Source organism: Juglans regia, chromosome 9, assembly GCF_001411555.2.
Source record: "Juglans regia cultivar Chandler chromosome 9, Walnut 2.0, whole genome shotgun sequence".
NCBI classification, from domain to species: domain Eukaryota; kingdom Viridiplantae; phylum Streptophyta; class Magnoliopsida; order Fagales; family Juglandaceae; genus Juglans; species Juglans regia.
This window is the reverse complement of record NC_049909.1, coordinates 22044749-22105696: the sequence shown is the minus strand read 5'-3', so window position 1 is coordinate 22105696 and position 60948 is coordinate 22044749. Positions and strand designations below refer to the sequence as shown.

General features: G+C 35.2%; 4 protein-coding genes, 1 non-coding gene and 1 pseudogene across 8 annotated transcripts; 3 read left to right on the top strand and 3 right to left on the bottom strand.

Moving 5' to 3' along the window:
* Positions 1 to 551: 551 nt before the first annotated feature.
* On the top strand, positions 552 to 8946 carry LOC108992543 (sodium/calcium exchanger NCL-like). 2 transcript variants are annotated; one of them, XM_035694088.1, is made up of 8 exons: positions 552 to 1183; positions 4020 to 4205; positions 4883 to 5064; positions 6916 to 7061; positions 7173 to 7449; positions 7569 to 7877; positions 8400 to 8697; positions 8742 to 8945. In XM_035694088.1, the coding sequence occupies exons 1-7, from the start codon at positions 784 to 786 to the stop codon at positions 8646 to 8648; spliced, it is 1749 nt and encodes a 582-aa protein (XP_035549981.1). In that variant the 5' UTR covers positions 552 to 783; the 3' UTR covers positions 8649 to 8697; positions 8742 to 8945. The 2 variants fall into 2 exon arrangements, with proteins under 2 accessions (XP_035549981.1, XP_035549980.1); XM_035694087.1 differs by having other exon boundaries at positions 8400 to 8946.
* A 938-nt stretch (positions 8947 to 9884) lies between these two features.
* On the bottom strand, positions 9885 to 13103 carry LOC108992536. Its single transcript, XM_018967139.2, has 5 exons — positions 11808 to 13103; positions 11532 to 11645; positions 10980 to 11134; positions 10682 to 10886; positions 9885 to 10581 (listed from the first exon to the last, which is right to left on the bottom strand). Exons 1-5 carry the CDS (start codon positions 12429 to 12431, stop codon positions 10414 to 10416), a joined length of 1266 nt encoding a protein of 421 aa, XP_018822684.1. The 5' UTR covers positions 12432 to 13103; the 3' UTR covers positions 9885 to 10413.
* A 19131-nt stretch (positions 13104 to 32234) lies between these two features.
* On the bottom strand, positions 32235 to 35380 carry LOC108992527 (annotated as a pseudogene).
* Positions 35381 to 43064: 7684 nt separating this feature from the next.
* On the top strand, positions 43065 to 43138 carry TRNAI-UAU. The gene has a single exon. It is a non-coding gene; the product is annotated as a tRNA-Ile (tRNA).
* A 182-nt stretch (positions 43139 to 43320) lies between these two features.
* On the top strand, positions 43321 to 47139 carry LOC108992507 (protein IQ-DOMAIN 1). 3 transcript variants are annotated; one of them, XM_018967120.2, is made up of 5 exons: positions 43321 to 43448; positions 44100 to 44224; positions 45269 to 45496; positions 46298 to 46411; positions 46504 to 47139. In XM_018967120.2, exons 2-5 carry the CDS (start codon positions 44150 to 44152, stop codon positions 46786 to 46788), a joined length of 702 nt encoding a protein of 233 aa, XP_018822665.2. In that variant the 5' UTR covers positions 43321 to 43448; positions 44100 to 44149; the 3' UTR covers positions 46789 to 47139. The 3 variants fall into 3 exon arrangements, with proteins under 3 accessions (XP_018822665.2, XP_018822667.2, XP_035550070.1); XM_018967122.2 differs by having other exon boundaries at positions 44086 to 44224; XM_035694177.1 differs by lacking the exon at positions 43321 to 43448 and adding an exon at positions 43568 to 43851 and having other exon boundaries at positions 44086 to 44224.
* A 1693-nt stretch (positions 47140 to 48832) lies between these two features.
* LOC108992497 (transcription factor TCP4-like) lies at positions 48833 to 51659 on the bottom strand. Its single transcript, XM_018967097.2, has 2 exons — positions 49278 to 51659; positions 48833 to 49166 (listed from the first exon to the last, which is right to left on the bottom strand). The coding sequence occupies exon 1, from the start codon at positions 50565 to 50567 to the stop codon at positions 49317 to 49319; it is 1251 nt and encodes a 416-aa protein (XP_018822642.1). The 5' UTR covers positions 50568 to 51659; the 3' UTR covers positions 48833 to 49166; positions 49278 to 49316.
* Between the last annotated feature and the right edge of the window lie 9289 nt (positions 51660 to 60948).

Sequence of the window (60948 nt, the reverse complement as noted above, 5' to 3'; positions counted from 1 at the left end):
TTCTCATTTATCTTATATGGAACCATTACATTAATTAAATTCTAAATTGATAGAACATATATGGGACAAAATCTTTATGTAAGAATTGATGATAGGTACAAATATCATCTATCATAATATAACTAATCTAAAATATCGTAATCGTCATGCAAATTTATTTGTACAAGTTATTTTATTTTCAATTTAGTGTTTCATATCACTTAAATTATAAAATTTGATTTGTAAAATTAAAATTTTAAAATTTATTTTTTAAATCAAATTATACTATATAAATACTTCAATATACATGTTCTACTTAGCAAATTTGAGAATAATTTTTTTTTATTCGTATATGGTATATATGTGTTGCAGGAATAAGAAATTTTTATGATAAAAACTTTGATTTAGTAAATTTATAAATTCACGTTCAGCTCATCAAATTATAAAATAGCTGTAACTAATTATCTAATAAAACCTTTTGCTTTTATTCTTTATATTTTTCAAAAGGGCGAAAAGTAAATCACTAAGGAAAAAAAAGGATGAAGACGATATGTTTAAAGTTTAAACATCAGACTTCCATAACTAAACGTCTAGAATACAAATCACACACCATCAGAACACGGCTTTGACGCATGTTCTTACGCTGTCTCTCCGCTCTCACCGTTGGTCACCGTCGCACCGAGTCTTTTGTATGCTATTTTTATAGCCACTCAAATCCTGAAGAGTCGCTCAGTCTCTCAGATGTGCAAGCTAACCACTCCCTGAATAATCCTTTCCCATCCCCACCCTTCTGTTTTGTCAGCCATGTCTAACCGCTTAATCGTCTCCTTCTTCTTCCTCATCCTCCTAGTCGTTGCTAGCCCCGGCCATGGCCGCTCCATCGCCCACCCTCAATACTTGTCGTCGTCTACTGATCTAGTTTCCGATGGTGTCCACCAGCTTCAGGGCCCACCTTCCCTCGGTCTCAACCGGTCCCCTGCCTCCGCTGAGTCGACCTGCGAGCAGACCTACGGGTTCCTTCCGTGCACCACCACCGTGCTCGGCAACCTATTCCTCATCGTCGTCTATGGCTACCTCATGTTCCTCTCCGCCACGTATTTGTCCCATGGGAGTGAGCTCTTGTTAGAGATTCTTGGCCCTGGTATTGTTGGCGGTTTGTTCCTCCCAGTCCTTGGTGCCCTTCCCGACGCCATGCTTATTCTCGGTAAGCAATTCATTCACCATTTAAAAAAAAAAAAAAAATTACATTAAATATATATTTTTTAATTTTGTGGTTTGAATTTTCTTTTTTCTTTCGCCTGTTTGGTTGGAGAGAAAGTGGTAGGTTTAAAACGAAATGAAAAGTCTTGTCGCGTTTGTTGAAATCAATCATATGCAGATATATTTGGTTACTGACAACGGAAAGAATACGGAACTTATTGAACTTGTTAACACTGAAGGAATCAAGGAAAAAAAAAAACAGGTTGAACGGAGGGTTTGTTTATAGTTATTTCGATTAAATTCTATACCTTTAAATTGGGTTGTATTGAATTATGTATATTCAAAAATTATACTTATATATAATATTTTTATAAATTAAAAGGTATATTGTTTATTCTTTAAATTTTATTTTATTATTTATTTTTCTCTCCTCTTTCTCTCTCTCCACTAATTAATAGAATTCTAGGAAAAAAAATTTAGTGAATACTAAATGATAAAATTTGTAGTGGTGCTAAACATAAAATATTAAAAAAAATTAGAAAAAATAAAAAATAATAATATTTTATTATTATTTGACTCAAAGATGCATAATCTAATGTGAGAGTTTTTATTGATATATAAAAATCAATATTCAAAAGATGTAACTTTGCATATGCATATAGAGAAATCAATGCTAGTGCTCTAATAGTTTAATATTATTATGTCTCCTCATTTTGATAGTTCATGTATTTATTTATTTTTATTTTACTTATTGATGAAAGAAATAATTATTAATATATTAGTTTATTTTTTATGTTTTAAAAATATTTAAATATATTAAAAAAATATATAAAAAATAATAATAATAAGTAAAATTTATATTAGTGGTCAAAACTAGGGACACTACCCATCCCCTTTACGTCCCCAGCAATTTAATATAAAATAACGAGACTTTGGATCCAAAACTGTTCAGTTTTTTCCTTTTTGCTTGGCCAAGATTCATATGGGAAAACATTTTTAAAAGCTGAATATCTCATTAAAGTTTGGTGATTCGGTTTGCTTCCCCCCTCCACCTTCTTCTCCAGTGCTTGTACCGTTATGCTTTTGGCCGAATCTGTGATTTCTCGTGCCGGCTTCTTTTCAAGTTATTGACGGGGCTATTAAAAAGAGCCATTGTCAATTTAAGACGTATTCAGCTTTGGACCCCATATAATATGCTTTGTCGTTTTTTTTTTTTTTTTGAATCCAATATACTTGTCGTTTGAGATACGGTTTAGGTCCGTTATATTTGAGTTGGTACTGGTAGTCTGGTACATTTATGCACTGCTGGCAATTAATTTGCTTTGTGAGTTTTGGTGACGTTCACATCTTGTCTGGAGATAAGATATATCTACTAGGGGTGGCACCCCTGCATAGTTGGTGGTTCCACCACGATTTTATTTTATTTCTTAATATTTAAGATTTTAGAATTTTTTCTTTCCATTCCTGATGCGTGACATGCCCTGTCATCTTATCTAACAGTTTATTAATGAAATTAGGGGTACCCCACTATCTCGCCCCGACCGTCCTACCTATGCATGGATAAGGCCTAACGGGTGTGGGGATCCCGCTCTTCTCTACATATATAATTTTTTTTATATTTTATATATATATATATATAATTTATTAAAAATTTAAAATTATATTCAAGTTATTGGATTGTCTTGACCTCTTATATAAAGGTTGGCCTAAGAAGTCAAGGCAATCTAAAATATAACTCTAATAAATTTAAGTTATTTTTATATTTATAAATTTAAATTATATTATAATTTGGGTCTAAAAAAATATTTTTAGACTCAAAAATAATTTTTTAGACCCAATGTGTTGGTCTAGATGGGGTAGATGAGATTTTTTTCTCACCCCTAGAACTGGGGAGGGGTGCTAGGAAGGGTCCCCCCATCCTGCACCATGCGATGATGCGAGTAGCAGCCCTAAATGAAACATTGACCTAAAGATTGCTTTGCTGAAATCTGAAAGCATGGTTTAAAATTTCAACAGAAATGATATTTACAGTTATGGAGTATGTGAGTGTCGTGTAATCCTTTTAAAAATGTGAGTAAATACATGACTCATATGAAAAAAATTAATTTTTTAATAATGGATCTCGCTTTTTTTCAAAAAGATTACGCGACGGTTACGCACTTTACAACTGTACGTAGTATAAGTCATTTCTTGTTTAGTTGCAAATTAATACTTTTATAAAATTACTACATCCATTTTCTTTCCTCTCTCTCTCTCTCCCTCCCCAAATTGTCACCATCCAAATCATACAAACACAAAACTGATGTGTCACTGGATGCATGAGGATTCTAAATTATGTACCATTTTATTTTCCTGATGGGGACCATTAACAAGGATTGAAAATGTTCAAATAGGTTTAAAATGGAACTTATTGTAACAATTTATTTGAATTACATAAAAAAAAATTATTTGAAAGGATTTGGAAGTTTACCGCTGGATTTAGGTTGCACCGCTGGATTTAGGTTGCATTAGGATGCTTTTAAGCTTCTCCTAGATTTGCTAATTTGGCTGTATTCAAGTCATTTTCCTGATCCCGAGTTGGCATAGATGCCATATATGCTAACGTGCAGCTCATTGTGCTTAAAAAGTCTGAGCAGTTACTAATTAGTGTTCTTATGTTGTCACATTGTTAAAACCTTCTCAATCTGTTCCTTTTTCAATCAGGATTTTCTCTTACATAAATTTCGACTATGCTTTCTATCTCTTTCACTGATTACCGGGTTTTATCTACCAGCCATTGTAAATCACACACGTTATGGTTGATTTCTAATGCTTCTAATTAACTCTTTTGTCTTGTGAAGTATCTGGTCTTTCTGGAAGTACAGCAATTGCTCAAAGTCAGGTTTCTGTTGGAATGGGCTTGCTAGCTGGGTCAACTGTTATGCTTCTTACAATAATATGGGGAACATGTGTCATAGTTGGCAAATGCGACCTTGTTGATTCAGTTGCACAAGATGCAAAAGATACAAAAGGGTTTAGCTTAACTGGTATGTCCTTTGGATTTCGTCTTATTAATTTGCTAGTAATATTTGAAAATCAAACGAGTTGCTTTTGTAGCCTTTTTTTGGGTTTTTTTTTTTGCCTACTTCAAGCATAAGACTGTCTTTGCTAATTTTTCAACCCACGTTGAAGCTATGACGTACAAGATTTTAATAAACGGGTAGAAATTGAAAATATATGATCTAAAGCATGAGGGCTCTCTCTCTCTCTCTCTCTCCACATGAAGATATTGGGAAGCCATTGCTCACATGCCCACAGCGATGCAGAGTACAATGAAAAAAATCTTCGAATTTACTTATATGTTAAAACAAAACTCACAAACTACCAGACAATGCCATATTGCATTTGTAACGTGATCCCGAGGCAAGTATATGTGGGAACATTTTGCCTTTATCTATCTTAGACTATTATGATGCATAGTGAAACCTTCTATCTATTTTGGGATGTATTGTGTCATGCACAGTACCCATCTAATATGTTGCAGATATAGATAAACTTTGGATCTACGGAACTGTATTGCATTGAGTTTCTGACAGTTGGAGGGATGCTTAAGTTATTATCATACAGCTCCGGACCATTTGTTTATGTTTCCTGTAAACAATTCTGTAACTGTATGATTAACATATTAACTGGTTTTTGACCCAATAAAATCCCTATATTGCAGAATCGGGCGTTAGTACTGATATCTGGACTAGCTATGCTGCAATGATAATGGTTATATCTGTCATTCCATTTTTAATTGTGCAAATACCACAAATTCTGGATTCAACTTCGGGGAGGCACTTGGCAGTCTTGATTGCGCTTATTGTCTCTCTCCTACTATTAGTTTCCTATTGCCTTTATCAGGTGAGCATGCCTCTTTCTCATACTACTATCTAGTTTTCCTATTAATCGTATTGTATACTTTGAAATTTGTGTACTGAACGTTTTATACATTGCTATTAAACCTGTTTGCTAGCTGTTTAGGATGAAAGACCCGCCTTTGAGCTCTAGTTTATGTCACAGGCCTGATAAGCAACTCACTTGGTCCACGATCAGATTGTTAAATTTGCTGGTTTCTGTCGATACCATGGTTGAAGTCGGGGTATTGAGTTGTCAGGAGTTTGAAATCAGGAAGGGCTGTAATTGAGCCGAGCTGGTCTTTGGCTTGCCGAACTCGACTCGACTCAAAATATTCTAGCTTGAGATTTTTTTTTTTAATTCTTTATTTGAGCTCGACTCGATAAGTTAAACTCTCAACTCGAGCTCGAACTTGTCCCACAAATGAGTTCGAGTCGAGTCGAGTCGAGCTTGAGCTTGAATTATTTATTTTTTAAATAAAATTTAATAATTAATAAATTAAAAAAATATCTAATATTGAATTTATACAACTAATAAGTAAAACTTCTATTGAATTATAAAATTTTAAAAAATTTATAAATAATTAATATATAACTAGTTGATATTTATTCAAAATAATAATATACAATATGCCTACATATATTATTAATACATACACTTAATATGATAGCATATATCTATTTCATATATGGTTCTCACATACTAGTATATGAAATTATTAAATTTTATCGACTAATTATCATACAAATTATAAAATATACCTATTAAATATATTCATTATATAAACATAAGTAATTAGATTATATATTATATATTTAATTATAGAGTAATGCTACATGCAGTCATGAAGTGCGCAAGCGCTGTGCAGTGGCTTTGAAAAGGAGTGGGGTCCACTATTAAAAAATTATTATTTTTCATGTGGGTCCCATATTTATTTACTTTTTTCAAAGTGATTGCTCACGACTGCAACTATCATTTCTCTTAATTATAAAAATATTATATTTATATTATTAGCCAATACATACATATATATGTATATATACATAGGTGTATGTATATATTTATCAATATATGAATGAGTTTTAATCGAGTCGAGTTAATGAGTCGACTTGAGCATAAACGAGTGGGCCTTAACGAGTCTTAGTCGAGTCGAGTCGAGTTTTATTGGGTATGTGTCATTTACAAATTGGGCGGGTATCTGCTTTCACAAACGAACTTTTTTTTTTTTTTTTTTCACGAGTCGAGTTCGATTCGAGTTTGACCGAGCAAGAACCGAGTGGGCTATCGAAGAGACTGGTTCATTTACAGCCCTAAAGTCAGGTTTTCAGGAGCCATGCAGGCATTCTCAATTAATGAGCCATCCTCATTTCTTGTTGATTTATTTCCAAAGTTAATTATTTTCGAGGGGCTCGATTGGAAATTCAATTTGAGTAAATTTTACCCTTTTAGGATGGAATTTAACTTGGGCCTCTTAAGAGGCTTAACAGTGCTGAACCATCGAGCTACCTTTCTCTTTTCAGGAAAGCTTATAATGGTAATAAACAAATTTGTGTCCTCCACAGTTGATCCACAGTTGAATTAGTAATCCAAGTAACCACACCCTTGACTGAAGTTTAGATCCTAACGTTTAGTATCCTATGGTGTAAAAGTCTGAATGATTGACATTTACACCGTAGCAAGTGGTGAAATATTGTTTTATCAATGCACAGTGGTTCGCATGCTTTTTTTTTCCTGCTGTGGAACTTAGCAGGAGAGGAGTGGTCCATTTAGCATATTCTCTAAGTCACTCGAAAGGAGTAATGTAACTTCTAAGGTGATGGGTTGTTTACTGATAGACAAAATGGAAAGCTTGTGTAGGTCTTTCAGCCTTGGATCCAGAAGAGAAAAATTGCTTATGTGAAGCACAAGCATGTTATATTAGGACTGTTAAGGCATTTAAGACAGCGTGCACTGGGGAGATTGTTAAGGGATGATGGTGAACCTGACAGAGATGTCATTGAAAAGTAAGTTTATTTATTTTTTCTTGTTCTAAAATAACAAAGTGGCAGAAAATTAAAATTTAATTTCTTAGTTTTTTGGGGTATTTTCTGAATATTTGTTTGGTATCATGGCAGGCTTTTTGCTGCAATTGACACAAATGGTGATGGACATGTTTCACCTGAAGAAATGAGTGCATTGGTTGTTGGAATTCGGTTTGAGGAGGTTGACCTGGACCAGGATGATGCTGTAATAAAAGTAGTACAAGATTTTGATACATCTCGTGATTCTGTTATTGACAAGGATGAGTTTTTCAATGGCATTTCTAGATGGATAAAAAGGGCAAAGAGGACGCAGGTTGCCAAGCCTGATCCTGGTCCTCACACAATGAAGTTTTTAAACGACTTTCATGAGGTAAGGAACTGTTTTTCATTCATGACTCTTTTTTGGTTAAGAAATTTTTATTTCGTTAAGTTCATTCATCATTTTCATATTTTAAGAAGATGTTTGATTGCTTGGAAATCCATTTGTAGGAAACAAAGAGAGAGCACGATTTATTGGATGTGGGGGATCAAAGTGATGAAGTAGTTGCGGAGGATGGTGGTTCCAGATGGACCTCTATCAAAGCAGTGCTATTATTATTGCTGGGAACTATCATTGCCGCCGCATTTGCTGACCCGCTGGTAGATGCTGTTGATAACTTCTCTGATGCAACTAGCATTCCTGCTTTCTTCATCTCCTTCATCGCGCTGCCTTTGGCTACCAACTCTAGTGAAGCTGTGTCTGCAATTATATTTGCTAGCCGTGACAAGAGGAAAACCGCGTCACTAACATTTTCTGAGGTTTGTTTTGCATCATCCACTCCTTTATATCGATGTTTGTGTTATAGGCATCTTAGCTAGAGCCAACGAGATTTTGAACTAAGAGAGTGCTGGAGCTTTTATATATATATATATATATATTTATGGAATGAATTTCCAGTTTTTTCTTAATACTTCCTTGGCGGTTGGAACCAAACCAATGAGTGCCCTTAATATGTTGCTTGGCCCTCGCACACTTGGAAGTCAAGGGACACAAGACCTGAGATTTGACAATAAACTTGCATTTATGGGTTTGTTGAAGGCTTCGTTAGCTGACTAATAATCAGAAATATGTGTAATTTGCTTTATGTCAAAATATGCATGTGATCATTCATAACTGGTAGTTAGTACTTGAATTCAATGTTTTGCATCTGTTGTACCTTTATTCTGACAATATTTGTTTCTTTTAATTTTGCACTTTGGTAGCAGGAAACATTGATCCATATATATAACCTCTTCATTAATTCGAAAGTACTGATATAATTCATCAATTTCTTTGTGCAGCTATATGGGGCAGCAACAATGAATAATGTTCTCTGCCTCTCAGTCTTCTTAGCCCTCGTTTACATTAGGGGATTGACATGGGATTTCTCATCTGAAGTGCTGGTTATTTTTATTGTCTGCGTTGTGGTGGGGGGTTTTGCTAGTTTCCGCACCCATTTCCCACTCTGGACAGCTCTCGTAGCTTTCCTACTTTACCCATTCTCCCTGGCCATGATTTATGTTCTTGATTATATTTTGGGCTGGTCATAGATTCAGGGATGTGTAAAATTTTGATTGGAGGATATATATATATATATATATGTATATATATTCCATTTGCAGTAGGAAAGAAAGAACCGCAGCTTATATATATATATGTATGTATATTCCATTTGCAGTAGGAAAGAAAGAACCGCAGCTTATTTCTTCTAATCAGATGTCATTGTTTATTATAAAGTAAACTTTTGAAGAGTTTGCGTGTCTATCATTACTCTTGCTCATAACCCGTTTATCCCTTTCTTTGTTGTTGATGATATCACCTGTTATTATGGCACCCAAAGTTGAGAGCTTGAAATCTGTAGCAACACAAAATTTTTGGTTCTGCTTGTGGCTTTGTATGAAAAGAAATAATACCAATCTTATGTATGACTCTTATATTAGTTTTAAAGTGTTTCATTTTTAAATAAAAATGTCTTTTCAGGGGAGTGATTAGTAAATTTGTTGAGATTTTGATGGATGAGACAAAAGGCTGATTTGGTTACACAAAACTAAACTATCTCATATCATATCATATAATTATTACAACTTTTTCAAACTCTCAAAAGAATATAATAAACAACTTGATTTTTTAAATTTCAAAGCAAAAAATAATATTATAATAATATTTTATTCAACTTTTAAGAAAATATCTCATCTGAATTGTGTAACCAAACGAGGCATAATAATATCTATAAGCAATGTAATTAAATTTACTATTTATCAGAAATTTGAAGTGTAAAAGCTCCAAAGTTTTTATTTGGCTTGATTGGGGTTACGTTATGAGGCTTAAAAAATGTTTAAATAGTCTTAAAAGTTTTTTAATGAAAAAATTAAATTATTTGAATGTTACATATTAAAATATTTTTTAATCTCAAATAAGCTAAAAATTACATTTGATAAAAAACATCATTTTGATACATTTTCTCAATTGTGCCTTTTCGAATAATGGGAAGATAATCCGAATTTTTAAAAGACTGTCAATAAGAGAAAACACCCGTACAACTTTCAGACCAAAAGGCAAAACTTTAACTATCTGAAAATTGTATAAGTATTTTCCTCTATTGATAATCATTCTTAAAATTCTAATTATATTCTGCATTATTCAGAAAAGTGCATTTGGAGAAATATATTTTCTCCTATTAATATTTTTTTCTTTTTTTTTAGATTAAAATGTACTTTAATATGAAACAACAAGATAACCTAATTTTGTCTTTAAAGAACTTTTGTCTTTTGAGACTATTTAAGTACTTTTTACTAACCTTAACTATCATATGATTGCAACACCGTAAAATCCAGACAATTTAGTATTTGACAAAGAAAGAAAATCTCACACATACATTCTCTCTCTCTCTCTCTCTCTCTCTCCGGGTACAGGGGAGCCCTTCCTGTGGTCACTCATCTCCAACGACAATGAAGGTCAGATATGAGAGGACCCCAGCCAAACAAGGAGAAGACAAAGCACAATCAGATTCCCACAATCCACTTACAGATGATTGTTACCAATCTCGTGCCTGACCCATCCTCCATGTACCAAACCAACCATGACTTCATGAAACTGCAACACATTCAAACAAACAAAATCTACTTCTCCCTATCTTCCTTTGATCCTCAAGCTTACATAAGCATATTTTGTTATACATTGAATTTAACCTGTTGCAATATCCAAAAGAACAACCAAAAAAGCTAAAGATTATCTCTGGTATTGTCTCATACAGAGGAACAACCAGCCTGCCAAATAAACTAAAAGACATGGGCAGAGACAAATGGACAAAGCCATTTATAACTTCAAATTGAGATCAATACTTTCTCCTACTCCATTACAATTGTTCATTGTGGTCGTTGCTTGGCCAATTTGCACCTTTGCTGGTGGGAGGAAGCAATAAAAAGGTTGTTGCTGATCCAACTGACTTGGCAACTGCTGGATAATAGGGTCTTCCACAGTTCCCTTTAACAAATTAATAAATTAAACAACTACGGAAAAACTGAAATATAGTGAAGCGTAAAATTTCTAAAATCAGATATGGCTTTTTGTTCTTTGATCTTACTTGATATGGCAGTGATTCAAAATCAGGGAATAAGGTGTCTTGCAATGCTAGACAAGCTGAAAGTGGCTTGAGTTTTGAGCTTCGACATGTTGGTGTGGTTCTGGGAGGAGATAGCGAGAGAGACTTTCCTTTCAGAACCTCATTTCCTTTAATGCTTGTATTTGACTCCATTTTGGAATAGGAAATTGAGGATGAAGGGCCTTCTCTGAATTGTGAAAAAGAATACAACTTACGAGATCAGACAACAATTTTAACATTACTAGTAAAGATCAACATATAGATAAAAAGTTTGCTTCACCTTAAAATCAATTTTCTGGCCTTGAAATTAAACTGTCCTCCGTTTTCAGATGAGGCTGATTTATCTGATCCGATAAGGGTATGTAATTTGTAGTTGAAAGGGGGGCCTGGAGAATCGTCTAGAAAGAAGGGATATGGTCTCTTCATGCCAACCATCTATACTACATTTAAACAATTAGTCCATGAGAAAAATATCCATATTTTAGATGTTTTAGTTGAAAGAATAAAATGAAATCCCAAGCATTGCATGGTAACAGAGTCACATACATGTGCGAGCATGCGAGCGTGTGTGAAACAATTACCATGTAAGCTCTCAATTCAAACAATGAAAAGGTTTTTGAAAATTTAGACTGAAGCCATTCTACTATTAGCTATTTACCTGTAAACAAGAAAAGAATGGAGAAAAATAACAGCTAGTTTGAAATGTTACTATACGAGTGAGACAAGGCATTTATACCAACTTCCATACAAGACTACAAAAACTTGCCACTATAACTCATGGTTCCATGTTTAAAAGATTGGGATCACCAAAAAGTATGCAGGTTTGATGTACCTTCTCTTCCTCTGACCACGAAGTTGTATAATTGCCATAGTAGCTTTGGTTTGAAGGGGGCTCCATCTGAAAACTTAGTACTGACGATGATGAAGTTCCTGATGAGACATTCACCTGCACGTTTCATACACCAAAATCCTCTTCAAATCCAAGATTAAAAGGAGGCGCAAAAGCAAAATGGAGTAAAAATGGCATAGTTGAAGGAATGAAACCCATTATTTCTTTTTTTCCCGGTTTAAAAATGTATATACATAGCACAGGAAGAAGATGTTTTACCATCGAATGAGAAGGATGCTGATATTGCTGCGTTCTTTGCATCAAACTAGGGGGAAGCCAAAAATGGTTGTCCGATTCATAAGGCAAATTCAAATTCGACCGAAATGCCAATCCTGGATCCAACCCAGAACTCTCCTTCTCCGGATCATACTCATTAGTGTTCCACAATTTTGGCACACAGCCATACCCAGGAACCGAAATCCCTGACCATCCGGCTTCAAACCCGCCGCTACTAACCGTGCTTGAATTTCGTACATCGATGTTTTGGACCGGTTGAGGTGGCCTGATCATCGAATCTAGCGATGAAAGATGAGCCGGGGATGGAGAATGAAAGGGAATTGAGGATGAAGATGGATTTGAATGGTGGTAATTTGGAATTGGCAAAGATATAAAGGAAGATTTGGTCGGTGAGACTGAAGGTGGAGATGACAAAATAGCGTCTTTCTTTTGCTGTTCTTCTAGCCTGATCTTTTCAAGCTGTGCCACGCCAAGTCCTCTCTGCGGGGCTTTCTTTTGCTTGGGGTTTTTGGAAGATCTAGCAACACCTCCAATATCAATACTACCACCAACACCAATACAACTACTGCTCTTGCCACACTTTTGAGGTTGTTCCACCTGATCCATTATTGTTCTTTTCCATCTAAGTTTATAAAATCTCAAAATTTTTGAAACAAACCCAGATGCAAAGATACAGAGAACGACCAAAGTTTTTGTTTTTCATGCTTGTATTGCTTTACTTCTGTTTCAGTCTTTTTGAGCCATTGTCTCTCTCTTCCATTATCGTTTCAAGAAAATTTGAAGCAAATACAAAGATTTTAAAAAGAGAGAACCAAATCCTAACCTTCACAAAGTCATTGTTTTGAAATCAAGAATTGGAAGTAAATCTTGTATGAAAATTGAAGAATCGAGGCAGGAAAAAGTTACCCAAAATCTCGCGGGTTAACGAATTTGAGGAACAATCCCAAAAGCGTAGCCAAGTTTTCAGCAAAGACTGAAGAGGGATGGAGAGAGAGAGAGAGAGAGAGAGAGAGCAGAGTGTACAGAGAGAAGTAACTTTATATGTATTAGAGGTTTCTGATTTTTCTCAGACCCAGTTGTTTGTCTGAGAGACAGATCAAAATCATCAGATATAGATATATGTCAACAAGAACAAAGAAAAAAAAGCCTATATTTTTTCAATATTCAAACCATGCAAATCTAAAGCCCTATGCATATGATTCTCTCCCATTTATCGCCCAAATCCTCGCTCCACTCCTAGTTTCCTTCCTAGACCGACTCTCATGAACTCTCTCTTTCTCTGTGAGATCCAATTTTCCAAAGGCCAATTTACTTGTATACTCCATGCCCTATGGAGCATATATTAAGTTACTTATCATATCAACGCAACACACGTAATTAGTTATTTTTATCGTTTTATTTAAATATATATATTTACACATCGATATATATTTTTAAATAGAAAAATAAAAATAATAAATTACATATTAATATGTGGTGCAGGTTATGATAAGTATAATTTTTCATAAAAAAATTTGTGAATTTTTTTTGTTATCATTTCATTTCATTTCTTTTTTTCTTAATTTTTAATTTATTTTTTAAAATATTATTTTGCCAAATAAAACTACTTTAAATTTAAAACAGATTAGTCGATACTGTGGCCTGTGGGAGATGGGAATTGCACTTCTTTCCGCTTCTCAGTGGGGAACAGCCATTTTTTCCTAAGTTTTTAAACATTTTATTTATTTTCTAGGTTCATAAGTTTGTTGGGTTTATGCAGTAGGTTCTCTTCTTGACAAGTATTGCAGTTATAATTTTTTTTTTATAAAAATAAATTTATAAATTAATATAATTACTCATAATAAAAATAACTTTACAATCTGACATACCATATCAAGTCACGCTAACTTGTAAATTTATTTTTGTGAAATTCTTTAATGCGAAAGCATTTCTCTTTTATTTATACCTTAGCTCTTTTTTTCGTCATTCTCATTTTTTTATTATTAGATTAATTAACTGAGTAGTTATTTTAAAATGATTTTAAAACTTCCAAAAAACATTTTGATATATTTTTAACGGAAAAGAATAAAGAAGTCCCATAAACCTAAAGAAAAACTCTAAAGTGAAAAATAACAGTCCAAAAATCAAACCGCATGATAAGGAGGTGTTTCCTTTGGGCTTGGCCGCTTGAGGTGTTCTGTGACTTTTGTCCCATTCGGGGGAATGAATCGGCTGGGGTCCAAATTGAGTGGGAATTGGATCATTTCAGCTGGATTCGAGCTTGCATGGTAGGACTAGAGGCCCCAATTTGCAATTACCATTAATAATGATCTCAATCTGTTCACTTCACAATGACTCTCTGTATATATTACTTAGGATACATCTTTCATTCTATTAGTACAATAGCATGCTTTGATTGGCAGTAAAAATTTAAATCTTACAAATTAAATCTTATCACGTAAGCAGTATATACGGTATGCCATTCGGATACTAATTGGTTTTTTTTTTTTTTTTTAAAGAATAGGTTCAAAATAAAAACCAATTCATATGGAGCAAATTCTGATCAAGCTGTCTTTGTGGCTACAAAAGTGAGGCTCAAGTTGGTACAAATTTAATACTGGAATCCATCACATGAATTTTCCAATCTTAATACCTTTTACACACTAATCAGACATTGATAAGTTTCCCTATCACCTCAAAAGGATAGGCCCACCTTTTGTCAAATAATAATTCATGCTTGATCTGTACTGGAAACTTTAGATCCAAACAACTAGAAATGCATCAGATCAAATGTGGGAAACAATTAGAGGTCGAAATTATTGGGATTTCATATCTTTGATAAGCATGCCAAAGATCATAAGAGATGCAAAAGAGTAAACTATATTACATAAAAAGATATGAGTGTGTAAATTTAATAAGATTCACGTGTAAAACATTTAAACTGATAAATAAATTTCAACGTTAATAGTATGAGTGGTGCTACATCCATAGGTGGATTCCACCCATGGGTGCTACCGACAAGGTCAAATGGATTTTTTTTTTTTTTATACATTTTTTTTTATACCCTTCAAAATTTAAAAAAACATTTACAACATTATTAAAAAATATTTTCTTAATGATGAAGTAAAAACAATATTAAAAAAAATTAAAAAAATGATCGGTGGACTAAGCATTATTCTAATATAGTCATTACAAGAAAAATAAATATTTATAAATAATTATTTGTGATAAGAATGATTATTTGTGTAAAAAATAAACTCATTTTAATAAGAAATAATTATTTTTGTAGGAAATAATTTGTCACAAATAAACAATTTTCTTATAGTAAATTTACAGAAATGCATTTAATTTAATTTACATACAAATATAATTTAAATATCTTGCATGGGATTGATATATATGATCATTTCATGCAGTTCCGTCATCATTGAGTCCATCATTTCCATGCATAGAGCTATTTTCCTTATATAAATTATTATCTATAGTAAAAAAGGGCCATAATATGTTTGGCTAAGTACATCTGTTAATGTCCTATACTTTCAACAAAAAATTAGGCATCTTTCTATTCCATCTCTTCCCCACAAGCATCTAAAGAAACTCAGTACTGTTAAGTTAAAAGGTGTTAGCGCAGCTGATTTCTCAGTATCCTTGCACAAAGGCTCCCAGCCTTTACTCACTGCCAGCGTGTCAAAACAGAATGCTCAGTGTGAAGAAGAATCCTCTGCACACATGCATAAAGGCTCACAGCCTTCACTCATGCCCAGTACGTCAAAACCGAATCATCTCACAACAGAAAAGGCAAAAGACGTGTGAGGCAATTCCAGAAATGCAACCAACGAATCTTCTAGAAATATTCTGTATCTTGGTTCTGACTTGTCTATAAATAGTATTCAAGCACTATGTGCTATTGTAAGGGAAAACGGTACTCTGTAATCAACTCAGAAATAGTAATTGTTCATTGAGGCATTTCAACAAATGATTTGCATTCACAAAGCATTGCTGTTTCTTATCATGGTATCCAGAGCCGTCTAGGACCTCTGTCCATTTACGATCCCTCCATGGCTCCCCCACCTCCAACTCCGTCCCTCACTAATACTGCTGCTCATCTCCTCACAGTCAAACTCTCTCACGATAACTTCCCTCTTTGGAAAGCTCAACTTCTTGCTTTCCTCAAAAGCCATCAACTCTTCGGCTACGTAGATGGTTCTTTTCCTCCTCCCCCTCCCACCATTGATGACAAACCCAACCCAGCTCATACCTCTTGGCTTCTACAAGATCAGATGATCATTTCTTCTCTTTACTCTTCTCTCACCGATAACATTCTCTCTCAAATTGTTGATTGTCCAACCTCTCATGAAATTTGGACTACTCTTAATAACCTCTATTCTGCTCAGTCCACCGCTCACTTAATGCAAACAAGATACCAATTGGCCACATTAAAGAAAGGTTCCGATTCGGTTTCTACCTATTTTCACAAAGCCAAGTCGTTAGCCTCTTCACTCTCCTCTGCTGGTCATCCCCTCTCTTCGCACGAATTCATCATTTATCTTTTAACTGGTTTAAGCTCTGACTATGAATCTGTCGTTTCTTCTATCACCACTCGACCCGAACCATTATCCTCCTCTCAAGTCTATAGTTATCTGCTAAATCATGAATCTCGTCTCACGCATCAAACCCAAACTACTCTATCTGCTGCGTCGTTCTCGGCCAACTCTACCAATTTTCGTCCAGCTTCAAATTCCTTTCATCAAACTCGTGGCCGTGGTCGTGGCCGTGGTCGAGGAGGTGCCCGTAATTCCTCCTCTGGTCCTCCCAATTTCTTTTCCTCTCAATCTTCCACAAAACCCACTTGTCAAATCTGTAATCGAGTTGGTCACTCTGCGTTTCAATGTTATCATCGCTTTACCCACAATTATCAACCATCCCCACCCCCGTCTCTTACAGCTCACTACACCTCCATTCCCAACTCTTCAAATCCGTCCAATTTATGGTTTCCCGACTCCGCTGCTACGAACCATTTTACGTCAGATTTCTCTAACTTAAATTTAGAGTCAACACCTTACACTAGACCCGATCAAGTCTCTATTGGTGATGGATCTTCTCTACCCATACAAAATACTGGCACTGGCCTTCTTCCCACACCTACTGGCAAATTTCTTCTTCGTCATTTAATTCATGTTCCTTCTATTTCTAAGAATTTATTATCTGTTAGACAATTTTGTCTTGATAACTCAGTTTTCTTTGAATTTAATTCTTCTGGTTTCTTTGTGAAGGATTTGCATTCCCGGGAAGTACTTCTTCAGGGCTCCGTTAAGAATGGCTTGTATGTGCTTCCATCACATGAAGAGTCCATTTCTGGGTCCACTAGCAACACTCAGCATCAAGCTCTCATTGGTGAAAGAACTACTCCTCAAGTTTGGCATTCCCGCTTAGGCCATCCTTCTTCCCATGTCACATCTTTTACTATTCGTCAGCATCATCTACCCGTCACCTCTATGTCTACTGTTTCTCTTTGTAATGCTTGTCTTCAAGCAAAATCTCACACTCTTCCTCACCCTCTCTCTCTCTCTAGATCATCTCATGCTTTTCAACTTTTATTTTTAGATGTTTGGGGACCAGCTCCTGTGCTATCCTCTAGTGGTTTCAAATTTTATTTTTCCATTGTTGATGACTTTACTAAATATATTTGGTGTTTTCCTTTACATTCTAAATCTGAAGTTTCTACTCTTTTCTTAGCCTTTATTAAATTTGTACAAAATACTTTCTCTAAAAACATTATTGTTGTACAAACGGATTGGAGTGGAGAATTTCGCCCCTTTTCTTCTCTTCTTCTTAATTATGGTATTTCTCATTGTGTTACCTGTCCTTATTCTCACGCTCATAATGGGAGTGTTGAGAGACGACATCGTCATATAGTAGAAACCGGGCTCTCTCTTCTAGCCCAATCTTCGGCTCCTTCCAAATTTTGGGCTGAGGCTTTTCAAACGGCCACTTATCTAATAAATAGAATGCCTACTCCAATTTTAAAAAATATTTCTCCTTTTCAAACTTTATTCAATCAACAACCTGATTACAAATTTTTGCGTATTTTTGGGTGTGCGTGTTGGCCTAATCTTCGTCCCTTCAATCGTCATAAAATGGACATGCGTTCTCAACTTTGTGTTTTTATTGGATATAGTTTAAATCACAAAGGCTACAATTGTTTACACATTCCTACGGGTAGAATTTATGTCTCAAGAGACGTTCGGTTTAATGAAAATTTCTTCCCTTTCTCGGTCACCACTTCATCTCCAAATAATTCCAACTTTTCATCTCCATCCACTTACACGCCCATCTCCCTTTTTGGATCTGCATCTCAACCCATATCTCCCGATCCCACCAACGCTCCATCTCCTCATATTCCTTCCTCCCCTATCGGTCCACATAGTAGCCCATTACCTATCTCTCCTTCGGTCCAGCACTCTTCCCCTCATTCGGCCCATCTCAGCCCATCCTCTCCAACCCGATTCAATAATACTTACTCTCGTGTGTCTTCCTCCCCAAACCCTAGCCTCCCTTCTGCGCCGAACTCATCACATATTCCCCTATCGCCTGCGCCACACTCACCTAATACTTCATCCACTCCTGCGCTACCTTCACAAATTCCTCACACCTCCATTTCACAAGATCCTACAATCTCTCATCCCATGTTGACCCGATCAAAGACCCATAACTCTCGACCCCTTCAACGCACAGATGGCACTCTCTCTTGGCCTTTTCCCAAACCTTCTGCCTCCATAACCGAATCCACCACCATTCCTGAGGAGCCAACCTCCTATACAGTGGCTTCACAATATCCGGCTTGGCGTGATGCCATGAATACCGAATTCGAAGCCCTTTTACGGAATCACACCTGGGATTTAGTTCCTCCCTCTTCCAACCTCAATATTCTGGGTTCTAAATGGGTTCTTAAAACCAAAAGACATGCTGATGGAACCCTCGAACGACGAAAAGCTCGGCTTGTTGCGAAAGGGTTCCACCAGCAAGTCGGTTTTGACTATTCCGAAACCTTTAGTCCTGTTGTTAAGCCAGTCACCATTCGTTTAATTCTTTCTCTTGCAGTGACTTGGAAATGGCCTCTTCACCAATTGGATGTGCAGAACGAGTTTCTACATGGGGATCTGGAGGAGGATGTCTTCATGCATCAGCCAACTGGGTTTGTAAATCCTGACTATCCTCATTTTATTTGTAAGCTCCAAAAATCAATCTATGGTTTGAAACAAGCCCCGAGGGCTTGGTTTGCTAAGCTGAGTTCGCGTCTGCTAGATTTAGGTTTTCATGCGTCTGCGTCTGATTCCTCTCTATTTATTCTGTCTAATTCAATGATTTCCATTTATGTCTTAGTTTATGTTGATGATATTGTGGTTACAGCTTCACATACATCTTTAATCACTGACTTTATTCTTGCTTTACGTCACTCATTTCCGGTTAAAGATCTTGGTATTCTACATTATTTTTTGGGTATTCAAGTTTCTCGAAATTCCTCTGGTTTGTTTCTTTCCCAGCAGCGTTATATTTCTAATCTTCTTCACCGCACAAATATGCATCAATCAAAAACAATGAACACTCCAATGGCTTCCTCCACTCGTCTTAATGCTGTTGATGGACCCTCCTTTGAGGATCCACAACTTTATAGAAGTGTTGTTGGAAGCCTTCAATACCTGTCTTTTACTAGACTTGACATCTCCTTTGCTGTTAACAGAGTCTGTCAATACATGCATAATCCTCGTCTCACTCATTGGCAAGCTGTTAAACGCATTCTTCGTTACCTTCGTTTAACCTCTTCCTTTGGTCTATACCTCTCTCCCACTTCATCCTTTAAAATCACTGCCTTTTCTGATGCAGATTGGGCTGGTTGTCCGGATGATCGTAAATCTACCGGAGGTTTTTGCATCTTTTTTGGCTCACATTTAATTTCTTGGGGTTCAAAGAAACAACCCACTGTTGCAAGGTCCTCAACTGAGGCCGAATACAAGTCGGTAGCAAATACGACTTGTGAAATACTTTGGTTACAATCTTTATTAACTGAATTAGGAATTGTTATTACTGATATTCCTACTTTATTTTGTGATAATCTTGGTGCTACTTATCTCTCGGTCAATCCTGTTATGCACTCACGCATTAAACATGTTGATTTGGATTATCACTTTGTTCGTGATCGTGTTGCTGCCAAATCTCTTGCTGTTAAATTTCTCCAAAGCAAAGATCAAATTGCAGATATTCTTACAAAGCCGCTCTCCTCTATTCGTTTCTCTCTTTTACGATCAAGCCTCACCATCATGGAGGTGCCGCTTGTCTCGCGGGGGGATGTTAGCGCAGCTGATTTCTCAGTATCCTTGCACAAAGGCTCCCAGCCTTTACTCACTGCCAGCGTGTCAAAACAGAATGCTCAGTGTGAAGAAGAATCCTCTGCACACATGCATAAAGGCTCACAGCCTTCACTCATGCCCAGTACGTCAAAACCGAATCATCTCACAACAGAAAAGGCAAAAGACGTGTGAGGCAATTCCAGAAATGCAACCAACGAATCTTCTAGAAATATTATGTATCTTGGTTCTGACTTGTCTATAAATAGTATTCAAGCACTATGTGCTATTGAAAGGGAAAACGGTACTCTGTAATCAACTCAGAAATAGTAATTGTTCATTGAGGCATTTCAACAAATGATTTGCATTCACAAAGCATTGCTGTTTCTTATCAAAAGGGAATTTGCTACACATAGATGATCATGATGATTTTCCACGAGCATGATGATGATTTTCACATGCAAGTCATATATATCATATGTATAACTATTATAATAAGCTTTTCGTTGGGTGTACTTGTAATGGGAGGCCAGCTAGAGAATTCATCAGTGTAAAATTGTAAATGCACAATATCATAGTTTTTTAGTAAAGTGATGAGAAGAGTATCGTCATCAAAGATTGGTATCTCACTTTGACAAGTACTGAAGTTAAACTAACATCGACTTTATTTATGAAAGTCACTAAAATTTTTATAATTGCAATTTGAAATAAAATCAATTCAAATAAAATATTTAAAGTAAAGGAAAGTTGTTTAATGATTGAATCAATGAGAAAAAAGAACTTCTAAGAAATCAATTTCACCTAATTCCTCACTATACTTTTTTCATCTAACTAATTGAAATTAATTATCTCTGTTTGTTTGCAAATTCTCTAAAGTAATCCAAAGGCCTCTTTCGATAGTCATTTGGAAATATTCTTGTTCGTTATTTACAAAAGAGTATGCAAATTAATAAAGTAAAGAAGCATTAAGATCAATGATTTTGAGACTACATAGATTCATATAAGTCTTTCAATCTCTATATTTACTTATACTGAAATATCCAAATTCTATCTTATAACTCCCACTTTTGATAGCAAATTATAAGATCAAAGTCATCTAATTAATGATCAGTCAATTAGAAGCAATAAACTCAGAATAAATCAGACTTTGCATAAAAGAAATGAAATGAGATTGATTTTGAAAATATGCATGTTTGTTTTGAAAAGAAATCTGAAAACAACTTCAAATTTGTTTTCTGACGAGAATATAAAATTTATGAAAATTTGTGCATGTGATGCGAAAATGTTATGAATTTGTTTTTGAATATGTGAAATGATCTGAATTTATTTCAGTACTCTGTTTTGATATGATGTGGCATCTGAAAAACCTTTAGCATAACTTTCTAATTTTTTTTTTACTATGATTCTTGTTCTGATATAGTGATTCTGATTCTATGTTGCTCTGATATATGACATTGTCACGAGATATAATAATGACCTTTGGCGCTGTCACGAATTTAATAGTGACTTATGACCTTGTCATGGGATATAATAGTGACTTTTAGCTCTGTCACGGGATATAATAGTAACTTCTAGCTCTGACATGTGATATAATAGTGACATCTAGCCTTGCCATGAGATATAATAGTGGTCTTTATTTTTAGTGCAATCATTTTGGTAACATGGTGATTTATGGTCTGCTTGACTATCCGTAGAATGCACAACCCTACCACATGGGTTAAATATGGTCTCTGTTATGATATAATACGATAGAGTTATACTACACAGCTTCCCACTGTTTACTCAGCTTCCGCACTCCAGCCTACGTGGCTTTTTTTTTTTTTAAAGTTTAAACGGGCATTTCATAATAGTTCAATAACATTCAATTTCAATTTCAATTTCAATTTCAATTTCAGACCCTCCCCCCGCGTTCTCTAGCTCGTCCTCCTTTCGCCAGCCTCACCCTGCGCTCGCATCGTGTGGCTCCATCACTTCAGCACCATATGGGTCTACTATCAAGGCTAACAAAAGTTCGAAGCTTCTCCGGCTTCACCATTTTCGCATAGCTTCATTCCTCCACTGGTATTCTTCCTGCCGGCACCCACTGTCGTCGTGTGTCGTCTGGCTCTGTCAATAAGGGTAAGAAATGAAAGAAAATGGTTTTTATTTTTATATTTTCGTTTCATCTCTTCATTTCTAGCATTACTCATATTGTGTATTTTTGTGTTGAATGGATCTGGGATTTTGGCGTTTGTTTGATCTGTGTTTTATGGATTTTTTGGGTTGTTGATGTTGTATACTCAAATAATAACTGGGATTTTTTTTTATTTTTTCTATTTTATCAAGTGGGTGGCAGATCCATGTTTCCTGATCATTTACGGTATCATTGTCATTTCACTGGTTTCAAAATTTCAACTAAGCATTACAATCGTACTGCCTGTAGCACACATACCAGTTTCTGAATAGCTTATATAACCTATTTTGAGAAATCGAAGTGTTCCTTGAAGGTACGTTATAGCTTCTGGAATAAACAAGTTTTTCCCAGGCCATAGTGCTAAGATATAGTGTGATTCTTTTCTTCCATTTCTTAATCTTATTCTCATTTTTTTTATAATATTTTTTGTGCACTTTGTTCGGTTTGTTCTCATAAAAAAGTTTTAATTGGAAACAGTTAAATTACAGATGTAAAAATCCTTTATTCTCTTTGTTGCTGAGCTTAGATGGGTTTAGTAGAAAAACTACATTTGAAATAAATGGAGCTTGGCAGCTAGAAAGAAAAATAAAACGTAAAATTATGGGATATGCTTTCGTAGCATGTGTGGGGATGGATAGACCAGGAAGGAAAAAGGTAGAAGAGAATCAATTTCAGTATTTTAAGAACAATTACAAAATTAGTTTTACTTATTATAAAGGCCCTTGTTAGAATTTGGGGGTAACTTTTCATTGTTCCAAAAAAAGGAGGTGGGATATTTTTTTCTTTACAGTGACTGTCTATGGTTTCAAACTAAATACATCATGAGAAATCTTTTTTGTGAGGCAAACTAGAATGGTCATTGCATTTAAACTATATGAGGTGTTTTCGAAAAAGTCAAGAAATTGACTTCTCTTGTGTGTTAATCCTTGCCTACCTCATTTTACGGGGTTGAGTGTCCAAGATAGAAGCATGAGAAAAGTTCATTGAGTCTAACTTTGATGCGGGTTCAAAAGACACTGGTGTCAAGCTTAACATTTGCCTATAATCATTCCAACATTTCATATGCCTTGTTATGTAATATAAGAAAAGAAAGCTGATTTATACTGGAAGTTATAAACTTGATTTGTGTGTGAATTTGTTCTTTACCTTACCTATAATGATGAACCCTGTTTATGAGATATTGGAGAGGCAGTTATCGGGTGGTAGCTACTGCCTTTGGCTGAGATGGTTGCTAGTTTTCTTGGTGAGTTTGGTGGCTTTGTTAGTCCCAAATTTTGCCGACTTCTTGTCTTTGGTTGAAATTTTCCATATGGACAGTTTTTGTTTCTTTCAAGTAGTGATCTTTGGCACTAATATTAGAGCTGAGAAGATTTACAACAATAAAACATGAACTGCAATATTTTCCTTTATGAAACATGGCAACATTTTCCTTTATTGCCCAGAATTTTCAAGTTGTGTTTCTTTCATGCATGCAAAATTTCCTTTATGAAACATGAATTGCAGCACTTTTGAGGGTGGCTTTGTTGTTGGGTTGATAATCGTATTCAATAACCATTTCTTTTATGTTTCCAGTGCAGCGGATTGGGTAATTGCAGCATACACGATGAAATCTAAATGAGCGGCATATGAGTGTGGCTTTGTTGTTGGGTTGATAATCGCGGCATTGGGTATTTTGTGTAATAGTTCTGGAAGTGTACATAGGAAAATATGGTATTGTTGGTGTTGGTATTTTTGGAAATGTAATAGTTCTAGGAAGTGTAACTAGGAAAATATAGTATTGTTGGTGTTGGTATTTTTGGTCCTTTTGGAAGTGTAATAGTTCTGGTATTTTAGCTATTTTTGGAAGTGTAATAGTTCTGGAAGTGTACATACACAATTCACAAATATTTAATATGATATCTGGAGGCGTTGGTAAATTATTGTATTTTTGGTAGCTTGGTGTAATCAAACATGTACATACACGGATTCTGGGAATCTAAAAACGATGTTCTGTTGGGTGATTTTGTATTACATTTTGTATAAGCTGAAGATGCATTTCTTTATGTATTTGGGAGTGATTAGAGAAAGCTGAAGTTGCATTTCTTTATTTATGTATTTGGGAATGATTGTAGAAAGTTGAAATGCATTTGGCTACTGTTGTAGGAAGTTGAAGATGCAACTCTGTTGTTGGGTTGACTAAAGAAACTTGTTGAACTCATGAACTTTGTCACTCTTGTTCAGAAAAATATCCTTATGTATTTTATCAAAAAATCTGCACAATGGTTGCTGTTGTGGTGTGTTATTACTATATGTATTATATATACATTAAAAAACAGAGCACACATATTTGGAATATAGACAAGTGGGATCATTTTAATGCTTTTTATCTTCATACCAGCTCCAAAGTTTGTTTCCACAGAAAATAATTGATGGGGGATAGGGATCAAATGCATAAATATTGCAGATATTTACTGAACAAGATAGCACCACCATATTCATTAAAATCAGTGAATTGAGTTATGTATTTGGCTACTTGTTGGGTTGACTGTAGAAAATTACTGATTTTGGTGGAAATGAATCCAATTTAATTAACATGAAAGTGTTTAAAAATAATAAAGTCACTAAAGTACTGCATTCAACGATTCCTTCCAACAACAATATAAAGTCACTAACAACATATTTCCCAATAATTTCTTGTAAGTAAAAATATTATATATATCAAAATGAGTTACCAAGTACACTAAATGTATACAAGAAAACACCTAGCCCATTTTTTAGAGCCCCTAATGACCCAACAAGCCATAGAAAAACAACAAAAAATACACAAACCCAAAAACAACCCAACAGATTTCCCAATAATTTTTCTGCCTTACAAACACTAAGTCCCTCTAATAACAAAGTCATCAACTGGTTGGTCGATGTATCCCAATTAGTTGGGGCTTCACTATGATCTCAATACACACGAACCGCTACATATTTGCTTCTTGCCTTCGAAGCTCGACTTGATTGTTGTGGAGTCCCAACTCTCTCTTCCAAATCTCTTCCTCTCTCTTTTGAAAATCTTCCTCCTTAACAATTCAGTTTTTCTCTCCATCTATAGTTGCAGTATGGTAATCTCTGATTCTAAATCTAAATCTGTCAACCAACAATATGCATAGCAGAAATAAGCTGCAAAACATATAGTGAAGTCATAATTCATGGAGTGTAAAAAGTCTAAATTGGAATGAAAAGCAAAGGACTGTAAGGTTGTTTTCTAATTTTATGTATATTCAAATGGTATTATCATTGGAGGGAAATGCAGCTCCTACCTCTCCCTTCCACTCGTGCACAGATTCAATTGTTGAAAATGCAAAATACACATTACTCAAGGAAAGCCACAAATGAAATAGAGGCATGACACCATTCTTCATGATTCTTTCTACTTCTCTTATGTTATAAAAAGTTCCAAAGCTACAAAATACCTTAATCCAATTCCACCATGATACCAATTACCACCAGAGCCAAGCCTAGGTAATCAACTACCAATCCAAAGATAGAGGATTTTTTTTTTTTTTTTCATTTTGGTAGTTAAAAAGACCAAGTACAAAAGCAAGTTGAGCAAAGGCTTTATGATTTATTTGTTTTCTTCAAATGAGAAATTCTTCATAATTACACAACTCATTAAAACTTACCTATGTGGTAGCTGGCATCCAACACAAATTTCATTAATAAAATAGTTGCTAATTTTAAAATCAAACCTAAAACAAGACAATAACAAATTTAAATGCCCAACTGTTCACAAGCCAATGTAATTACTGTCAAGAAAAGATTCAGAGCAAACTCACAAGCCTAAGCATCTTAGGATCATCACTGAAAGGGACTTTTGATGCAATAAGCGTTACAACGCAGATGAAGAATGTATCTATGTGCATTTATATTCACTATGCATCTAGCGGCTATTCAAGATCTTAATTGTCTTAGTTAAATCTATAGGAATCTAATCAATCAAAGATATTACACAAACTAAGAGTTAGAGAGAGAGAGAGAGAACTCACTTTTGCTGGGGGCTTGGTCTAGGTGAGGGGGGGCTTTGCAGAGAAGGTAGAGTGTGTGTGTGGGAAAGGGTAGAGAAGGGAGAGTGAGGATAGATGGTTTCGCAGAGATGGAAGAGTGAGGGTGGGGGGGATTTCGTTCGTTTGGGTGAGGGAGAGTGAGGGTCTTGCTTTGCAGAACCGTGATGTGGCTTTCGAACTGGGTTCGCTACATCAGGAGTGTGGTGTGCGACCCACAAATCGGAAGCTGGGTAGACTTTTTCAATACGATAAGATAAAAATGTTCAGTCATGTTATGCCAAATGGATCTTTCAATATGAAGAGTTGGTTTTGAATATGAACGGTTTGAAATGTTGCTCTGATTTTCTGATAGTATGCATTTTGAGATCTGCATATTGAAACTGAAATGTTTTGTTTATGCATTCCAAACTCTGTGAAGATACTCATGTTTATATACTAGTATACGTTCTCTGCTTACTGAGTTGTTGATAACTAACCCCTTATCTCCAAACATTTTTCAGACGCTGTGGATGGTTCAGGTGAGGACTAGGAATATAAATTGTGATCAAGGCTAAGCTGAGGATAGGGTGTTGGGCAGCTTAGGGTACTACTATTAACAGAAAGATTTCTGATGTCTTTTAGATATGTTTATGTTTTTGGTTTAGTAAGACTTACAGATTTATCAGTCATTTATGTTGAGACTATCGGGAGATTGTGGCCCCTTAGGTTTATGTTATTAATATAGTGATGACTTTGGGAAGATTATTATGTGTCTATTTGGAAAATATAAGATTGATTATTGTTTTCGAAATCTTTGGGGATTTTAGATGTATTGAGAGACAAGTTTATAAGTGACATGTAGTAATTCTCCGATTCATCCGAGACCGGCTCTATATATATTACTTAGGATACATCCTTATACTATTATATTATAGTATAATTTGATTTGCAGGAAAAATTTAAAAATTTGAATCTTACCAATCAAATCTTATCATGTAAGAATTGTATATGGTATGTCATTCGGATACTAATTAGTTTTTTTTTTTTTTTTTTAATGAATAGGTTTAAAATAAAAAAACCAATTCATATGGAGCAAATTCTGATCAAGCTGTCTTTGTGGCTACAAAAGTGAGGCTCAAGTTGGTACAAATTTATTATTGGAATCCATCACATGAATTTTCCAATCTTAATACCTTTTACACACTAATCAGACATTGATAAGTTTCCATCACCACAAAAGGATAGGCCCTCCTTTTATCAAAATAATAATTCATGCTTTCTGTACTGGAAACCATAGATCCAAACAACTAGAAAGGCATAGATTAAATGTGAAAAACAAGTTAAGCATGCCAAAGATTAAGAGATGGTTTTATCTTATCTCATTGTTTACTATTTTTTTAAATATCCATATAAAATATAATTAATAATTAAATTTTTTTCAATATCAAAATAATAATAATAATATTAAAAAATAATATTTTATTTAACTCATCTAAAATCATCTCATCTCACTATCTAAACCAGCTCATAGCCATCTCGACCTTTTTATCAAAGGACCCACCCAAGCAGCTAGCCACTGCAAACCGTCTTTGACTTACTGATGAAACAACTTTAGTCTGCTAGATTCTTGATCAGGAGGACAAGCAGTGGAGCCTAGGCCTGCATCAATCACAACATATGATGGCCTCTTTTGTTGTTTAAGGTGCCATGAATATATGCAGGTATTTGATCTTCATTACGATCATTCACTTCTGGTACAGTACCTGCATGTTTGTTTCGATCTTGTTTCTTCATTTCTCTTCGGCAGTTAATTATTGGTGGTATGGGCTATTCATTTCTGAAAACATGATCTAGATCATCCATTGGTGGGAAGCTTTTGAGGTTGATAGGATAAATAATTTGGAGGAGGAATATCAATCTTTAATTATTTTTGTTATAAGTCCCTATGATTGGATGCCATATATATAGACTAGCTATATAGGCTGTTAGGAATTAAGGCAATTCCTTGCTTGCATGCAGGTAGATCTGATGTAATTCCCCAAATATGTTAATTAACACTAAACACTATATATATATATATATATATATATATATATATATATACACACACACTCTCTATTATAATAAATGGTTATCTAAATGTAATTCATTATCTTCGCATGTCATAGGTTCTTCCTTAGTAAGTTTGGTTTTCTGTGGTTTTCTTTTACTCATTGGATATTATTATTTGTTTGTGTGCTATTTTTGCAAGTGTTGGTTTGTTTATGGGGTTCGTTCTGTTTTTGTTATTGTAATTTGAACAATAGTGATTAATGTTTTATTTTGATTGGTTGTTTAGGTCTTTTTGATACCATGGTTTTGGTTTTATGTTTATTTGTATCACCTAAGTGTTTGGTTATAACCATGGTTTTCTTCTATCACAAGTGATGGCTATCAATAAAATTGAGGTACCGGCCTTTTTTTTTTTTTTTTAAAGAAATCTAACTGTGAATAGTAACTTTTGTTGTTTTTCTATTAACTTTTGTTATTTTTTCATTAAGTCTTGTTTTACCAAAAGGCCTGTAAAACCCTTGACCATTTGACATGTACCTCCATTTTAGAATTTAATAAATGATATTTTTTCACCAAAAAGTCCTTAAGACCCTTGACCATTTGACGCGTAACTGCCTTATAGAATTTAATGAATGATCATGTTTTACCGAAATACCTTTAATATTAAATTAATAATATTTTATTGTTATATAAAGAGTAAATAGATAATCCAATATGGATGCAGACCAATGCTGATACTTTGCTGAAATTTAGATTTTTTTTTTAATCTTGATTTTTTATCTTTTTTAACCTTGTATTTTATTTTCCCAGACAAATAAGCTACTGAATTTTTTACTTTTTTTTTTTTATTTAAATCATTATATCAGGTGCACCTTAGGACTAGGAATATAAATTGTGATCAAGGCTAAGCTGAGGATAGGGTGTTGGGCAGCTTAGGGTACTACTATTAACAGAAAGATTTCTGATGTCTTTTAGATATGTTTATGTTTTTGGTTTAGTAAGACTTACAGATTTATCAGTCATTTATGTTGAGACTATCGGGAGATTGTGGCCCCTTAGGTTTATGTTATTAATATAGTGATGACTTTGGGAAGATTATTATGTGTCTATTTGGAAAATATAAGATTGATTATTGTTTTCGAAATCTTTGGGGATTTTAGATGTATTGAGAGACAAGTTTATAAGTGACATGTAGTAATTCTCCGATTCATCCGAGACCGGCTCTATATATATTACTTAGGATACATCCTTATACTATTATATTATAGTATAATTTGATTTGCAGGAAAAATTTAAAAATTTGAATCTTACCAATCAAATCTTATCATGTAAGAATTGTATATGGTATGTCATTCGGATACTAATTAGTTTTTTTTTTTTTAATGAATAGGTTTAAAATAAAAAAACCAATTCATATGGAGCAAATTCTGATCAAGCTGTCTTTGTGGCTACAAAAGTGAGGCTCAAGTTGGTACAAATTTATTATTGGAATCCATCACATGAATTTTCCAATCTTAATACCTTTTACACACTAATCAGACATTGATAAGTTTCCCCATCACCTCAAAAGGATAGGCCCACCTTTTATCAAAATAATAATTCATGCTTCTGTACTGGAAACCTTAGATCCAAACAACTAGAAAGGCATAGATTAAATGTGAAAAACAAGTTAAGCATGCCAAAGATTAAGAGATGGTTTCATCTCATCTCATTGTTTATTATTTTTTTAAATACCCATATAAAATATAATTAATAATTCACTTTTTTTAAATATCAAAATAATAATAATAATATTAAAAAATAATATTTTATTTAACTCATCTAAAACCATCTCATCTCACTATCTAAATCAGCTCATAGCCATCTCGACCTTTTTATCAAAGGACCCACCCAAGCAGCTAGCCACTGCAAACCGTCTTTGACTTACTGATGAAACAACTTTAGTCTGCTAGATTCTTGATTGGGAGGACAAGCAGTGGAGCCTAGGCCTGCATCAATCACAACATATGATGGCCTCTTTTGTTGTTTAAGGTGCCATGGATATATGCAGGTATTTGATCTTCATTACGATCATTCACTTCTGGTACAGTACCTTCATGTTTGTTTCGATCTTGTTCCTTCATTTCTCTTCGGCAGTTAATTATTGGTGGTATGGGCTATTCATTTCTGAAAACATGATCTAGATCATCCATTGGTGGGAAGCTTTTGAGGGTGATAGGATAAATAATTTAGAGGAGGAATATCAATCTTTAATTATTGTAGTTATAAGTCCCTATGATTGGATGCCATATATATAGACTAGCTATATAGGCTGTTAGGAATTAAGGCAATTCCTTGCTTGCATGCAGGTAGATCTGATGTAATTCCCCAAATATGTTAATTAACACTAAACACTATATATATATATATATATATATATATATATATATACTCTATTATAATAAGTGGTTATCTAAATGTAATTCATTATCTTCGCATCTCATAGGTTCTTCCTTAGTAAGTTTGGTTTTCTGTCGTTTTCTTTTACTCATTGGATATTATTATTTGTTTGTGTGCTCTTTTTGCAAGTGTTGGTTTGTTTATGGGGTTGGTTCTGTTTTTGTTATTGTAATTTGAACAATAGTGATTAATGTTTTATTTTGATTGATTGTTTAGGTCTTTTTGATACCATGGTTTTGATTGATTGTTTATTTGTATCACCTAAGTGTTTGGTTATAACCATGGTTTTCTTCCGTCACAAGTGAGGGCTATTAATAAAATTGGGGTACCAGCCTTTTTTTTTTTTTTTAAAGAAATCTAACTGTGAATAGTAACTTTTGTTGTTTTTCTATTAACTTTTGTTATTTTTTCATTAAGTCTTGTTTTACCAAAAGGCCCGTAAAACCCTTGACCATTTGACATGTACCTCCATTTTAGAATTTAATAAATGATATTGTTTTACCAAAAGGTCCTTAAGACCCTTGACCATTTGACGCGTAACTGTCTTGTAGAATTTAATGAAGGATCATATTTTACTAAAAGACCTTTAATATTAAATTAATAATATTTTATTGTTATATAAAGAGTAAATCGATAATCCAATATGGATGCAGACCAATGCTCATACTTTGCTGAAATTTAGATTTTTTTTTTTAATCTTGATTTTTTATCTTTTTTAACCTTGTATTTTATTTTTTCAGACAAATAAGCTACTGAATTTTGTACTTTTTTTATTTTATTTAAATCATTATGTCAGATGCACCTCAGGACTAACGCACCCGAGGCCGTTCCCGTGTGTGTGTATATATATATATCATACAAGAAAAAAATGTAAAATACTATTTGCTAATTCTCAATAGTTTGAGGATGCAGTACCTTTCTTTTTATTATTAAATTTAGGTGTAAAATACCTAAGATAATTAGATCATAAGGGTGCATGTCAGCTTAATAGTTTTTAATTATTTGATGAGACCAAATTGAAGTAAAAAACACTCATTGTTATTCATCTTCTACTGAACATCATGGTCGGAGCTCCATATTCCTCGACTGTGCCTAACAGTCTCATAACTTTTTGGTTCATGCAGTTGGGAGGTTAGGCTCAGCTAAGAAGGAAAGAAAAGGGACGACCGAGCAAGCCTTGCAAAATCGTTACGTAAAGGGATCCGATCGATCGAGAATTTACATGATAATCCTATATATATATATATATCTAAAATAATTATTCTTTCAGAAAATATATATAGTTCTAACTTCTAAGAACAGCAATAACTGTGGTCCTTTTATTTATTGCATACAAGCATATAATACAAACAACCTGCATATGATACAAGAAAAAAAAAATACAAACAAGCATTAATATTTAACAGGCGCCAGGAGCAAGCTGCATATTACTCTTTTTTTCTTCATTTTTTTTTACATGCACACATATCATAGGGAATTCAAACACGTACGTACGTATTAGCACTCAGTTGACCAGGGAATTAAGGACCACTTAATTAGATCCATATTCTCGATCGTGATCAGATGAGAAGAGGATTGACGAGCAAGGAGGTAATATAATCTTTCAGCATATGAGAGTTAGTATATCCATCATCATCCTTGTAAATAACATCGATTACACGAGTAAAATTGAGAACTCGCACCAGGACTGGGATCGGGACAGCAGTCGGTTTGAGGAACCCTTGATTGATATCTTTCCATGCATCGGACACTTCTTTTCGGAACAGTTCGTATACCTCTTCCTCTGCTGAAACACCATACTGTTTCATGTAGCACTCAACCGCTGAGGCAACATGTCCTCTCTTTTGCTCAAACTACAGGACGTACCCATAAATTAATGTGCATTAATTGTTACATAAAAGGTACCTACTTATATATAAGTAGTGGGTGAAATGTCGAAGGGAAAAACGTCATGATAATATTGTTGAGTTTATTGTACCTTATGGGAGGCAATGTCGTCCATGAGTCTGCAAATAATTGTTGAAGCTGTAACGATTTTAGGGCCATTGGAGATCCATTCAAAAACCTCTCTGTTTGCAATATTTCCCATGCCAACTAAGGAAGTTGTGGCTAGCATTGAATAAGCTGAAGTTACTAGGGCAATACGCATGTACTCCTCCATCGTTGGAACGAAGCTTTCATGACGCCACTTGGCTTCCACATGGTAGGCTTGGACTACTTTTTTCATCTGCAACGCACACAGTAAAAATAAATTCATGTAAAGCATCATATATTCGGTTAAAAAAGAATTAAAAAAAAAAAAAAAAGGTTCTCAGTTATTAATTAATATTAATCTATAATTATTATTGGGAGCTAGCTTACTGCTTCCTTTGCATAATGCACACAGAATGATCTTCCCTCTTTTGCAGTCTCAGCCTCAATTTCATCGTAAATATCTAACAATGCCCGATAAATTGGCTTCATATACTCGGGAAGTAGATCTATGGCGCTAACATCCCATCTGAAAATGCAAATAACGAGAATTTCCCTATGATCATTATTTATCTTTAATTTGTTGGACTATGATAAAAAAACTACCTATATTATATAATAATATGTCGTATTGAAACTGAAATTAAAGACCGAATATCATCATGTAACCTTTCGATTGCTTCTGTAAATAGCTCGAGTTCTTCGTACGAACCAAAGGCATCATAGGTATCATCAATAATGGATGTCATGACTATTACTTTTATCAGAATCTTTCTTGCAAGGGAATATTGCGGTTCAAAGTACACTCCCATGACCCAAAAACAGCACTCTACCATTCGGTCTCTTGCATAAGGCAGCTTTGTTGCAAAGTCTAAGTTTTTCCACCACCTGAAAAACATTCAACTCAACTTTTTAGTATAACTATTTACAACAGTCTCCAGGGACCCCAAAAAAATGCTTTTCCCCTCGTATATAGATCACTTTTACCATCATGCATGCATGCAGTACTACTGCTCGATCGATCATCTATTACGTAAAGTACTTCAAAATCGATCATGTGGTTTATGACCATGCAGTTTGAACTTACTTTGTAATGTTGCATACTTCTTTCTGGTGTTGTGCTTGTACGACATTAAAATCTAACTTGGCAAAATTCAGCAGGGTTTTGTTGTGTGAATCTTCCTCCTGGTAGATGGAGATGTAATGGATTCCCTCTAACCTCGGTAATCCTTTACGGATGGGCCGGTTCAGAGCATGAGTTACTTTCTTTTGCAAATTACTGGCCGCCTTGATATCATGACTCACAGCTGACTCAAGATGAGTGGTGGTAAAAGCAAGGGCTTCATCAAGAATATCTTCTCCACGTAAGCCAAGATGTGCAGCCTCGTACAAACTCAGCATGCCATTCACGTCAGAAATTAAGGATGCCTTGAAATCACCTTTCTCATCTTTGAACTCGGTGAAAATATCTGTTTCATAATTACTACGTCTATGTTAATGAGCACTCAAAAGACAAATTAAAGAAATCAACTGATGCGATTACTTAATGCGGAATGAACATTAATTTGAATGCGCCAAGAAGAATTAAACCTAGCTTGGACACACCAATTACTCCTTGTTTTCCTAGTAATCAACCGCCCTAATTAGAACAAAAGTCTAATTGATGGTAATTTAATGATATGAAGATAACGTTAGTAGTACTGCTGGTTATAAGACATTTGTCAACGAAGAAAAACTGTAAAATTTGAAGGACAAATGAGAACGTACCACATGAAACATTATAACCTTGTTGTCTAAGCAATCGAAACCAGAGAGCAATAATGCAAAGGTTAAGGTCATCGTCCTTATCGCTGTTATTAAAGCAAGGAGGGTACGTGTGCACTTCCTGCAAAATTTTGTCAATCTCACTTTCAAAATGATATTAAACACCTAAGCGCTGAATTGCATCAATCAGGCCCAGTTTTTCTGAAAGCGTTTCAGTAGGAGCCATGAGCATTCTCTTCAACTCTTCCTTCGATTCTTGGAGTTGCTCCATAATTTTATCATCTGCTTCCTACACGAGTAAAATTTGAAGAATTTTAATTCCAAAATGTGAAAAAAGATTGCGAGATCCTTTAGCAATGACTATATATTTTGTTATTTGCAATTATGGTGCAAGTTAGATCAAAGATTGGATAAGAAATTCATGACCAGTCATTTTAGAAATAAAAGTTGGGGGTAAATTAACGGCGTCAAATTCACCGAATTGAAGCGCTAGCTAGGTCATCTCAACCACAGTATATTATATCATGTAAACACGAAAAAGGATAGAGCTAGCTAGGTCGACGCTTATATATATAAATATATATATGTATATATATATATATTACCATGTTGGAGTCATGATCATCAGAAGCATAGGATAGGAAATGAACACCCCAAATGGTAGGATGATAATCCGCCAAGCTGCGATTCGATTTGTTACGAGTGGCAATATTTTGGATTGAGGCAGGAAGTACTGCTGAATCCTGGATTGACATCCTACTTCTTTTCTAAGCTGAGAGGGTTTTGGTGATTAATGCTGTTGGTAGGGATGAGTTTACTGCAATATTTTTGTGCTTCAAAAGACGAGTGTGACTAACATCGGTACCATGTCCGCAGATATTTATAAACATACTCGCGTACGTAGCTGAAGATTGTAGGAAATTTAGCACTACTCCCACATAGGACTGTTCAACTGGGCCGGGTTTTTTCCCGGCCCGGTCCGGAACCCGGAAAACCGGAATCCGGTTCCGGGTTTCGGCCTGGATTAAATCCGGGCCGAAATCCGGGTTGAAAAACCCGGATCCATCCTACCCGAATACGGGTTACAAATCCGGGTACCGGGTTTTAAACCCGGTACTCGGGTCTAAACGAAAACCACAATCCCCCCCCTTCCCCGAGTCTGTCTCTCTCGCTATCTCTCTCTCTCTCGTTACGCTTGCCGCTTGCGAAAGGAGAAACCCTAAATCCGTGCCTTCTAACCGCGACCCCATCGCCGCCGCCGCATCTTCGTCGCCATCACCGTGACCCCGTGAGTCTGTCTCTCTCTCACTCTCTCTATCTCTATCTCCCTCTCTCTCTCTCCATTGGATTTCTGGGTTTGGATTATTAGAAACTATATATTGTTGAGTTTTCCATAAGCGGGCTTCTGGGTTTGGTTAATCTCTGGCAAGTTTACTTCGGAGAGAGCCCGATTCTAGGACTCGGCTTGATCTGGGTTTGAATAAACTTTTGACCGTCCGAAGCTAATGATGAAGGAATTAGTTATTAAGTGCATTGTAGGAATTTATCACTTAAATCCATGCTTTAAATATAAATTAGTTTATAACCAGTACAATGTGCAGTATTTGGAATACTTTGTTAATTGACAAGGTCTTTTAGCTTTGCTCGATCAGAATCAAGGTAAAGTAAAAACTACATTGACTTAAAATTAGTTTCATCTGCCGAGACGATTGTTGGCTCTCCAAACAATTAGTTTCGGTTTTAGGGTCTTCTTATTTTGTGGGTGTAGAGTGTGGTTTTACCTTGATATGTGTTTCTCCATGAATTCTCCAATTGAGTAGCAGAGTAAGGCTTAAGATAGCCGATAGTTTCACCAAGAAAAGGCCTAATTATTTTTGATGGATGTATTTCATTTCTTTATCATTTCTGATTTGCAATATGGGTTGGAAAAAAGAAAAAGACTAGAATTTGCCTAATCATTCATAAAATATCTGGCTTTATGCATTGAGGTATGCTTTATCCAGATTCAGTGTTGTTGGTTGACTGATTAATTGATGCTTCTTGCATTCGTTTTGATTTTGAGAAAGATAATCAGATAACAATAGTAGGTTGATAGTTATCATTGCAATCTGCTGGTTGCATCATGGCCTAGTTGTTGCTATTATGATGGAAATGTGATGTACAACCAAAGATAAAAAGAAAGCTAAATCAATACCTGATCTTCCAGTTCATTGACTTGACAAGTGGGGTGGGCATTTCTTCTCACAAAGAATTATAATCCCACCCACCCCTTAACCTTGAAAAAGGGTATATTCCCCAAAAAAAGAAGAAGAAAGAAGACCACTGATGAGTAATGATTGATGTTCTTAATTTTTTTTTTGTCACTAAGAAAGAAATACACATGCTTTTTTAGTCAAGGTTATGTTTACTGTGTTTTGAGATTGCATATTGCCAAAGTCTCTGTTCTTCTACTTGTCGATTATAATAATTTAGGTTGTGGCCTACAGCTAGGTCTGTGCTGGGGTCCAACCATGGACACTGCACTTTGAATATATTTGTTAAAACCATGGACCTGTGTATCGATCTTGTCAATTTGTGGGACACTTAGAGCATTCTCATTGGATTAGCTAAAAGCTAAATCCAATGAGAATTTAGTTATTAGGTCAATAAATTGCTCACATTGAATTAGCTATATTTGGAATATAGGTACAGTAATATCCAAACTAATTTCTAAATTTGGAACACACTATTCATTCATCAAATCCTTTTTATATTATTTATTTCTCTCTCCTTTTAATATTAATTATTTATCTCTCTATTTTAAATGTCAATTGAAAAAATATAATTAGAATACAATTACAAATTAATATATAATATTATAAATAGTAAAATATGATAAAATAAAATAAATTTATAATTAAAAAAATTAAAAAAATTTCAAAATTATTAATTATTCATTACTATATAATGAATAAATGGATAATTCAATTTGGAAATTTGATGTGAATAGTCAAAATTAAATTCATCTTATATTATTTTATTATCATATAATGAAAAAATAGCTATTCCAATGTGGAGATTTATAAAAATGGAATAGCTAAAAGTTAAATTCATCTTACATTCATAAAAAATGTACTTTAATTTAGACATTCCAATGAGAGTGCTCTTACATAGTTGCATACGTGCTTTTTTATGATTGTTCCTTGAATCCAGAAAGACCGGCTTTCCTGCAAACTAACCTAATTCATGTTGGAGTACAGACAGCTTTAATAGAAGCAAACAATCATTGAAAGCTAGTTAGATTAAGCTTGTGTCGAGTCCAGATTGACAAGGTTTGCTTTTAATTTTAACTTAGTAGTCCAGTCTTCTGTGAGCAAACAGAACTTGATCTGTTGGCATGCAGTAGACCATGGAATGCAGGGTCACAACACACAGAGGAAAATGTCTAATAAACCAAATTAGACATTTTACTTAAAATTACACTTAGAATATATTATATTTTTACACTTAGAATATTACACTTAGAATATGAAAATGTATATGATTTCGGCCCTGTATAGAATTTTACTTAAAAGAAACCTTCCTAGCTTCTCCTTGTTAATCGTATATGAAAATGTATGATGGGAATCTGATCACACTTATAATGGTTTAATAGAAGGAGCTAGCACATGACATGACCTGAAAGCTGGACCTCTTTTTTCTTCTTCTTTCTTTATTCTTTTTCTTAATTCTTTTGTTTTACTTTGATATAGCATTGTTTTAAAGTTGGGATTAGTGTTTGATTATTTATTATATTGTGTTTGGTGTTTTTTATTACTCAATAACAGATGGAAGAAGATTCTGTGAGTTGTAATATTGGTACGACCCAAGGGATTGGTGGTGACTCCTCGTCTATTCCAGTGGATGTGGAGGAGCATGGGAGTCTTCCAACTCATTCATCCACATATACACAACAGACTACCCATTCCATCCCACCTTTACCCAAGAAATAAAAAAAAACACCTAGTAACCAATCAGTGGTTTGGGAACACTTTACTAAAGTGCAACCTATTGACCACGATAACCCAAAAGCTCAGTGCAATTATTGCGCTAAGCTATACAGTTGCCACTACAAGAATGGCACTTCATCTATGCTACATCACCTCCAGAATGCATGTGAAACTTCCCCTCTTAGACTTAAAAGAGTTGGAAAAAGTCAATCTAGTGTTAAGAGGGATGCGGAGGGAAGAGTGTGTAGCCCATAAGGTATAGTGAAGTATGATGCAGAAAAACTTAGGGTGTCAACCGCTAAGTTTTTTATTAGGTGTGAATTGCCTTTTAGGCTAGTGGAGCATGAAGGGTTTGTTGAGTTTGTGACTGATTTAGAGTCTCGATTTACTTTGCCATCCCGAATTACTTTAAAAAGGGATTGTATTAAATTGTATAACGAAGAGAAGATACAATTAAAGAAATTGTTGGATGGTCAAAGAATTTGTCTTACCACCGATACCTGGACGTCGGTGCAAAATATGAACTACATGTGCATTACCGCACATTTTATTGATTGCAATTGGAGATTGCATAAAAAAATACTTAAGTTTTGCCAAATTCCTGACCATAGGGGCGAAACTATTGGGAGGGTGTTAGACTTGGGATTGCATGAATGGGGTGTTGATAAAATTTTGACCATCACAGTTGACAATGCCTCTTCAAATGATGTTGTTGTTGATTACATGAGGAGGAGAATAAAAGACAATGATTGTACTATATTGGGTGGTGAATTTCTTCACATACGGTGTGCTGCCCATATATTGAATCTGATTGTTATGGACGGCTTGAAGGATGTTTATGAATTTGTAACAAAGATTAGGGATGCCGTCAGGTATGTGAAATCTTCGCCGTCAAGATTTGCGAAGTTCAAGGTTTGTGCGGCAAAGGAAAAGATCATTAGGAGAATGATTTGCTTGGATGTTCCTACTAGATGGAACTCCACATATTTGATGTTGAGTACCGCTGAAAAACATAAACAAGCATTTGATCAATTTGTTTTTGTGGATGAACATTTTGTGAACCCCACTAGTGATGATTGGAAAAATGCACGGATTTTTGTAGAGTTGCTGAAAACTTTTTATGATGTTACATTGAACATTTCTGGTTCTTTGTATGTGACTGCTAATGTATATTTTGAGCAACTTTGCACAATTGAAGATGTATTAAATGATATGTGCTTGAGTAGTGATATTATCACTTGTACTATGGGCATAAATATGAGAAGTAAGTATGACAAGTATTGGGGTAACACAAATAGGTTCAACTTAATGATATATGTCGCTTTTGTGCTTGATCCACGATTCAAAATGATGGCAATGAAGTTTTGGTTGCAAAAGTGCAAAGGGTATGAGTTGGCGGATAAGATAGAGGACAAGGTTAAACTCCTTTTAGGCCGCTTGATCGAGCAGTATAACACATTTCGTGTGGCTAGTGGAGGGAGTTCTAATGTGGCTCAAGGGAGGCCAAACACTACGAGTGGGGAGAGTTCTAATGAGCCAACACTGCCTCCGACTAAATTTCATATCATGTTCACCAAATTCCTTGAGGAGCAGGGTGTTATGACTTTTAGATCGGAGCTAGATAAGTATTTGTCTGAGGCGTGTGTAAATAACTCGGTCGGTTTTGTTCTCTTAGATTGGTGGAGAGTTAATGCCGCCAATTATCCTGTCCTTACTGAGGTAGCACGTGATGTGTTAGCCACCCTCATTTCCACTGTTGCCTCAGAGTCTGCATTCAGTACTGGAAGACGAATATTGGATCCTTTTAGGAGTTCATTGTCTCCGGAAACTGTCGAAGCCCTCATTTGCACCCAAAATTGGTTAAGGACCAAACCTGTCGACATTCGGGAGTTGGAAGAATACGTACAGTCGATGGACCTTGAAGGTAAGTTTGAAACTTGAAATATTTTTTTAATATCTATCTATCTTGGTTTATTATCTATCTAACTTATTTTTTAATATTTTTTTAGAGGATCATCTAGCTTCATTTTCAACAGAGGATGCTGTGAGTCTCTCTTCCCATTGATGCTGAAAAAAATTTAGAGTAAGTACTTTCTCCTTTCATAAACTCAAAGTAGTTTGAAACAGTGATACAACTTTCTTATTTATTTTAATATGAAGATAATGTTTGTTGAAATCATGAACGACAAAAATCCTGCATTTAACTGCATAGAATGATTGCAATTGGACCACACTGCTTTTAATTACATTGCAGAAGGCTATATATATGTTGCTCATAAATTAACCTGCACTAAAACATTTCAAGATTGAGGATCGTTTGTTGCAATAAAACCAAATCTTCTGCATTAATGTATCCAGCACAAACTCTTTGACGAGTGCTCCACTAGTAGCCAAAAATATTACACGGCATAATGATTAGAAAAACAGCTCCAAATCTCATTATAAGTGGCTGAAGTTGGAGCAGTACTCAAGATTATGAGAGCTCAAAGTTGCCTTAATTTGTAGGTTCCTTCCCATACTCCATTACCGTGTATGCATGCTTGCTTGCTAGAGGTTAGAAATAGAAATTCATGTGTGAATGGAGTAGTCTATTTTCTCAATCTTAATGCATTGGGAAAAATGCTAGAAACTCATGAAAGGTAGAAATAGAAATTCATGTACTTGCTTCTACCTTGGTTAAGGATTGGAGATTTTACATGAATCATTCTCGTCTTTGTCTATTCCTGTAAGATGATATGGTGCTCTTACTTGTTTTATTTTTTCAGGTTCTCTAGTTTCTCATGACGTGCTGATGTAATTAGTAAACACTTGAAGGACACAAAAGCAGCTGAATACATGCCAGTTTCAAACTTTCAATTGAAGCATTTTGTAATTTTCATATATTATAATTTTGTGTTTTGTAATGTAATGTAATGTAATTTAATTTAATATGTAGTGAATTACATTATTGCATGCATTTTACATGATAATGCATGGTCATGGAAGGTTAGAAGTAGTAGAGGTTAGAAACTACTAACAGTAGTATTATCATACTGGAATATGGAATATATTACATATACATGATTATCTAATCTCAAATTAAATATATATATATATATATATATTACCAACTTTTTATATATATATATATATATATATAAACTTTTTGAGCTTTATATTTTTTTTTGAAAAAAATAGATACTGTAGAAAAAAAAAACTGGTTGAAGTTGGAACATACTGTATTTAAAATAATATGTCCTTTATTAAAAATAAATAAATTAAAAAAAAAAACCCGGGTTGAAGCTGGAACCCGGATTTCCGGGTTGTAGAAACCCGGGTTCATCCGAGTTCCGGCCTGGGTCATAACCCGGGTGTATCCGGGCCGAAACCCGGCCCGGGTTTGAAGCCGGGTTCCGGGCCGGGTATACCCGGAACCCGGATGAACAGTCTTACTCCCACACGATAATAACGGGATAAATTATTTGTGACAAAACCATATTCATTTTAATAAAAAATAGTCATTTCACATAAAATAATTGCCTACAAATAAATAATTTTCTTGTAGTAAACGTACTGAAATGCATGTCATTTAATTTACATACAAATATAATGTGAATATCTTGCATGAGCTTGATATATATGATCATTTCAATCAGTTCATCATTGAGTCCATTTTCATGCATAGTGTAATATGTTTGGCTAAGTACATCAATTATTGTCCTATAATTTCAACAATCTTTCTATTCCATCTCTTCCACAAGCATCTAAATTAGAAACTCAATATTGTTAAGTTGAAAGGGAATTTGCTACACATAGATGATCATGATGATTTTCCACAAGCATGATGATGATTTTCACATGCAAGTCACTACAACAAATAAGCATATTTCCAGCGATCAGTTTAGCCGCAAAAAACCTCCTAAAGCACCACAAATAAGTAATTCCGGCTAAAATAAGTTGCCCAAACTTTGGCTCATATAAAGAGCCAAGTAAAGATTTTTCGGGCGACTTCTAAGATTGACAAAAATACATCCTTTTACCGGCTATGTTACTAGCCGAAAATAAGAGATACAATCACCGGAAAATAGATTGCCAATATTATTTATTTAGTTGCTAAAATGCAGTCCCGGCGAGAAATAGTCGCTGCAAAATAATACTATTTTCAGTGAATATTTGTTGCCGCAAATATTAAGCACATTTATGGCAATTCTTACCTTTCATATATACTTCCAAGGCAAGGTGGATCCTAATTCATATATACATGACATTAACTATAAGAGAAAATAGGGAGTCATTCATTCAAAACCATCCTTCATCACTTGGCCATCTTCTTGCTTGCAAATGACAATCGATCTAATAATTGGGAGACAATATATAATAGCATGCAACTAGATCTTAGACAGACATGACCCATGAGTCAATTGATTCAATACGTATCTTTAAAGGTAGGAGGCACGTCATTGTCAGAAAGATGAAATTTACTAGATCTTGAAATGAAAAGATTGATTCAATTAGTAAAATACATTGAAATTTAAAGAAGGAAGATATGATTCACAATTGGTCCCGTAGCTCAGTTGGTTAGAGCGTTGGTCTTATGAGCCGAAGGTCGCGGGTTCGAGCCCCGCCGGGACCAATTTCCTTCAGTTCCTCTCTGATTTAAGTTTTCAACACTTTCAGCATCAACGCACTTTACATATATGCCACAATAGTAGATATATATATATATATATTTTTTTCACAGATAAACTGTTGGATCTTGACCCTGTACTGATATAATTGCTGACTGGACCTTCCAGAGATCAAACATCAGCTTCAGTTTAGTTGGGTTGTCAGTTGGGAGTTGGTACCCTGTAGAGTGAGTTGGTTCCCTACGCAAAATCTATGAAACTACACATGAACTTTCCCAGAACACCTCCCAAGGTCATATGTTTGCCTCTTCTCTGGTATGCACCCCTTCAACCAGCCACCTTTACTTCCCATTTCTTGTCATTATTGGATGTTAAATTCTTTTTTCTTTTTCTTTTTTTTTTGAATTTGGCAGCATAGAGATGATCTGTAATGTAATCTATCTAGGGGATGGATGTTTTGTAATGTGCATAGGCCTAGAGAATATTCTCTAATTGCTTGTGATGAAGCATACATCTTTGTTTTTTCTTTTCGTTGGAACTTTAGCACCGCGACACGAAGGCTATCGAGATTACTTGGGTGACTAGGTGGTGGTCAAGGATTAAGATTTATCATGCATTATTCAAGTAACAACAGATTCAATAACTTTGTCTGATTGCTGAATCAATGCAATGCTGTTAGCCTATTGTTTTTGTTGATCTTGTTTTCTTTCTGACAGAGGTAACCTCCCTCTTACGCCCTTTAGGCTTCGAAATATAAAATCCCTGTTGTCTTCTGTCTTTACATTTTTTTTTTTTTTTTTAATGTGCCAACGTATTACTACACTCCACAACACGATCTGGAGATCATGAGAAGCTGCATTATTGTTATTAATTGTCTTTTTGCCCCCACAATCTCGTTGTTGAAGTTTCTCTCATGACTTGCATTCATTAAATCTGTTGTATGGCTGAGCAGACTTTTTGTGATAGATCTGCATTGGGCTTACTTCCCATCATCTGCAAGATCAGGATCAATACCAATGGATTCAGGAGACTGGTTTAGGTCAATCATTTGCATAAAAAGAAGGAAGGAAGACAGATCAAAGCAAGCGAAGGTAAACAATTTGATATGTTTATTAGTTTTGGTATGTATTCTCGCCCGAATGAGGACAAAACATTCAAGGGGTGGGAAATTTTGTGTGTAATCATATTACAATGCTTGATTTTGTATCAAGCTCACACACAGAAATATCACATAGTTTTATGCCCTTGTTTGTACTGTGTTATATTATCTGGTCCCCATTGATCCATTTATGATCCATTTATGATACATTTATGTGCAGTTTGGTTGAAAGATTGTCTCAGATATGACCAAACCACGGCAACTTCCCACAGGCTTAGACCAATAAGGAATCATGTCAAAATATATACTTACTGATTTGGTCTTATCTTCATGTACCTATTCATTCAGTTACTTGTTCTGTTTCTGTAATCTGGAAATAATATAGAGATCGTAATTCTGAAGTTTATGCTACAAAGAATAATAGTATCTCACCACAAAATGCCATAAACCCAAAGAAATCAATATCGCAATAAGATATCCACTCTGATTAATGCCACTCTCTATGGTCATAGTCCCCAAAATCATCTCTTAGAAAAAAAAAAAAAAACATTAATTTCTCTTTGCAAAGTCATTCTCTTTTCTTGAGTAAGCCAAGAAAATATCTCTCTCTCTCTCTCTCTCTCTGTTTTAGACAAAAAAAAAGCTTGTGCCATCTGTATTGTGAAATCATCACTTGTCCCAAAAGTTTCAACTGAAAGGAAGAGATAAACTTTATTATTTATTTTGTATTTTTAACACTCCCTCTCGCGTGTGGGTCAGACTCCTCTTCAATGGGTAGCCTCAACACATAGAATATTTAATTAAATAGGATAGGGTGTAGAGTAAGGATTCGAATTTAGGACCTCTACTCTGATACCATGTGAAATCATCACTTATTCTAAAAATTTAAACAGATAAGAAGATATATATATTTTATTATTTATTTAGTATCTTAACATGTATAATGGTACCTGCATATCTGGGCATGAGCTCGTCAAGTCCCACTCATCGAGAACTTGTCTCATCGTCATAATTTTCTTTCTTGCTACTTATGCAGGCAAGAAAAAAATTGTGCCAGCTGAAGGATACAGCGAGATTTCAGAGCCTTATTCAGGATCACACTTACATGAAGCAAGCATCAACTGCATTGAGCTATACACATTCATGGTGTAGAATACAGGACCAAATCAGAACTCGCAGACTCCGTATGGTACAAGAAGGCCGAATTCGGCAAAAGAAATCGGAAAATCAGTTAAAACTTGAAGCTAAGCTTCATGAGCTAGAGGTACTGTGAATCTGACCGTCTCTACTTGTCATGGTAGCATTGCTTTTATTGCCTATTTGTTGGGTATTATACTGCCAGGATCTTTCATCGGCGTTTGACCGCTTGGGAAACCTTTTGACCTTCCTACATTGTGCATCTTATGTCATCTTTATAGCAGAGATGGTTCTGTTGCGAATTGGTGCTTGTAGTCCTAAGAATCACTAAGTGCACTCCTCCATTCAAAGTTTAGGACTAAGAGCCGAACACATCGAAGTTAAACTAAAGGTTTTCAATAGGGTTTGTGCACCAAGGATTCTTCAGAGAACCTGGGTCGTCGTCGCTTCCTAGTTTCCTAACGAGGTTTTCCTAGTTTCCTCCAGTTCGTACCAGTTCTGTGCATTCTTGTAGTGTCCATTCTCACGCTGCAATCATCCCGTTGTTGCCCTGCCTTGCTGTTTTCAAGCACATCCAAGTGCCAACTTCTTAAACTTCTCTTTGCTATAGAACAGAAAATTAGATTGTCATGTCGGACCCAGTATTCAGAATCATATTTTGGACAAGACATGTTAAATAGATGTTGGCAGCTCTGCAATCTCTAAAGCTTCTGATCGAAAGTAATGGCCTCATGGTTATATACGATAAAGATTTTGGAGAAGTACTTTCCATGCTTCCAAAGAAACTTTCTTTGCTTATTCATTTATCTATTTATACTCTCATAAGCAGCGTTTAAAAGCAATTGAAGTGCCTTAAAATGGCTAATCAACCAGATCCTGAACGTTGGGGATGGATGGCCATTGGCTTAGCAATTGTTAATTTTTACAGGTGGAATGGTGCAGTGGCTCTCAAACCATGGAGGAAATCCTTTCCAGGATACAACAGCGAGAAGTAGCAGCGATTAAGCGTGAGCGAACCATGGCATATGCATTCTCTCATCAGGTCAGCCAACCCATGCAACCTTTTTCCATCCTCACTTCACTTCTAATACTACTTGATTCGATTGAGAATTTATGGATGAATGTGATTTGCAGTGGAGAGCCAACTCCAGCCAATATCTTGGCCAGGCTTCTTACAACATTGGCAAGGAAAACTGGGGTTGGAGCTGGATGGACCGCTGGATTGCTGCTCGCCCTTGGGAGGTCCGGGTTCATTCACATTCTTCCGATTCAAACAAAGTGCAGACCAAGCAAAGCACATCATATCATGTGGCCAAGCAGCCAAAGAGAAAATTATCAGTTTCAGTTAAACCCGCTATTTCGAATGGGAAAGGAACCACGAAAGCAAAAGACAGTGTGCAGACGACGGCTGGAAGATAAGCTGCCTTTGAATTAACATATGTTGTTCTGAAGAACTTTCAGGCACCCAGCTCATCCTTCATCTTTACCAATTAGTGGCACGAATTGGTTATGGTTCTTGTGTATGTGTTCTTAATTTGCCGGTTCGGATTTAGGGTGAATATCTCCTGGTGGGTAAGGTAAGATAGCAGACTTCATATTCTAGATTGTCAACATCGTTACTTTAAATACAATGTATAGGTCATATTAAAATGCATGTATAAACTATTCTGATGTATTGTATCTGGTGAAGGAAAATTCTCAACTCTATTATCAGGAATCTGTTTGTTTTTTTAATGGAAAATGATACTCAGTACCTCATTTGCCAATCAACTCAAATAACTTTTTCACCCTTTTTTTTCTCAAGTTTTTGAATTTTCTTCAATGGAAAGAAAAAAAAAAAGTTTCGTTGATGGTTATCAAATATAGAAGTCAAAAGGGAGGCTTCTTAGAAAGACTAGTAAAATCAGACCTTTAGCGGGAGGGGTCCAAATGGTCATGGCTGGAGAGTAAGCAATTAATGAAGCATAGCCATGGTGCAGAGGCATATATGCTCCAAGTTTTATATCCCATCGCACTTGATAAAAACAGAAATCAACAGAATATAATCCAACTCATGCGTCCATCACCACTATCCTACAATTTTTTTTTTTTTTAAATCCTACAATAATACATACTTCCTTTGCTTGCTTTTAAGCATTTCAAATGCAACAAGAATATACCTCCTCTCCTTGTCCTCTTCTCATCTACCATTCTTCCCCCACTAATCTAAATATTCTTCAGCATAGCCACACCAGCACTTATGACTATATTGCTCTCATCTAAATACAGAGATTCAGTAGGCAACTAAACGTCCTGAATACTAAAGGTTCCACAGCACCTTCCATTGATACCCGTATTCTAAGTGCAGTATCAACAATACATAAGCCATGCACTTCTGGTTTCTTTTTCTCTTTTCCTAATCCCCTAAAGAAACCAAGAAAATTCCAAGCTAGACTAGAGATTTTTATTAGGCACTGAGATTCAAGGGGGTAGGGGACCAAAGCCAGATGGCCAACTACGACATTTTTGGTAGTATACATCTGTGCATTCTTCCATAGTTGAGCTTATTGGGTTCAATCAATTTCATTTTCATGGTTCCTCCTGCAGATGTACTGAATCCAGTTAGCCCCACTCCTTGTAGCCGCTACAAATATTTTTCTTCCTCCTCCAGATGTACTGGATCCAGTTAGCCCCACTCCTTGTAGCTGCTGCACATATTTATCTACCGTCCTCATTATTGTAGACTATGATCTTAGATTCCAACCTAACCTGATGTTAATGCCAAAGTGACCTTGACAACTGAGATAAATCTATTTTTCTGCTGCACATCCTAAGAACAGCTTTTAGAAAACTAGCTAGTAGCTATACACAGACCAGAGATTCTCCTGTAAATCTATTACTCTGTTGCACTAATTGGGTTCTCAATATTCATCCCCGTTTTGTCTTCCCTTCCATGACTCAGGTCTAGCAATTTCAGTCCTAGACGCTTATCGAGTCAGTTTATGTATACTGAAAAGGCAAAGATTTCCACAAAAATACGACACTTCAAAGACAGAAATTTGCCATTATTTCCTTTTCAGTATGGGAGGAGAGAGAATTGTGGAAGAAACACATTTACTTATCTTAACAACAATCTACTGTTCATGGAAAATGACCTCTAGTCTGGTGCTCCCAAAATCTGAGCAACGAAAGAGATGTAAAAGATAAGATAGTCTTTCAATTCTTCTTGCAGGTTTAAGGAAGTTCTTCGAGGGGCAAATCGAACTGTTTCGGTGTAAAGTATTAAAGGAACAAAACAATCAAGTCACCATTATTTTTTTTTTTTTTTTAAAAAAATCGCTTTCATGTACTAAACAAAGTGACCATTTTTAAAAGAGAGATGAAAGTGAGAGAAACACATTACTTGAACTGGTGTTGCCGGGTTTTTTGACCATTGTTCGAAACAGTGCCATATTCTGCATTTGGTTTCAACTTTCACCAGCAATTAGAACAAACTGGTTGATGTTTCACCAGATGAAACTCATAGAAATGAAAGTGAAAGCAGACGGCTTGACATATAGATTCTCACAACAGAAACACGCAGAAATCCAACAAAGCTTAAACGAAGTCGAGCTGTAACAGCTCACTCAAACATCACAACAAAGGTAGAGCGAAACTAAACAAACCGTGGACAGAATAATAGCCTGAAAGGAGCTTAGATTTTTTTCTATCCGCGGAATATGCCATCGGACCAAATTGACTGAAAATTCCCTCTCTCCACATTCTCAATTGACATCATAGCTAATTTCCTTGGTCTCCTTGTAGACAATAGAAGAGCCCTGCGAAAGTATTTTAATAAACAGGTAGAGATTTGCGGGAAAACAACGTTAAAAAGTCGGTAAATGAGACACATTTAGATGAATTTGAGAAGTGGGTTTTGAAGACAGCACCTTGCAAAGAGAGGGAAATCGGTTATTTTATTTGGTCGATCAATGGCGAGAATCAGAGGAAGCAGAAGACGGCTTGTCGGAGATGCCGTCGTGCTCCTCTTCACCCTGGATTCGCGCTGGAATTCGAAACCCGGAGAATCCGCCGGAGGCAAACCCGATGCCCGACATCGAAGGCTGATGGATTGATGGCGGAAGTTGATGGTGATGGGCGGAGACGGTGCCAATTGACGGGTCTATCCAAGCGCGAATGGAAGGGGTGTTGTTACTGGACTGAAGGGGTCCCCTCTGTGGAAAAAACTGGTTTTGGCCGAGGAACGGCGGTGGGGGAGGCGAATTGAAGATGAATCCACCACTGCCTCCACTGCTGCCACTACCAGTTTCTGCACCAGCAGGATTCCAAGCTATCATTCTCTGGAACCGGCCAATCTCTGCTGGGTTGTGGTGCTCAGGCCACCCGGCAGAGGATCCATCAAAACCCAAAGGGGTAGTTCCAGAGAAAAACAGCACCGGCTCATTTTGATTATGATGGGTTTGAGCCTGGTGCTGGTGTTGGTGCAGGAGATCGATTGGGTCGTGAAAAGACTGAAGTGAGAGCCGCAGATCTTGGCTCTGGCTGCTAGTTCTTGACAGCAAATCTGGTGGGTAATTCTGAAAATGTATCGGCGGAGAAGAGTGTGCTGTCTCGGCCGATGCACCCGTTGGGAAAAAGGACTTAATTGTGTCAGCAATAGAGTCCGAGTCCAGCGATGGTGGAAGAAAACTCGAACTATTATTCGGGTTCTCGCCCATTTGTGGTGGTTGAAGGTTCTGCATATTAATTTCTGAAACTCTGCCACCATCGCAACCCACCGTTGCAGTTCTACTTCCAGAAGCAATGGCATCCACCGCACGACTCCGGTGGATAGCAATTGCGTTCTCGTTCTCGTCGATGATCTGCGGCGGCAGGTGATGCTGCTGTTGTTGTGAGGTGGTGGAAGTGGTTGGGTTCCATGCTGGGAGCTCGGCAAGCTCGTCGATGGCGGCCTTGGCCTTTTTTATGAGCCAATCCACTGCCTTGCTGGGGCGGTCGTAGCCAAGGCGGTCCTGGACATCGTAGAACTGGATAGCTGTGTGGGCGGAGAGACGGACACGGCGGTCCCTGGGCCCCTTGGCGGTGCAGACCTTGCTGTGGCGGTCCTTGCGTCCAGTGGAGCGAACAATGTGGCCTCCTTGGACCTCCACTATCTCGCCGCCTCCGCTTCTTATCCCCAATCTTGACGATGTAGTGGCTTGATGGTGGCTCTCCCCCATTTGTCTTGCATATTCGATGCAAGTTGAAGGAGGAGTAAAATAAGAGCGTTTCTTTGGGGGCTGCGGTGGCTGTGGTTGTGCGTCTAATCCTCCATACAAATGTTGGGGATGGTGTTGGTCTTGATGGGGGTAGTGGTGCTGGAAATAGAAGGATGCCTCCTGCTGTTGATGATGGTGATATTCTTTTTGTTGCGACGGTGAATCTTGGTCTTCTTCTTCTCCTTCTTCTACATGCCTTGAATTTAGAACTAGGTTTTGATGGCGATGATGATGATGATTCCTTTGAGGATCCAGACTCAGGCCCTTGTGCTTTTCCCCTTCCAGCTTTTAAAGGAGCAGCACGCTTTTTCTTAGTGGGTCGATGATTCTTTACTCTCCCTTTGCTCCCCACTCTATTCTTGTTGCTTGTGCAGCTGCCACCGCACTGAAACCTGATTCTACTGCTTCTGCTTCTCCCAAAAGGCCCTGCCATTCAGTTTTCCCAGTTTCCATTACCCAACACCACAAACCAAAGCCCTCTAAGCTGGAAAAAAAAAAAAAATACTACAAACCAGACCCAGAAGGCTAAGACCAGCCCTATTTTCAGCCTAACCCATCTCTCTGCCTCTCTCTCTCTCCACACAGCTTTTGATAATTGTGCCTATTTGATGCACCTAGCAGTATATACCCCCAACCAAACTGAAAATATGTCAATTGGTTAATAATTAATATCCCCCGCTTGACCAAGCAAACCCAGGGAACTAGAAAAACCTATTTCAAGAGGGATTATCTTGGGAAACCTCCTGCAATTTTTCCATGCTGAGAGAGAGAAGAGAGAGAGAGAGAGTGAGTGAGGTTTGTGTGGAGGTGGTGGAACAGTAAATAAAGGCTATAGGGAAGAGGAATTCTTTCTGGGCCTATAGGAGCCCTTGATGATGCCAGTGGGGAGGGTGGCAGTGTTTGGTCAGAATGAGGATTAAAGATCTCCGTGATCTCATCACTGCGTCTGCTGCTGTTCTTGTACTAGCTACCCTGCACAAAACTCCAAACCAAACTCTTTCACATTCAATCAACTAACGTTTTGCTCCCCCCTCACCCTTTCAACTTTCACCCCTCCCCCTCCGCCTCCCTTCCCTTGTTCGATCAACTAGATGTTCTTCGGTTGTTTTTTTTGTTATTTCTATTTTTTACTTCCTGGTTAGAAAGCTAGAATCGTTCGTTGTTAACATAGCTGTAGTGGACTGTCGATCAGGATGCTTCGGCAGATTAGATCCTTTATATGCCACCACCATCACGCTTCTGAAAGTGACCCACCCTGACACCTCTTTCTCTCTCTCATGCTTCACTCAAAAGACATAACATCATTTCTCTCTCTTTTTCCATCTCTCGGTCGATCGATCTTTTTCCCTTGTACGTTGGTTTTGGATTAGTACTTCAAACTGCATCTTAACGACCTGTCTTGTTCTTTTTTTTTTTTTTAATCCTCCACTTGTAAACATAATCATGTCTTATATGTTCTTAAGCTACTTGTCCTCTCGTGTCTTGTAAATAAATTACTTAGACGATACCCACTTTTTAAAAGAAATAAATATTGCTTGAAAACATACATTATTGCCAAAAATATACCAAACCGTACAATAATTTCCAGTCCTGTTTTTCTTATTTAATGCTTGGAACAATTTTCTTCCTTATCTCACCATCCATCCATCGTTTTGAAGATCATTGATTGCCGCAAACCATTTCATATTGTAATGAGAACGACGTGCCTCGATTAATTTACGTAAAAATATGCTGCGGACGTGAAAGTAATTGCTTGGGCACAAAACATGTGAGTTTAATCTAATCACGCTATTATGAAATTTAATATTTTACACACTATTTAAAAATATATTTTTATTATTTTAAAAATATATAATCACATTATTTTATTATTTTAAAAATAAAATAATAAAATTATATATTTTTAAATAATGTACAAGAGTCTGAGCTTATGCTTAAAATTTTATATATATATATATATATATATTAGTACATGACTTAACTACAAAGGCTTAGTATATTTATTAGTATATTAGGACTCGTTTGGTTTTTCGATTGCACTCAATTCAGTTGAGTTAAGTTTAGATTTAGACATTTTCTAATATCTAAATACTCAACTTTTAAATTAATAAATTCATTTCAACTCAAAACCTCTCTATATATGGGACTTATAATTTTTTTCAACTCAACACCTCTTTATATGTGAAACTCACAACATTTTTCAACTTCTCATAAATACATCTATATTCATATTAACATTCAAACACATATAAACTCATCTTAAGTGGTATCCATATAACTCACTTTATCATCTCAATTTACCATTATTCATATAGAACTTAACTCAACTCAACATCTAAACGTAGCCTAAATCTCAATTAAAGTACTGTTTTCTTATTATCAAACAATTAAAGTGCTGTTAAACACTATTTTACATATTATGTTTTGCTCTAAGTGGCAGATATGATTGAAAATTATTGATGCAATACATTTAAAAGTTGTTATTTATTTAGCGGTGAATATATCAAAATTATTAATTAGGATACACCAAGTCCATAAATGTAATTAAAAATAATAAAATTTAAGAAAAAATAATAACATGCTTATTTCCTTGATTAGGAGCCAATCAACAACTTCTTTGGCTTATCTCGATTGATATACTTTTCTCAATGCAGCCAATCAATAATATACAGCAAGCCATCGTCTTTATTTCACCCGTCTGCATGTCTAGAACTTGCTCTAAGAGGCTAAATAAACATGTTTAGCAATAAATCGTCATAGCATTTATTCTCTCTAATTATAAGTCTGTAATTATTTTAAATGATTTTTGTTTTTAATAAAGTTGATATAATAAATTAAAAGTCCACACAACTTTTGAACGACGTCCTTTTCCCGGGCTAGGGACGCACCGCGCACGTAAACTTTATGCAGGTCATAATCAAATTCTGTGTCTGTCTAGCATGCATGCTATGAGGCCAGAAGCCAATTCTTCAGCGGCTATGCCTCAATTTTCTCATCAAGACTTCGTCCATCGGGAACATCTTCAATTGGCAGGTTTTGGACAATGATGTCTGAAAGTTCTACTTCTTTTCCTTTCATTTTGCTTGCAACAATGGTGCTGCATGCTGCATGTTTCTAACCTTTCTGTTTCTGTCAGTACTATATTATAATATACGAGAAACAGTTCTACACACGGCCAGGTCTTGCCCCAAAAAACAAAATCTTAAAAATATAATGAGCTTTTGGAAATTGTTTTTCTTTTTTTCCTCCACAACCACAACAATAAAGATCTTTTGGAAAATGTGAAATAATAAAAGAAAATTGAAGATTATCGTCAATTTTGTGACCCAGGACGGGCCAGTAGTACTCTGAACATCCTGGCATAATGTCCCACCTAGTTTTCTTTGTTATTGTTTGAGAAAGCTACCCAACACCCTTCCATTTGGAAAGGACACGTGAGTCACTTAGTTTACATTTAAATACAGAAATGGTTTCTTTTCATTTTATTTTATTACTACAAATTAATTGTATTTAATGCATTAAGTTGGGAGATAACAATAGAAGAGTTTGCTAAGTAGATATTAATGTATTATGTAAAAATATTGCCTAATACAACTATAATAAGCTGAGTTAATATGCATTGGTATGTGGGCTAACTAGCTAGTTAATCCTTTCAAAAAAATAAAACTAGCTAGCTAATCATATATATGCTTACCTAGGGGTGGGCACTGGGCAGGATAGCGGGGGGCGGGGCGGGACAGGGTGCTGGGAAGGACCCATCGCGTCTGCATCATGCAGGTATTATCCCTATGCATACCCACGCTTAACAATTTGCTATTTTTTATTTATAAAATGCAATGGAAATAGACAAGACAACGTCGACCCATGAAATTAAGAAACAAAGAGTGTATTTTCTTCACAAAGTTTGGCCAATATTAATTAAACTGAATTGAAATGTTGCGGCTGCCTAACTTGAATTTCGCTGCAAAGAACATGTCAAATACAATAAAATCCGCAGCCATGTGGTGTGTTTTTATTTCGCATTTCTCAACTTATTGTTTTTAGTATGAGAATATGAGAAAATGCTTAATTTGTGGTATTCCAGTTTGATAAGTGATGAGAGTATGTAGGTGGTGTATGTCCTATATTATTTGATAATGAGAAGTTTTTATTTTTTATAATATTTTAATCATCAGACTCTAATTATATCATTGACTAATCATTTTAAAGTATAAACTATATGACTTGAACTTTTCATTATGGCCGTACATAATTTATAAGTGAATTCAAATTGATCAAAATAATTAGAATCTCATAGAGTACTTAATGTTGCCGACCATGCCGGAAAAGCAAGGGGTGCTAGCATGGGGTGAAATTTTCTATTTTCCCATGAAACAAACAAGGTCACAGCACATGATGAGTTATTCTGAAATAAATTTTATCTGTTAAATAAATTAAAGAAACTAACGGTAGCCATTCACAGGAAGGAAATGGAATATCATTTCAATGGACACTGAAAATGCGTATTTAGAATTAATAAAAAGAAATAGTACGAAAGGTCCGTCATAAACAGATCAAGTTGGGTAGAGAAAGTATGAACTGCGAAAATTAATTACTTGTCGCGTGCAGTACCATGGAGTTGTTGTTGTCGTTATTTATCAGAGGATCACTTTTTTCTTTTGGGAAAATTTAAAAAAATCAGCTTCATATTGAAATTTAAATGTAAAAATATAAAAAGAGAGGAGGTGGTATCATCGAAAATTCAGAAAGAAAAATAATAGAAGATTCAATGAAGAACGTCACATCAACAATATAATAAAACAGAGATGAACTATTTATATAGTATATTTTGTTCAATATATATAAATATAAAAAAATTTAAATATTATCCCTTTTTTTTTCTTTTCTTTTTTCTTTCAAAACAGTAGTGACATGCTTTTTGATAATGGGTAGTCCTGTTGGGACCGATATTTAACCAAGAAGGTGTATCATGAGTGCAAAATTTTTATTTTTTTAATTATTTTTTACAAAATTTTAAATATTTTAAAAAATAAAAAAATATTTTTTTTTCTTATCAAATGTATAGTGTATGAATAATGAGTAGAATAATATCGTACATAAAATTATAGGCGTAATATTATTTTTATTCTAAGGCATCATTTGTTTTCATATATGAGATGAGATAGTTGAGATTAAAATTAAAAGTTGAATAAAATATTGTTAGAATATATTTTTTTAATATATGTATTTTTTTTTGGAAAAAGTTGAATTGCTAATTTTATTTTGTGTGGAGATTTAGAAAAAATTATAATAATTAGATTAGATAAGATGAAATGAAATGTGTTGAGAGTTTTTTTTTTTTTTTTTGAAGATTACAATATCTCAATTTTATTGATTGTCATCACTTTTGGCGAAAGAAAATCATGATTACAACAAGACACTTAAAAGATACAAGTAGTCAAGAAACCAAAACACAGGCATCGTAAACTAAACCATCCAGAAAACAAAATAAAATAACAAAACAATACAAGTCAAAACAAAATAAACAACCCTCTAGAGAAGAAAAATGAACCTGCAAGAAAGAAAAAATACATGCAAATGAGAATGAATAAGGCAATTAAACCATAAGCAACTTACTAGGGGAATCATTACAAGGTCGGCAAATAAGGTAAACCAATTCGGTCTATACAGAGAAGACCTCTGAGGCGACTAAGCAGCTCACCAAACTAGTCTAAATTTAAACCCTCAGCTCCCATTTTAGTAAAAAAATCAGCCACAACATTACCTTTACGAAAAACATGATGCACTCTATATCTCACACAGTTAAGATAACTATGTAACTCGTCCCAAAACTCCTCTAAATACTAGATATTACAATCACCCTTGGTGAGCCAATTAACCAACAATTGAGAATCAGTCTTAATTTCAACCCGAACAAAACCCAAGTGATAGCACCTACAGACCTCTTCTAGCAAGTTGCGCATTTCATCAGAATTATTAGAGTCCTGGTCCAAGAACACAGAGTAGGCTGCAAGTAACCTCTCACAATCATCACGAATAATACCCCTAGCTCCTGAATGCCAACTACTCTCATTAGTATTAAGTTTGACCCAATCCTAAGGAGGTCGAGTCCATCTCACTATACAAACTTTCTTAGTTCTAGGAGGTAAAGTCGGGATTTCCAATCTGTGTAATATAGCAACATCCTTATTAGAAATTGTGGACACTTTCATGATCAGATCCATAATTCAGCAAATCCATAATTTAATAAAACTATTGCCCGCGCCTGAGAAGTGTCTATTCCCCTTTATTCCATAAAATAATGGGACTAATCATAAATTAAGTTTTGAGGGGCAAATTACTGCCATGGTAGAGCTCCTTTTCTGGGTCTTTCCAATTACGAGACTTGGTCCACCTGAGTCGATACAATATTCTTTGCTAATTATATTTTCCATAAGTCTATTGCGATCAGGTTTTAGATCGAAATGGAAACTACCGGGCAATTCTTTTTTATACTCGGCACTGGCCTGGCCTAGAAACGAGGACCCAATATTCTCAGACTGAGTACTGCTAGCCCCATTCACCCCTTGACCAATCCATAGTCCCTCAAATCCATAGGGCTGTAGAAACTCCACGCTATGTTGAGAGAAATTGTGAAAATAAACTAGGGCTAAATCTACGAGATAAATTAGAAGTTTTATATATTTAGTTGCACTCAATAACGTTACAATTCCACTGCAACTATATGATTACCCTGATATCCAAAAGAGAGTTTTATTTGAAAATACTATCACTTTTATTGATGAAAAAAACAAAGTAACACTCTAAGAAAATACAACACTAATTTCTTAAAACAACCCTTGTAAAGACAATATTTGGGGTTTTATTGGAGGGAGTAGATTCTTGAAAGTTGTAACTGATCATGACCAAATTTCTTCTCTGATTAATGCTTTTCTTGGTCATTAGACCCATTACTTTTATTATTTTCATTCGTATGTCTAATCATGTTACGAATTTTATAAAATTTCGTAGATTAATTATTTTTTTTAATGGATTGTCCAACACGTGAAATATTTAATTAAATGGAATAAAATATAGAGTTAGGGTTCGAACTCAGAACTTTTACTCTAATACCATGTAAAATCATCACTTATCCCAAAAGTTTAAGCTAATTAAAAGATGTAAATTTTATTATTTATTTTATATCTTAACAAGTTTGACCGTTAGTATATTTAATTTTTTTTCTAAATATTTTAAAAAATTATTATTAATAAACTTGTGTAATTAAAAAGAAAGAAATGAATTAGTGGTCACACCCAACGATAAGACCACTCTAAATCTAAACCTACCCCGAAGTACATGATCGTCCCATTTACAATCCATTCGGGAAGTGAAAAATATAATCAACCAACCCTGCTGAAAGGCATTAATATTCTAGCTAGAGCATTATTTATATATTTCACGATGATCATCTTGGAGCCACTGGCCACTAGTACTGTTTGGTATTTCTAAGCCTGAATTTATGGCTATTATGATGGACTAAGGATCAAGATGATCAGAAAGAAAATACAAAAAATTCAAATTTAAATCTACTTATCTCAATTTTTTTTTAATAAGAAATCGTCCATTCATTTCATTAGAGAAAACGATTAGAGACATTGATAAAGTCAAATAGCTTTAAAAATAAAATCTGAAATACAATCACAGGCAAGTAGATGAGAAGCCTTATTTCCTTCCTATAAGCATGATTAAAGGAACAAGAAACAAAACAATGCTTTAACAACTTTGTACTCACCTAAAAAATTAAGGGGATAGAAAGAAGTATAATTAATCATACTCTAATACCATATGAAATTACCTTTCATTCTAAAAATTAAAACGGATGGAAAATGTAAATTTAATCCTTTATATATTTTTAAACAATTTGGGTTTCAGTAGCTCAAAAGAAAGAAAATGCAGAGATGCTGGATTCAATCATCACTTCATAAAAATCCGAGAGGGGCCAGTGAATATTATTTCCTTTGACATTGTTAGCAGATAAAGTTATATGGCAAATGGAAGAGAGCGGTTAATTTAACGATTCCTCTTGGAGATATATTGATATGATATTCACTAGTCTTCTTGGTGTAGTTACATGTATGATACAACACAATAAAACTTCATCAAAAGATTCAAAACTCTCTCTCTCTCTCTCTCTGTCTCTCGTTTTACGTGTGGGGGTTCTGGCAAAAAGGTAGGAGTTTTGTGTGACAATGCATGGTGTAGTCCCTATCCATTATTCGCCCGCTCTCCACCTATCGTTTTCGGATATAAGAAAGAGAAAAAGAGAAAGCAAAGTAGCCGCTGCAGTAATAAGCTGCTGCTACAGCTCTTAAAAAATTTAGAGTACTGTCCTATTCCCTTGTTTTCCTTTCACTTTACAGTTGGTGTCATGTACTCAGCAGTAAACATTAATACATGAATACCCCCACAACCGTAACATTTGCTTCACGTGGCAGTTGATAATTGGGACAGATCAGTTGATTATTACCATTATGATAACATTATTATCATTTTGGTTGGGTAGGTGGGGAGAAAAGGGAGGGAGTACTGTTGAGGCCAGAGAGCTTATGATTCATAAAATGGGTTTAAGAAAGTAAAAACTGTTTTTTTTAGGGCATGCATGCATGTGAGGGAAGGCCCACAAAATGATTGGTATACTGCTGTCTGCTGAGGATGATGTTCTTCTTTGCTGGTGCAGCAGCACTTTTCTGGGGAAATGAAATACTCAAACTTAGGCGTCTAATCTCAGGTTACCCCATTATATATAGATCATATATATATATAAAGGTAATTACCACATATATATATGTGTGTATATATATAGTATTAGTTTCAAAGTTGAGTAAAAGATTAAGGAATATTGCTCGAAAGCAAAACTAGCTAATGGCTATGATCATGATGTCGACATTACTTGTTTCGGTGTTGAAAAGTGAAAAACCAATATCCTATCCTTTAAGGTGTCAAGTGTTAAACAATGGAAACATTCCGATATTCATCAGTCTTTACCTTTTTATTAATCTTAGGAATTTTCTATTTTTAATTTTTACAGTTTAGATATTCCTTAATATTTTTGTGCAGTTAGTTAAAACTAAGGACTAAATTTGAGGTATTCCTTTTGGAAAAGATAACCAAATATATATATAGGCCCTAAATTAAACTTCATTATATATATATATATATATATATATATATATATATATGCAAACTCTCACGTCTAGCTATTCTAAGAGTATTAGCATTGGACTCGTTAAATTTATCTTTAAAATTTGATGACAAATATATATTTTTTATATATTTAAAACTTCCTTATCCATAACTCCACATTAGATTAGCCATTTAATTCATCAAAATAATAATATTTTTATTTTTTTTCATATTTTATAATTATACTAACCATATGTTAATTAATAATTTAATTTGATTCTTACATTATTATTACAAGATGGTTATAGATTAAACGTGAATAAAAAAAATTATTAGAGATTAAAAAATAGATTTGATTAATGAATAATAGTCCTACAAATTTAAAAAAACACATCTATTTATTATAAGTCAAAACTTTCCACTTTTTACTTTATCTAATTTAATGCAACTTTTTTTTAATAAAATTTATCATATTTTATATCTAACTAACTTAGATAAGCGAATGCCAATAAGTACAGAAAGTCTGTAACTCACTAGGAAATTGACGAAAGATATAGTAAAACTGTGAAACAGGCCGCTGATCAGGTACAGTCCTTTCTTCCTCAGACATGTTGCAGGCTCGTGATCCAAGACGATGATCAGTCCGAAGTAAATTTTATAAATACAACAAGAAGGCAGCAAAAAGACGATCTCTCCTTTTCATCTGCTAGCTTCTTCTTCTTCTTCTTCTTACTGGTATTTAAAGCTGATCAAGCCAAGACAGTGAAACTCATGAAACCATTTTAGCAGTACTTTCTTAATTGGTAGAATATGGCAAGTATATATATATATATATTTACTTTATCATATTCTCCAATATTGTGTATATATATATATATATATATATAGATGTGATGATCCAATGCTTAAGACTTAGATTAAAAAAATCACAGTGATCAGTGCTACTTGTAAAAAAAAAAAAAAGATATTAATTGAAATTCACTGCAAAATGGAATACTACCAGGTTCATGAATACGTGATTACTACTTATCAAAAACATTTAGTCATGCACTTATCCAAAAAAACAGAAATGAAAACATGTGATAACTGATCATCATAAAGTACTACATTTGTACTCACCTCGGTGTCCTTGTTTATTTAAGTAAATGCAAACCTAGTTACGTTGATAAATTCCGGG

Coding starts and splice junctions, on each gene's coding strand:
- LOC108992543 (XM_035694087.1), top strand. CDS start 784: ATGTCTAACCGCTTAATCGTCTCCTTCTTCTTCCTCATCCTCCTAGTC. Junction 5,065..6,915: donor TTTCCTATTGCCTTTATCAG/GTGAGCATGCCT, acceptor AAGCTTGTGTAG/GTCTTTCAGCCTTGGATCCA. Junction 7,062..7,172: donor GACAGAGATGTCATTGAAAA/GTAAGTTTATTT, acceptor GTATCATGGCAG/GCTTTTTGCTGCAATTGACA.
- LOC108992536 (XM_018967139.2), bottom strand. CDS start 12,431: ATGGATCAGGTGGAACAACCTCAAAAGTGTGGCAAGAGCAGTAGTTGT. Junction 11,646..11,807: donor AGCATCCTTCTCATTCGATG/GTAAAACATCTT, acceptor TGAAACGTGCAG/GTGAATGTCTCATCAGGAAC. Junction 11,135..11,531: donor CGTGGTCAGAGGAAGAGAAG/GTACATCAAACC, acceptor AATGTAGTATAG/ATGGTTGGCATGAAGAGACC.
- LOC108992507 (XM_018967120.2), top strand. CDS start 44,150: ATGGATTCAGGAGACTGGTTTAGGTCAATCATTTGCATAAAAAGAAGG. Junction 44,225..45,268: donor ACAGATCAAAGCAAGCGAAG/GTAAACAATTTG, acceptor CTACTTATGCAG/GCAAGAAAAAAATTGTGCCA. Junction 46,412..46,503: donor CATATGCATTCTCTCATCAG/GTCAGCCAACCC, acceptor TGTGATTTGCAG/TGGAGAGCCAACTCCAGCCA.
- LOC108992497 (XM_018967097.2), bottom strand. CDS start 50,567: ATGGGGGAGAGCCACCATCAAGCCACTACATCGTCAAGATTGGGGATA.